At 36.2% G+C, this 70,949-nt stretch overlaps 5 protein-coding genes and 1 long non-coding RNA gene across 10 annotated transcripts in view; 4 read left to right on the top strand and 2 right to left on the bottom strand.

Moving 5' to 3' along the window:
• LOC142625580 (protein REDUCED WALL ACETYLATION 2-like) overlaps positions 1-5,638 on the bottom strand; it is a 6,224-nt gene extending 586 nt beyond the window's left edge. The window contains exons 1-15 of one of the 2 annotated variants that reach the window (XM_075799220.1): positions 5,218-5,638; positions 4,989-5,080; positions 3,741-3,878; positions 3,581-3,637; positions 3,405-3,477; positions 2,821-2,979; positions 2,362-2,511; positions 2,017-2,272; positions 1,807-1,928; positions 1,626-1,712; positions 1,461-1,549; positions 1,306-1,368; positions 1,082-1,138; positions 561-657; positions 321-479 (exon numbers count right to left, since the gene is read on the bottom strand). In XM_075799220.1, coding sequence (XP_075655335.1) covers positions 321-479; positions 561-657; positions 1,082-1,138; positions 1,306-1,368; positions 1,461-1,549; positions 1,626-1,712; positions 1,807-1,928; positions 2,017-2,272; positions 2,362-2,511; positions 2,821-2,979; positions 3,405-3,477; positions 3,581-3,637; positions 3,741-3,878; positions 4,989-5,080; positions 5,218-5,250 — 1,632 coding nt within the window. In that variant the 5' untranslated portion in view covers positions 5,251-5,638. Of the gene's footprint in view, positions 1-320; positions 480-560; positions 658-1,081; positions 1,139-1,305; positions 1,369-1,460; positions 1,550-1,625; positions 1,713-1,806; positions 1,929-2,016; positions 2,273-2,361; positions 2,512-2,820; positions 2,980-3,404; positions 3,478-3,580; positions 3,638-3,740; positions 3,882-4,988; positions 5,081-5,217 lie in introns of both variants that reach the window. The other variant, XM_075799219.1, reaches the window with a different exon arrangement.
• A 16,809-nt stretch (positions 5,639-22,447) lies between these two features.
• Positions 22,448-28,897, top strand: LOC142624707 (importin subunit alpha-4-like). Of its 2 annotated transcripts, none has more exons than XM_075798421.1 (10): positions 22,448-22,906; positions 23,626-23,722; positions 24,083-24,174; positions 24,269-24,400; positions 24,499-24,684; positions 24,767-24,930; positions 25,288-25,366; positions 26,500-26,628; positions 27,664-27,801; positions 28,059-28,897. In XM_075798421.1, the coding sequence occupies exons 1-10, from the start codon at positions 22,676-22,678 to the stop codon at positions 28,083-28,085; spliced, it is 1,275 nt and encodes a 424-aa protein (XP_075654536.1). In that variant the 5' UTR covers positions 22,448-22,675; the 3' UTR covers positions 28,086-28,897. The 2 variants fall into 2 exon arrangements, with proteins under 2 accessions (XP_075654536.1, XP_075654535.1); XM_075798420.1 differs by having other exon boundaries at positions 22,455-22,906; positions 27,664-27,791.
• A 9,243-nt stretch (positions 28,898-38,140) lies between these two features.
• Positions 38,141-39,449, top strand: LOC142624916 (uncharacterized). Its single transcript, XM_075798641.1, has 4 exons — positions 38,141-38,383; positions 38,533-38,621; positions 38,775-38,976; positions 39,066-39,449. The coding sequence occupies exons 1-4, from the start codon at positions 38,141-38,143 to the stop codon at positions 39,447-39,449; spliced, it is 918 nt and encodes a 305-aa protein (XP_075654756.1).
• Positions 39,450-42,053: 2,604 nt separating this feature from the next.
• LOC142623728 (uncharacterized) lies at positions 42,054-46,246 on the bottom strand. 3 transcript variants are annotated; one of them, XM_075797180.1, is made up of 4 exons: positions 46,086-46,246; positions 45,533-45,975; positions 43,813-44,094; positions 42,054-42,468 (listed from the first exon to the last, which is right to left on the bottom strand). In XM_075797180.1, exons 2-3 carry the CDS (start codon positions 45,929-45,931, stop codon positions 43,858-43,860), a joined length of 636 nt encoding a protein of 211 aa, XP_075653295.1. In that variant the 5' UTR covers positions 45,932-45,975; positions 46,086-46,246; the 3' UTR covers positions 42,054-42,468; positions 43,813-43,857. The 3 variants fall into 3 exon arrangements, with proteins under 3 accessions (XP_075653295.1, XP_075653294.1, XP_075653293.1); XM_075797179.1 differs by lacking the exon at positions 46,086-46,246 and having other exon boundaries at positions 45,533-46,079; XM_075797178.1 differs by lacking the exon at positions 42,054-42,468 and having other exon boundaries at positions 43,538-44,094; positions 46,086-46,212.
• Positions 46,247-55,279: 9,033 nt separating this feature from the next.
• LOC142623813 (uncharacterized) lies at positions 55,280-55,905 on the top strand. The gene is made up of 2 exons (XR_012842236.1): positions 55,280-55,533; positions 55,715-55,905. It is a non-coding gene; the product is annotated as an uncharacterized LOC142623813 (long non-coding RNA).
• A 3,719-nt stretch (positions 55,906-59,624) lies between these two features.
• On the top strand, positions 59,625-65,859 carry LOC142623761 (nuclear poly(A) polymerase 3). The gene is made up of 10 exons (XM_075797213.1): positions 59,625-60,114; positions 60,269-60,346; positions 61,018-61,125; positions 61,745-61,807; positions 61,889-62,050; positions 62,236-62,349; positions 63,044-63,106; positions 63,232-63,534; positions 63,742-63,906; positions 65,187-65,859. The coding sequence occupies exons 1-10, from the start codon at positions 59,905-59,907 to the stop codon at positions 65,580-65,582; spliced, it is 1,662 nt and encodes a 553-aa protein (XP_075653328.1). The 5' UTR covers positions 59,625-59,904; the 3' UTR covers positions 65,583-65,859.
• Positions 65,860-70,949: the final 5,090 nt, after the last annotated feature.

The raw sequence follows: 70,949 nt of genomic DNA, 5'->3' as shown, positions 1-70,949 counted from the left end.
AATAGTGATGCAGTTTCTTTCAGCTCAATTCCTATAGAACTCATTTTTTAAGACTTCAACTTTTCTTGACGGTAAAAGCACCATCTATTTTTCAACTTCAAAGCCTAAAATTGAGAGTTGTTCTATGCATTAGGATGAAGAAAAGCACAGGCCATTCAAAAAATTTCCATTTGTGCCACCTCAAATCATGTGTTTCTAAATTAATAAGGCCATGACTCAATCCCCGTAACATATGCAGCATTGGACAGCACCAACTCACATGAAAGCACATCAAACTGACTCAGAAATCACAACTATTTGATGAAGAGAATAACTCTTACCAACATCTGAGGAACTTTAAGGAATATAAAAGATAAGGAGTATATAACGCTTGAGACTGCTACTGCTGTAACAATGTTGTGCGTAAGGCGCTTGTTGTCTTTACTGGGGACAAATGCTGTTTTCAACGTATTTGTCAGTTCAAAGAGTCTGTAAGAAATCTGCAAAAAAGCCATAAAAATTGTCGACTTTAATTATACACCGATATTTCAAGATTTGAAGTATGAACATCTTTTACTTACTGCAACATATATTGAGGTAGTGAGCATAAAATTCAATAATGGGTAGTCTGGGATCAGAGAGAGCAACAATTTTGGCTGACCATCTGGAACGCCCGACCTGCAAATTCATTGAATCATTAAAAAATAGTATTCCACATGTATCTGAATGGATGAACATATGTGCAAATGTGCATACTACATATGCATAACACGTCAACCTTACACAGAAAACTACAGTTCCATTATGTGTCAGACACTCAAAAATAAGCTTCAATAAGATTTTTATGTTTTCTTTCAAAATTCAGACTTTAAGGGGGCAATATGAACTACTGGTTTAGCTAGGACCCTCACAAAGCCAATGCAAAGATGAGAAGCCTGTCCTAGAAATCAGAGATGAAATCTGAACCTGCTGTAGGCTATCTACTAGTTTAACAGTAAGCATCAATCCATTAATTGCAAATAACAGCATCAGATATACTTTGATATTGATGAAGCCCCTAAAATTTCTAGCAGGCTTTCACAGCTTATATACTTTAGTATACCTTAACCAGATATGGATTTGCGAGATGTAGGTCTCCAGAGTTATCTTTCCAAGCCATCTAGAAAACCAAAGAATTAATATCATGAATCTTATTCAAAGATAAATGAATTGAAAATAAGAGGAAAAGCAAGAAGAATCTACTCGAAGTTGCCCCCAGATAGTGGCCTTATGACTTCTATATAAGGATAATTCCATGACAAATGAATTAAAATAAAGGCCACTTACGCAAAAAGGGTCAAACTGTAGCTACGAAAATGCTGGGTGACATTTCGCAAACATATGTAGACCCTGATCAACAATATTGAATGATACATCACACATTAGCAGAAGGTTTTGATTAGGGCAAAACACCAAACATATTTGAGTTAAGATATGCATACGTTATTGGAATCCACGAAGTGTATGGATGGAATTTGTTGTAGGTGATCTTGTCTAGCTTGTATATATACTCAAACCACATGTATCCCACCTAGAAATCCACCAGAACTGTTTGCATGAGAAATGAACATTTAAAAAACAGAATTTTGTTTAATCAGAAAAAATACCATTAAAGATGTCAATGCAACAGCCGTTTTAATTGATATTCTGCGCTTTGCTTCTGTTTCTTCCAATTTCTCCATCCACCTTTCAACCTACAATAAATCGTGCCAATTACGTAGCCATTCACTCAAATGAAAGAGGTAGCTATATAAATGTTTTTAGTTCATTGCACAAATTAAAACTTACAGTTGGATGATAATAAGCATAAATCATCCCAATTATCCATATGTAGCGATCAAGGCCTGAACGGAAATGCCACTCATGCAATCGGGGCAACTGTGATTTTGCAGGATTTGGGTCAGTGTAACCTGCAACGATTTGATGATTTGAGGAATTTGGGTCAGTATGACCAGCAATGTTCTAACAGAGAATATGAAGCTCTGACAAGTCACTAACCAAGAAGGAATGTTAACGGGCTCCAGATCAATTCAAACACTCCAGGTACTTCCCATACTAAGATAACTACCAAGAAGCAAGCAAGGATTTTTACAGCCATGACTGACCCAATCTCATTATACTTGTTCAGAATACCAAGCGCCCCATAAACCATAAGAGTGAAAAGGGTGTGCATTGGGCAAATGTAGTATAGCATGTAACTGTTGTTAAGGATGATACAAGTGAAAAATACCAAGAAATTAAGCCTCCACATCATCTGCTTACAAAAAAATACAAAATGGTTAAAAACACACTAATTTGTGGGAGAACTAAAATAAGCAATCTTTAATTCTAGTGACAGAAAACCTGTGCAAATCTTCCAAGGCTGAAATCTTTGCGGACATAATAATATGAAAAGTTCCCAAATCCAGTCATCCACACATATGCAGCAATGAACATTCGGATAGCATTATAGATTTCTGCTGCCGCGAAGTAATGATACATCAGAAAAAGTACCTGTAAGATTGAAGAGAAAAGTAAGATTACTAATAATGGTGTGGCAATAAGAGCTACTGACTGCATGAAGCCTAAACAGAATAAAATAAAGATTTTTATCCCCCCAAATACAGATACATTGTTTATGAGATGGTGAAAGTGTGCTTCACTACTAGAGTGCCTGTTGCTCAATGTTTTATGTCGGGCATACACTCCCAAATCAACAAGCCAAGAGTGTTGCATGGTCAAAGCTTTTACCCTTTATAAATTAAAACATTTGACAAAGAATATTTCAACAAATAGATATATCAATTAAATGAGCTGACTAACCTGCATCCAACCTTTCCACTCTTCAGTTTGATGTCTATTTAAATAAAGAATAGATTTCCCTGTGATTGGTGACTTATCATTATGTATTTTGAAAGAAGTTACTGCTGAAACTATGATGAGAAGGGAGTAGAGAAATATGAAGAGATCCCGATTATAACTCTGCATGGACAGATAATAGTCAAGGAAAGAAACCCAATCAGTGGCCAAAAAGGTAATAACTCAAAAGATAAATACTTATATTTATGCAGTCCATCTATATCACTCCCAATTCACAATTCAATGAACTTTCTAGAAGTAAAAATGCAAATTTCAGCTTCTAATTGCAAATGATTGAGACTAAAACGTAGCATAGATCAAATGAAATTCTCCACTATATGCTTGTTCCAAAAATGATTGCAGTGACAACCATAAAGCATTAGGACTCATAGTTAAATGTGATTGCAGTGGCTTTAATCAAACTACATTCTTTTCATGTTGCCCGACTGTATAATGCTTGTTTAGAGAAATGGCAACCCCAAAGCTAATGTATTTTTCCTGCAAAAACGAATGAAATAAATAAATGCAACATGATAAAGCAATAGAACCTTTGTCGATGAGCCAAAGAAATTTGTGCGGTCACACAAGTAAAAATAAGCCAAGAGCAAACCAAATTCAGACCTGCAAGAGTGAATGAGAGAAGAGAAAGAAGAAAGAAAGTCAAAATCCAATTCACTTGCAGAGTAATATTTCTCAATTTCATTCAACGAAGTAATTTGCTCACATGGCTCTAAGCGTCAAACGATGTTCAAGCAAGAAAGAATCCTCCATCAAGAGGAACCTAAAAAAAATCATGAAACAAGACATGTAAGCTTGACCGCTTAAGCAAGCATTAATTGATAATAAGTTGACAACTTAAAGACACGAAGACAGTCTCTAGAAACCTGAAGAAAGGAGTTGTAACAAACGAACTTCGAGATTTAGGAGAGGCTGATTGGAGACCTCCCCCCTCTAATAAAACCGCTCTGTCATCTTCCTTCACTGCACCATTCCCTAGTTCCACCAAATTCACATCCGAGTGCCTACTAGTAGAAATAGCAAATTGATCGTGACAAAATTAAGAAAGAAATAACTAAAAAAATATAATGTATTTTTTTTTAAATTCTTAGCCTTAAATCTTCTTCTTCTTTTTTTTTTTTTTTTTGACAATAGAAAAAAATTTAACACGTTTAAAGATTATCATCTAATAAGTCTTACATTTTTTTCTCAAAAATAAATAATTAAACCATACATTCTTTTTAACCATTTGATTTTCACTCTTGCTGAAAAATATAGACACTCTATTAGAATTATGGTTAAATGATTAAATTCACCATTTCTTAACAGTTTAATCTTTGGAGACAATTGGTAATTTATCATGATATTACAGCAAGAGGTCCTAAATTTGATCCTTGTATCTACTCTACGTCTTATTTAAAATGTTAAAAAAAACCCTTACTCATGAGCATGAGTATAAACTACTTAGCCCATCAACGATGAATGCCGCTGGATTAGCCAACAATTAATTTTGGCAGGTGGGGTTAGTTGCTCGTAAGTTTTTTCTAGCTAGAGGTGATTCCAAAGGACTTCTAGAAAGGTTCCCTACGTTATCCACATAAAAAATAGTTTAAAAACCCACATGTTAGGCCTCTTGATCAAGAGGGAGTCTGGGCCCACATATGAAGGAGAGTGCTAGAATTATGATTAAATGATTAAATTCACCGTTTCCTAACTGCTTAAACTTTTGGGACAATCAGTAATTTATCACCCTCCAACATGATTTCTTATTACAATGCCATGAATGTATATTGCATAATGATACATAAACATACAAAAAAACACATACATACATAATTCTTTTTTTGATAATTTGGGAGAGCGGGGATTTGAACCCTGGATGACCATACATACATCATGCACCAAAAATAACATAGAATGCATCATTAAACCATACCCAACTCATAAAAAAAAGCTCAAAAACCTTCCTTCTTATTTCTTTGTTAATGTTTCACCACTTAATAACTTCGAATTGGATTTATATTTTGAAAATAAACCTTTCATAAATGAGAAAAATTGCAATCCATAAAGTAAAAAATAAATAAATAAAAATTGAGACAATTTTCATAAATAAATAAATAAAATATGAAACATACACTTTGGGAGGGGCTACATTTTTGCAGTACTCCAAATACTCAGAGTAAATCCAAGCTACAATTACAGGTATGATTCCAAGCAAAAACGACACCTGCAATCAAATAAAACGACACACATTACAACGAGTAAACTTACACTACTACCACTAGCAATAACAGCTCCAAATTGAGAAAAACCAAAAGATTGAGAAACTGAGAAAAGAAAAACACAGATCAACACGAGATCTACCTGGCCAGGAGTGATTGGACCAACGACGAGCATTTTTTTGGGGAATGAGCCAAACAGAGCCTTATTGGCTGAAAACTTACAAATTGGGGTTTAGAGAGATTGGAATTGGATGGCGAGAAAAGCAACGAGCATTTCACACTGAATGTAGCAACTTAGATCTGATCGGAATCCGAATCCGAATCTGAATCTGAATCTGAATTCAGAGAGAGAGAGAGAGAAAAATCAGAGCAGAGGCGTTAGATTTGAATGAGAATGTATGTAGCGGTGGTGGTTAGGGGTTCGTATCGTATATTTTACACACACAGAGAAATAGATAGATAGACTAGGAAGAGTGTCGGAGATCGTGAATTTAAAAAACGAGTTTTTTTAGTTGAGGAAAACGCAGAGGGAGAGAGACACGGAGACAGAGAAGAATGTGTATAATATAAATGTGTGACGATAGAGGTTAGTTTAGTGAAAGCGCTGTTTCTTCTAACTAGTAGTCTAATAATTAATCATTAATCAAAACACTATGTTAATTTTAAATCTTGCTGACTTCTTCTTGGGTTTACTTGCAGTTTCACCTTTGATTATACTTTAATTATGTTACAATTGCTTAATAATTTTTATATATATAAAATAAAAAATAAAAAACACACACACACATTTATGGTAGGTTGAGTTCATTAAAATAAATTTATGATACAATGGTATAATCTTCTATGACGATTGGGGACAGGACCCGAGGATAAGATCTTTACTTTCGTTATATATGGTTTTATTTTATCTTAGTCTCGTTCCCACCTCACCTTGCACAACATGATAAATGCCTTGCCTCATCCCCGCTGTCTAAGGCCCTGCAAAACTTTATTTTGTGTTAATTCATCCCGTCCAACATGCTTGTTACAATTTTTTTTAATTAATAAAACTTGTATCATTAATATAAATATACTGGAAATTATAAATAAATTTATAACATCAAATCAAACTAATTTTAAGCAATAACTTAATAATATTATTTAAAGTGTTTAACAATATAATATCACAACCCAAAAAAAAAAAAAGTTTAATATCCATGCATTTAAATACTTAGTAATACAATTATGGGTCATATCAATGTAGGGTGTGACGGGGCTAAAAAGTCATTCTAGCCCCACCCCAAAGTGCAAGGCAAAAATCTCGCTATTCCTACCTCACCGTACCTCTAAGACAAATATGGTGAGGCAAAGTGTGACAAAGCGAAGCAAAATTGTTTATCCCTTATTATCTCTTGAGCAATATACTCACCTTTAATTATCTTTTCTTTTGTGGATTCAAATTAATTCAACTGGAAAGATTTGTGATTCGAACCCTGCATACACTAAAATTCAATTGTTATTTTGATCTAATGATAAAGAATAATCATCATAAAGTATATATCATAAGTTATATTTCTATCATTTAAAAAAAAAATGACTATGTCTATATCTATCTAATTATAATAAAATTATTTATTGTTAAATTTTCTAAACTTTAGAAAATGACCATAATATCTGTGGGGAGTAAAAAGATCCTGATGGGTATATGGGTCTTTGGGCCATGCTAAGGAAGGCCAACCTTCTCCTGGGTTTAGAACTTGTTAGTACTATGGATCGGCCCATACGCCGAGGATCCGAGGATCCAGCCGAGGGTGAACTTCCCCTCGGACGGACACCGGAGAACCCGGGACTTCATGGTAAAGGTTAGGGAATGACACGGTCAAGACCAATGGTTAAAAGGGGTGAACTCTTGAATGTCCTAGAAGCACCGATGTCAGAGAAATACCGAAGATAAAGGCTGCCACCTCCACATTAAAGACCCTGCACCTACCACCCTAGCCGCATTAATGGGGAAGTGACACATGAACAGTGGAAGGGAAACTTCTGGTTACTATTCAAAGGCACTGAGAAAAGAAATATCTAGACTAAGGGGGAGTTGGGGCAACACGTGTACAAAGTATCAAAAAGAAGAGTATTTAAGGAGCAACCTAGAACAGAAAAGGGGGGGATGGACTTTTTTGGGTAATCTAAAAAGAAAAAAAGAGAAAGTGATAATATAAGAACAACTCTTGGCTTACGTCCGAGGAGGTTGATTTACAATATTCCTTATTGTCTCCAAGTGTTTATAGTCTTTGGCTTGTCATTTAATCCTCAAACACTTCTAACCTGGGTTTCAATCCCACACTCTACAAATTCATATTGTTTAAGGCTCATTGGGCCTGAGCCCATAACTGTTCTTGGGGCCAGGTGCAATTGTGCGCTTACAATTGGCGCCGTCTGTGGGAAATCCAGTCTAGAAGAGGTAGGAATATTATGGCAGGCTTAGGTGCTCACCATGCAGAGTCACAAGGATCACAACCGGAGGACCACTTCGAGCGTCTTGAACATCAAAGGGATCGTGAGGGAAGCGTCCACACAGAGTACCCAGGCGCCAGCCATACTCATGGTGGGAGCAGCACCACCCACGATGAGGGTTCTAAATCCATGCAGAAGGAAATCAACCGTTTAAAGAAAAAGCTACGCCGCGCCAAGCGTAGGTTTTCACCGTCCTCATCTAATTCTTCCTCAGAGGAGGATAGGGGAGCTGGCTACAGCTCAAGGTCGCGCTCTCCCACCAGTGCAACATCCTCCGGTGAGGAGGACGACCAGCCAACTCGCAGACGTAAGAAACCTCATTCTAGGGGCTTAGGCAACGATGCTATGAGTAGGGCGTTACACCAGCTCTCCAAATCTCCATTTGCACGGAGGATTGAGAAAGGAAGGCTTCCCAGAAGGTTTACCCAGCCCTCTTTCACCATCTATAATGGCCGGACTGATCCGGTGGAGCATGTGAGTCACTTTAACCAGAGGATGGCGATGCACTCTCACAACAAGACCCTGATGTGTAAAGTTTTCCCCTCTAGCCTAGGACATGTTGCTATGAGGTGGTTCAACGGCCTTAAGTCGGGGTCTATAAGTTCGTTTGGGGAGCTCACTAGAGCATTCGCTTCACGGTTCATTACGTGTAGCAGAGTACCTCGGCCATTGGACTCGCTGTTATCCATGACCATGAGGGAAGGGGAGACGTTGAAAGCATACTCCGATCATTATTGGGAGATGTTTAATGAAATAGATGGTGACTTTGATGAGGTGGCGCTTAATACCTTTAAGGTAGGCCTCCCTACTGATCACGACCTGAGAAAGTCTTTGACTAAAAAGCCTGTTCGTAGTGTACGTCGCCTCATGGACCGTATTGACGAGTATAAGAGAGTGGAGGAAGACCAACAGCAAGGAAAGGGAAAGGAGAAGGTTATCTCGTAGGAGAGAAGGGATTTCAGGTCGGACAGATACCACAATAATAGGCCGAGGAGAGATTACGTTGGACAGTCCGCCTCGGCAGCACCTCAGGCCGTGAACACTGTATTCCGGGAACCAGTACATCAGCTGCTGGAGAAAGTTCATAAGGAACCCTTCTTTACATGGCCTGATAAGATGGCAGGAGACCCTGCGAAGAGGAATCATAACCTCTTTTGCCAGTACCACCGGGATGTGGGCCACACTACCGAGAACTGTCGAACCCTGTGAAACCATCTGGAGCAGCTCGTCAGTGAGGGAAAGTTAAAGCAGCACTTGTGTCAGCCCGCTGGGCAGGTCAGTCAAGTTGGCTCAAACAATCAGAGGAACAATACATCTCGGCCAGCACTGGGGACAATTAATGTTATCTTCGCTGCCCCTGGTAGGACCGGCTCAGGGCCCACTAGGGTAATGGCGGTTTCCCATCCTGAGGCCGAGGATGTGGGTCGCAGGCCGAAGAGGTTGAGGGGCACTTTGCCCGTCTTAGATTTCTCCGAGGAGGATAAGGTGGGAACTATCCAGCCCCATGACGATGCTCTTGTGGTCACCCTCAGAATAGGGAACTATGATGTGAGGAGGGTGATGATAGATCAGGGCAGCGGTGCAGATATCATGTACCCTGATCTGTTTAAGGGGTTAAGGTTGAAGTTGGAAGACCTTACTCCTTATGATTCGCCGCTTATAAGCTTCGAAGCGAAAGCTGTTGTGCCGAAGGGACAGATCCGTTTGCCCGTTCAATCCGGCTCAGAAACGGTTGAGGTGGACTTCATTGTGGTTGACGCGTACTCTCCATATACAGCCATCCTCGCCAGGCCTTGGCTGCACGCGCTTGGAGCCGTCTCCTCTACCTTACATGTTAAAGTTAAATTCCCCTCGGGGGAATGTGTGGAGGAAATCCTCGGCAGCCAATCGGTGGCCAGACAATGCATATCGGCTGCTGTTCTGCATCAAACGGAAGCCGAATCCTCGGCTCTGATCACCAAAGGTTTATAGCAATTAACGGCTCCTGATTCATCTGGAGTGGTGACAGGAGATGAGACACATTGCGAGGGGTTAGAGAAGTTTCCAGTGGCCGATGACCCGGAGAGATTCTTCCAAGTCGGAGTACTTTTGCCACCCCAAGAGAAGATGGAATTGTTAGAATTCTTGAAGGACAATGTTGATGTTTTCGCGTAGGATCCTTATGAAGCTCCAGGCGTGGATCCGGGCTTCATTTGTCATCACTTAAATGTCAACCCAGCTATTATTCCGAGAAGGCAGCCACCTCGGCGCTCCTTTAGAGAACATTCCGAGGCTGTGAAGGAAGAGGTGCTTAAACTCAAGGGGGCTGGGGCTATCAAAGAGGTTTTCTACCCCGAGTGGTTGGCCCATACGGTTGTTGTCAAAAAGAAGAATGGAACGTGGAGGGTATGTGTGGACTTCACTGATCTGAACAAGGTCTGTCCTAAAGATTCGTTCCCAATGCCACGTATTGATCAACTGGTGGATGCCACTGTCGGACATCCTCGGATGAGTTTTTTGGACGCCTTCCAGGGTTACCACCAGATTCCCTTGGCATTAGAGGATTAGGAGAAGACTGCCTTCATTACACCAACGGGGAATTATCATTATAAGGTCATGCCATTCGGCTTGAAGAATGCTGGGGCTACCTATCAAAGGATGATGACCAGAATGTTCGAACAGCAAATGGGGAAAACCATTGAAGTATATGTCGACGATATGGTGGTAAAAAGCAAAACAATACCCTCACATGTGAAAGATTTGGCGGACATTTTTCAAATATTGAGAAAGTACAAGTTGCGCCTCAACGCCTCAAAGTGCTCTTTCGGTGTGGGGTCTGGAAAATTTTTGGGATACATAATTACTTATAGAGGCATAGAGGTAAATCCGGTGCAGGTTAAGGCTATTCAGGACTTGCAGTCTCCTCGGAACCCAAAAGAAATCCAGAAACTAACGGGAATGATTGCTGCCTTGAATAGATTCATATCCTGGTCAGCTGACCGGTGTCGTCCTTTCTTCCAACTGTTGAATAAGTGGAAAGGGTTTCAGTGGACCGAGGACTGCGAGTTAGCTTTTCAACAGCTCAAGCAATATCTTTCTCGGCCACCCATTTTGTCTCGTCTGGAGGCGCATGAGATTTTGTTTGCTTATCTGGCAGTGGCCGTCCACGCGGTCAGCTTGGTCCTGATAAGAGATGATAACGGGGTGCAAAGACCGGTATATTATGTTAGTAAGTCTTTAGGTGAAGCCGAGGTGCGTTATCAACCCTTAGAGAAAGCGCTCCTAGCCGTGGTTCATGCCACGCGAAAGCTTCCCCATTATTTTCAGTCTCATACAGTGGTTGTTCTGACCCAATTGCCCCTCAAGGCAGTGCTACGTAGTGCCGACTACTCGGGCAGGATAGCAAAGTGGGGGACCATCTTGGGGGCTTTTGGTGTTAAATACAAGCCTCGCACCTCGGTGAAGGGCCAGGTCCTCGCTGACTTGGTGGCGGAATTTGCCGAGCCATTGCTGGAAGAAACTCTGAAAGAGGCCCACATGGGTGAAAAATCAGTTGGTGTGATCATAGCTGCGGTGTCTCCGATTTGGGAAGTGTATGTGGATGGGGCTGCTAATCAGAGAGGGTCTAGTATTGGACTTATTCTAATGTCCCCTGAAGGAACTGTCTTTGAAAAATCTTTAAGATTGGCCTTCTCGGCCACTAACAATGAGGCCGAGTATGAAGCAGTCTTGGTAGGCATGCGGATGGTACGTAAGATGGGTGGAAAGGAAGTCCATATCTTCTCGGACTCTCAACTGGTGGTCGGCCAGGTCATGGGGACCATGGAGGCTAGAGACCCCAGAATGCAGGAATATTTGGCCCAGATCAAACGCCAGCAAACTGAGTTTGATTCCTTCGCCTTAACCCATATCTCTCGGAGCGAAAACACCCATGCAGACTCCTTAGCCACGCTGGCCACTACCTCGGCTCAAGGTTTACCTAGGGTTATCCTCGTTGAGGATTTACTAAAACCCTCTGTTGTCGTTGCCGACGCACCTCGCATCCATCTAATAAGGCCTGGACCTAGTTGGATGGACCCGGTCATATCTTTTCTTAGGAATGATGTCCTCCCTGAAGACAAATCTGAAGCAGATAAGATACGCCGAAAGGCGCCGCGTTTCTGGTTGTCCAAAGACCACAAACTGTACAAACGATCCTTTTCAGGACCGTACTTGTTGTGTGTACACCCTAACTCAACGGAAGGGCTTTTGGAAGAACTGCATGAAGGGATTTGTGGCAGCCATACCGGGGGAAGATCCTTAACCCACAGAGCTCTAACTCAGGGTTATTGGTGGCCCAATATGCGAAGGGAGGCTCAAGACTATGCCAGGAAATGCGATCAGTGTCAGAGGTTCGCCCCTAATATTCATCAACCTAGGGGAGTTCTTAACCCCCTTTCCAGTCCTTGGCCCTTCGCACAGTGGGGACTAGACATAGTTGGGCCATTCCCAAGGGCAACAGGTAACAAAAGATGGCTCCTCGTGGGAACGGACTATTTCACTAAATGGGTTGAGGCCGAGCCCTTAGCAAACATTAGAGATGTTGACTCCAAGAAGTTTGTCTGGAAAAATATCGTCACTAGATTCGGTATACCACACACACTCATCTCTGACAATGGTGTTCAGTTCGATAGTAAGGCTTTCAGGAAGTATTGTGGTGACATGGGTATCATAAATAGATATTCCACTCCAGTTTATCCTCAAGGAAATGGGCAAGCCGAGGCCGTTAACAAGGTCATTGTCAGTGGGCTGAAGAAAAGGTTGGACGATGCGAAAAGCAGATGGGTAGAAGAGCTCCCTCATGTTCTGTGGACGTATCGGACCACACCGCGCAGGTCCACTGGAGAAACGCCATTCTCTATGACTTATGGGGCCGAGGCGGTGATACCTTTGGAATACGGTTTCCCTACCCTAAAGACAAGTTCTTTTAGCCCGGAGAACAACGATGGGCTCCTGAAGAAAGGTCTCGATTTACTTGAGGAACGACGCGAGGCAGCTATGGTTCAAATGGCTTACTATCAACAGAAGCTAAAACGAGGATATGATGCCCACGTAAGGCTAAGGCCACTTGCACCTGGTGATCTTGTGCTAAGAAAGGTTGTCGGCACCTCTAAAAACCCAGCCTGGGGTAAGTTAGGACCCAACTGGGAAGGCCCCTATCGCATTGTGTCAGTAGCAGGCATAGGGTCGTATCGGCTAGTTGACCTGGACGAACGAATTGTACCACGTCCATGGAATGTAAATAACCTTAGGAGATATTATTATTAATAAAGTATGCTTTTGTCAGTTAATATTTCAAAGTTATGAGTACCTCTGATGCCTGCAGTAACTATCTTTAAGAATCAAACAGAAACTTGGTTAAGTGCAGTCCTCGGACCACAAACCTTGTGAAAATTGATGTCTTGTCATTTGTTAAACAGAACCTTAGTTATGCCGGATTTTCGGACCTCCTACTTTGGGGAAATTAACATTTGAAGCTACTATCTTTAAGAATCAAACAGAAACTTGGTTAAGTGCAGTCCTCAGACCACAAACCTTGTGGAAATTGATGTCTTGTCATTTGTTAAACAGAACCTTAGTTATGCCGGGTTTTCGGACCTCCTACTTTGGGGAAATTAACATTTGAAGCTACTATCTTTAAGAATCAAACCTAAACTTGGTTAAGTGCAGTCCTCAGACCACAAACCTTGTGGAAATTGATGTCTTGTCATTTGTTAAACAGAACCTTAGTTATGCCGGGTTTTCGGACCTCCTACTTTGGGGAAATTAACATTTGAAGCTACTATCTTTAAGAATCAAACAGAAACTTGGTTAAGTGCAGTCCTCGGACCACAAACCTTGTGGAAATTGATGTCTTGTCATTTGTTAAACAGAACCTTAGTTATGCCGGGTTTTCGGACCTCCTACTTTGGGGAAATTAACATTTGAAGCTACTATCTTTAAGAATCAAACAGAAACTTGGTTAAGTGCAGTCCTCGGACCACAAACCTTGTGGAAATTGATGTCTTGTCATTTGTTAAACAGAACCTTAGTTATGCCGGGTTTTCGGACCTCCTACTTTGGGGAAATTAACATTTGAAGCTACTATCTTTAAGAATCAAACAGAAACTTGGTTAAGTGCAGTCCTCGGACCACAAACCTTGTGAAAATTGATGTCTTATCATTTGTTAAACAGAACCTTAGTTATGCCAGGTTTTCGGACCTCCTACTTTGGGGAAATTAACATTTGAAGCTACTATCTTTAAGAATCAAATAGAAACTTGGTTAAGTGCAGTCCTCGGACCACAAACCTTGTGGAAATTGATGTCTTGTCATTTGTTAAACAGAACCTTAGTTATGCCGGGTTTTCGAACCTCCTACTTTGGGGAAATTAACATTTGAAGCTACTATCTTTAAGAATCAAACAGAAACTTGGTTAAGTTCAGTCCTCGGACCACAAACCTTGTGGAAATTGATGTCTTATCATTTGTTAAACAGAACCTTAGTTATGCCGGGTTTTCGGACCTCCTACTTTGGGGAAATTAACATTTGAAGCTACTATCTTTAAGAATCAAATAGAAACTTGGTTAAGTGCGGTCCTCGGACCACAAACCTTGTGGAACTTGATGTCTTGTCATTTGTTAAATAGAACCTTAGTTATGCCGGGTCTTCGGACCTCCTGCTTTGGAAAATTTAACATTTGAAGTTACAATTTTTAAGAATCAAACGGAAAATTGGCTAAGTCTTATCTTCGGACCACGACTGTGATCAAAGTTAACTCCTTATTATGTCTGGGTGTTAATGCGTTACTGTTTATTAACTCGGATCTTAAGTTTTATATCTTTTAGTGATAAGCGAATTTGCGTAAGGAATGGTCCTCGGACCTTACATCCTACTAGAAACGGTGCTATACATTACAAGGGTTTGATCGTTATATGAGGTTTCTTTTCTTCTTTTTAATCAATGCATTGTTTAAATATCTCAACCATGTCACCTTCTGTTAACTCTTTAATAACATGCGCATGATTATGTGGAAGTTATGATTGTGCAATCCTTGGAGTTAGATTTGTGTACTCTGAGAAACCTTTGCCATGTATTAATGGGAAACTTTTGCAATAAGTATAAAAAGAATAAAGTAAAAACAGATGCAACACGGGTGAAAATCAAATAAAGTTGTTCTTCATTAAATCATTTGGACATGCATTACATATAAAGGCTGAACATGGAGAAAGAGAAGCCCTAAGCTAGGTCCTGAGCTTTTGGAGGAGGATCTTGCTGAGAAGTGCTGGTTCCATCTGTCTTTTTTAGCTCCAACTCAAAAGAAGACAGAACATTTTTTCCTTTGTCTGCTACTTTCGTTGGAGGGACATTGGATTCCATGGCTTGGTTAAGGCCCTTCTCGGCATCTCCGCCTCCTTCCTTGTCTTTATTGGAACCCGAAGGTTCTGTAGGATCTGGAATTGGCTTCAGGACCATGGGAGGAAGAGCAGGAAGAGTTGTCTCGGGGGTAGGAGTAGCAGTAGGAGCCTCTTCAATCTCCTGTATTTCCAGGAGAAGCCAAACGTTCTCGGACTTCCTCAGATCCGAAGATAGAGGAACTCCTGCTACGTTTAAAGCTTCCCCCCAGACTTTTTGACAGTATTCCCGGCACAAAGCCGCGAACTCCTCTGTCAGCTGCTCCTCGGTGGTTCTACCCCTTCCTCGAAACTTGCCTGCTTGGCAGCTTGTAGAGAGAGTTGGAATGAGCTGGCTTCTTCCTTCATCAGCGCCAGTTCCTTTTTCAGATCCGAGCACTCCCTTTGGGCTTAGGAGAGCTCTTCATCTCTTTCGCGAAGGAGCTTGCGCTGTCCTTCTATCTGGGTCTTCATGGTCTTCAAGTTTGACTCGACCCCATTTTTCTCTCTCCTCAGCTCAGCCACCTCCGAGGTAAGCTTTTCGTTCTCAGCAAGAGCAGTGCCCAAGGACTTCTCAGTCTCCAGCCTAATCTCCAGCTCAGTCCTGGCCTTCTTCCGAGTGTCTTCTATAAATTTCTCGGCTACAAAGACCTCCTGAATGGCCTGCAACAAAGTATGATGGAATCAGGAATAGTAAACAACTTATGAATATTATTAAAAGTGGAATCTTCCTAAAGAGGGGTAAAATTACCAGCGCTAAATCCCTTTTTAAAGAAAGGAACAGTTGTGGCTGGCTCATTTTTTCCAAGGTCTCCATGTCCTTGGGCAACAGAAGAGGGCGCTCTAACACTTCGGCCAAGTGGTGGGCATGGCCTTGTTGAACCGCCCTTATACTGGATTGGCAGGAGATGGGTGCGCCGTCCAGTCTTAGGTCGGGGGACCAGGTGGTCGGTGCTCGGCGCACTTCGGCATCGTCCCTGATTTCCCTGCTTTCAACTGAGCGGGCTCTACCCTTGCCTTTGTCCGGCTTCTGCTGCTGAACCGGTGGGAGTTGTTGTCGTGGTTTCTTGGGGTCCTTATTGATCGTCCCCTCGGTATCCCCTTTTCTTTTCTTCTTGGGATCCTCGACTGGAAGTTTTGGCTCAGCTGGAGGAGGCGGAGTTGGTAAAGATAGGGGAACTTGGGACGTCCCTGTCTTTTTCTCCACAACCTTCGCAGCTCTATTGGTTAGGAGACCCTGCATCCTGCCCATATCTTCCTCAGATTCGTCTTCGGGTAGAGCAACTACAAACCCTGCAATTCCAGAGGCCTCGGTGGCTTCTTCCTTCTCGTCGGAAAGTACAACAAACTGATTCCCGCGATGTCTCTTGGTGTCTTCAAAATGGAATTGATCTATCTCCTCGTCTAGTGTATGCGAAGAAGACACCTGCTCTTCTGGAATAACAGTTGCCTGAGAATGCACGGCGAGGGGGATCGCCGCAATGGGCTGTCCGTATAAAACGGTGTTAGGGGCGTCAGGGAGATCGTGGTCGTCCAGAAAGTGGGGCCGGGCTACGTTTATCTTCCTTCGCCTTCGGTCACCGGCTACTATGGCGTTTTCTATCTCCTGGAAGTCCGAGGAGATGGGAGTGTACCCCAGAATGAGGTGAGCCGCTCTCAGTTGTAGGTCCTCGCTGACAAACACCTCGGAGCGCAGTATTCGGTTAAGATCTGCAACGTTGCAGTGGCTTAAGCGTGGGCGCACGTGTTGCTTATCTGTGAAGAAAGACGTGAAAGTAAACAACATGGTCAGATTCACATAGCAAGTGATAAAGTTAAACAAATGTAAATACATGTTAGCGTGCACGTTTGTGAGTATTGAGGGAGTTGTGTTGTGGGGAGATTAATCCCATGGCACCGCACCTGGGTCCCCCCACTCAACTGGGCAGTGGAGGCCGTCGTGCCAGTTCCCAAAAACGATCAAGTAGTCATCCTTCATGCCTTTGTTGGATTTGGGCAGACAGGAGATTAGCCTAACGACGCTGGAACGGGATTTAATATAGTAACCTACCTTGGAGAGTTTGTGGGACTCGTACAGAAAGACGACGTCGTGCCAGGTGAGGGTTAGACCCATTTGCTCGTTTAGAGCATCGACACTACCCAAAACTCTAAAAACGTTTGGGAGGCACTGATCGGGACACAACCGGTGGTTGCGAAGGTATTTCCTAGTTACAGGTTTCATTGGGAGGGTCATCCCACCCTCTATGAAGGCTATCATTGGGATGATAACCTCTCCCTCTTTCCTAGAATCGGCCACGGCTTCTGTCGGGCAATACTTTAAACCCACATCGCCGGGAATGTGATACTTGGCTCTGAAGCCTTCCATTCTGGCGGCGGTATCAACTAGACACTTAAACCTACCCATTGGAAAGAAACGAAAGATTAAACTCTAAGGGGGAGAATGTTTATAGTGACAGCCGAGGACAATGACCGAGGAGAAAAGGTTAAGAATAGAAAGAACAAAAACTTACAAAGTTGAAGATGTACAAATTTCCACGATTTTCTGCAGGTAAAGTATGATGGCTGATGTTTTGATGGGATTAACCCCTTGGGAATTAAATGAAGGCGCAGGTTCCCGAAGCGTTACGGCGTGTGGAAAAGCGGCCTCGAAATTATATTTATCCCGCTCAAATTTTCGTGGAGTAATGAGGGCCGTTGGATGCCCATCTCGCCGTTGAACGTGGGGGACAAAGTGCAACTGGCAGTAATAAATGCGCGCATTTTTTAAAGTAAAACCGCCAAGTGGCATCTTCTGGGACGCGAAACGATTTCCACACGTGCCATCGCTCACAAGGTGTGTGGAGCAGATTCTCGTCAGATCAAAATCCTATTTTTCTCCTCGGACGTCGAAAATTGGAGTTTTGAGGGGCTATTGTGGGGAGTAAAAAGATCCTGATGGGTATATGGGCCTTTGGGCCATGCTAAGGAAGGCCGACCTTCTCCTGGGTTTAGAACTTGTTAGTACTATGGATCGACCCATACGCCGAGGATCCGAGGATCCAGCCGAGGGTGAACTTCCCCTCGGACGGACACCGGAGAACCCAGGACTTCATGGTAAAGGTTAGGGAATGACACGGTTAAGACCAATGGTTAAAAGGGGTGAACTCTTGAATGTCCTAGAAGCACCGATGTCAGAGAAATACCGAAGATAAAGGCTGCCACCTCCACATTAAAGACCCTGCACCTACCATCCTGGCCGCATTAATGGGGAAGTGACACCTGAACAGTGGAAGGGAAACTTCTGGTTACTATTCAAAGGCACTGAGAAAAGAAATATCTAGGCTAAGGGGGAGTTGGGGCAACACGTGTAGAAAGTATCAAAAAGAAGAGTATTTAAAGAGCAACCTAGAACAGAAAAGGGGGGGACGGACTTTTTTGGGTAATCTAAAAAGAAAAAAAAAGAAAGTGATAATATAAGAACAACTCTTGGCTTACGTCCGAGGAGGTTGATTTACAATATTCCTTATTGTCTCCAAGTGTTTATAGTCTTTGGCTTGTCATTTAATCCTCAAACACTTCTAACTTGGGTTTTAAGCCCACACTCTACAAATTCATATTGTTTAAGGCTCATTGGGCCTGAGCCCATAACTGTTCTTGGGGCCAGGTGCAATTGTGTGCTTACAATATCTAATTAAAACTGATTTAACAATTCCACCAACAATCTCTTAAGCATAAAAAAAAAAATTGAAATCTCAAAATTAAAAATTGAATAAAAAAAGTTCAAAAGTAAAACTAAAAAATTAAATTTCCATAAAATTAGGCTACACGTCATTGTTTTAGAAGCTTTTATTCATAAACTTAAAAAGATTGTACATCTTTTCTTATTCTTCTCAGGAAAAAAAAAGAAGAAGAAGAAGAAGATTGTACATCACTGGCTAAAACAGCGGCAGAGCAAGAGAGTAGGTCCTCTAACCACACATTAACATTACTTTGCACATGAGGCTAACAACCTAATCAACTATGACCAAATCTACGCACAAAATCAGAAACCTGGGAGGACTATTTGTCAAAAGCAATGGTTAAATATGTGTGAGTGTGTGTGTGTGTGTGTATATATATATAAGGTTTAAAATCATAATAAGAATCTAGTGTGCAATTGCAATGCTGGGATGTGCAACAATATCACAGAGCCAAGGCTTTCAAGTAATTTCAACATATACTGGGATGTGGTGAGAGATGTGCATACTAACTCAAATGAATTAGTGACATATTTAAAAATCATGTGGTTTCTTTGAATGACTCGTTAAGTGATTTAAACAAATACTAATGGTCATTTAAATTGCTCTTATGACGAGTCGCAGAAAATTCTTCTAATCCAACTCTTTGAGAGTGACATATAGCCTCATCCCTCAAGATTTTAAAAGACCTCTTACCAAATAGAGTTCAAGATCCTCCATATAAGTCCAAAATTTATATAATATTCCTTCATTCTTTTTATTTTTCTTTTTTTGATAATATACATTTTCTTAAGTTCTATATCTTAATTAAGTTAAGAGCCTAATAGCTCAACTAATTAATACATTTTGGTGTTTTTAATGTAGACACACGGGGTTTAAATCGCCTCTCTCTCTCAACTCTTGGAATATTAAAAAATATATATCTTATTAAATTCAATCACATAATTATATTAACTAATGTAAACATAAGTTCAATCTAATTAAACAATTTAAAATAAAAATACCTAAAAAATAGTAACTCACCTGCACTTACTGGCTCATACTATACTAGTTAGTAACTATGTGATGATTAAAGGAATCATCTTTATGTAGTTTGAAAAATAAACTTTTTTTTTTAACAAATCATATAAATTGTTAAAATAATATAAATAAATAGTTTTATAAAACTCTACTGTTTAAAAAAAAAAAAACTTTAAATCAATATAGACCCAAACCTTTCCAGAATGCCACCGTCATTTGCTACCCTCAATTTATTGTCGGCAAAGATTTGACTATGGCATCCCCCATCCTCCCTTTTTTTTGTCCTGCTGTCTTGCATTTCAAATTTTCAATGACCACAAAAATACAAAGAAACAGAATGCAAATACATTACATGGATGTCATTATTGTCATTGACCCCACACTTTTTACTCCAGAAATCGTCTATCAAGTATCAACCTCTTTGATGTGAAATTCCATTTCACTCCTTTTGTGTGGAAGGCCTAGCCACATCTATGATCTATCATACTTATATTCATATATAGTGTCAGCATTCAATTCTATCATATTTAGTCTTCCAAATTTGTCATGTTTAATATATTGTTCTAAAAGATCCATTTCACAAATTTCAGCTATTTTGTCCAAACACTTACAAATTTTGTAAGTTCATGTTTGGATCTATAAGGAGACAAGGAATTGAATTTATAATAACACTTTCGTTAAAATTATTCCAATCTTTTTTTTTTCAATTGTGAATTTCAGTCAAGTTTTGATTATACATTAAGGCTTAAGTAGAACTTGTAAGTTTATTACCTCAACGCATAACCATACATACAAAATTAGATTATTATTATTATTATTATCATCATCATCGTCGTCGAGAAGAAGACACGTTTTTTTTTTAAAGAGTTTTTAACTTATAACGTTCACGTACTCTTGATGATAACTTTTTATCATTAGATTAAGATACCAATAGGTTTTTTTATGTAAGCGATGTAGGTGGGGATTAAATTCCTAATCTCTTATTCAACTATCAAGGGCTTTATCATGTTTGATTTGACAGTTTTTTTTTATTTTTAAATTGAAGTATTTTTACTAAGTAATGAGTAAGGTGCCCACAAGGCATCCGCCATGGTATGCACTTCTCGTGGTGAAAATTCCATTTGGGCTGGCTTTCCAAATAATTAGAGCAAAAACAATAATATAAATAATTAAATGTTGCTATGTAAGTGGGAGACCATGAGTGTTCTTCCACTTTCCATCTCAAATTGCATTATTTGGCTCTAACTTATGAAAAAGCAAAAGAGCCGCAATGAAATTCCTCATGTTAATCTGCCATAAACTACGGCCCGTAATCTCTTCTCATTTTTCACATCAATTTTAACATGTAGGATGCATTGAACCACTGAGTAGAGAGCTATAGAATAGGATTCTAATTTCTAATACCTAAATATATTTTCGAAAATTCAGATTGAATATAAGTAACTTGACGAAGTAGGATAGCTTTTTTTATATACCCCTAGGCTGGTTGTTCAGTCTCAAAGGATTTGTTTGGTGTGGGATAAAGTTTGAGTTCATTTTCTCTAGTGACAATTTGAGGTTGTTCAATCTTTAAGATTATTACTACTTACTATTTGATCCTATTATGACCTTAATGAAATTGAGGTAGGCTAAAACTCATATCATTTGAGACTGTCTACAAATCTTCCACTTCAGATTTCTCATTGTGGAGTCATTTAGGCCTATAAACTCATTATTTATGGATTTGAATCACTACATTCAAGTATAATTAGCTTGATTAATCTCCCTCCAATTACCATTTTTCATGGAGCTGCAAAAGCAAAATAGAGAAGAAAAAAGTGGAAAATTAGAATTTATTCCCCCAAGATTAGTTCTATCATAATTTAATTCACAAACTTTTAATTACTATATATGATGCTAAATAGTTTGGATTAAAATGAAATTGTTACAATAATTTCCAAATTTACAGATTCTGTGTTTTGTTGGCAGAATTTCAAATACAGTTTACCCTCTTTTGTTTTGATCATATCACACTTTAGTCCATAAAAAATTTTAATTGCTATATCTTGAACATTTAAAAACTTTATTAATATAAATTCATTAAAGGATCTTTGGATGCTAAAAGTTTTATTTTTGTCCAAATTTATGGATGAAATATAGCAATTAAAAACTTGGAGAAGAAATTGTAGCCACAAGTTTCAAGTTCCATTGCCTTAATAAAAACTCTAATGTCCAAAACTCGCAACAAAAGAAACATAAGTGACTATCTCACTCACTTTTAATAAAAATTTATCCTCCTCCTCCAATCCAAAAAAGTGCAATAATGTTAAGATACAAAAAATTTTAGATTTTTTTTTCACCATTAATGATTTGAAAATATCCCATATATGTATGGAGGCCCTCAATAATGTTAAAGATTGATGGTTGTTAGCCTATCTTTATCTTGCTTATAATGCAATGGAACCGTGCAAGTTGTTTTTTAATTGTACTTTTAATTGGGTTATTAAAAGTGAGATAAATGGAGTTACTCATACTCTAGTTCATCAAATCAAACTCGTTAATAGGACTAGAAAGAATTTCTTGCTTGGTTTAATGAAAGCTTGACTTTATTATCCCAAAAAAAGAAAAAAAAAATTGTCAATGTGTCTTACTCATGCACCAAGCTGCGCTGACTTCACGCAACACCCAAGTCCTCCGAAGTCAACAAACTATCCATTTATAACCAATGCAAAGATTGGTCCCAATACAAAAGTACACATTTCCCAATGGATAAAAATTGCAAACCAAAGTACCAAACCACTGATTCTCATTAATTAATAAAAGATAAAGAAAAAGTACCAAACCACTAATTGAGCATGGGGCGGCGAGAGAAATTATTGTTTCTCTCTCTCTCACTACACGTTCCGATCTAATGCTTACTTTTTATCACTCTCTTTTAAGACTTTCGTCGAACACATTGAAAGCACTTTGAGAAGAGAAAGACAGAGAGGGAGATAGAACGATGTCGCTTCGACCCAGTTCGCGGACGGAGGTGAGGAAGAAATCGTACAAGAGCGGTGTGGATGGGGACGAAGCTAGGAGGAGGAGGGAGGACAATTTGGTGGAGATCAGGAAGAGCAAGAGAGAAGATAGCCTTCTCAAGAAAAGAAGAGAAGGCCTTCTTCTTCTTCAATCTCAGCAAAGCAATGAAAGGGGAACCCCATCTGCCAGTGCTTCTGTGATCCAACAAAAGGTTTTCACTTTCTTTTTTTCTTTTTTTCTCATTCAGTGAATCAATTATATTCCAAGTATGTACTATGTAGCTTTCATTCAGTTAGATTCTGTTACTTTGTGCAAAATGGTTTTTATTTTTTATTTTTTAATATAAATTCTGGGTTTTATTATTTTTTAATATAAATTTTATATGCAATGGTAACTAATACAACTATTTGTCTAAGCTAAGACTGAGTTTTAATTATGTTTGAAACAAAAAGAAGTTTTTTCCATTTAAATAAAGTTACAAACACAACAAAAATTCACAACCTTCTCAAATTAACCTACAACCTCACACATGGGCCCACCATGATCTGCAATTTATTTATTTTTTTTAATAGTATGTTAGAATTATGGCTGAATGATTAAATCTCCATTTTTTTTTTTGAAGGTTTAAGCGTTTAGGACAATTGATAATTTATTATTAGCCCATGTGTTAGGTGGTAGCCTAATATGGAAATATTGCAAATTTTTGTTGTGTCCCTAAAACGGCTCGTTCCATTTTTATCATCACCAGAGTGAGGTTTTAGTGGAAATGAACTTTTGTGCTGTTATTGTAAATTACATTTAACCTTCAACTTTTGGGGTCCGAGAATCTAATAGAATTGTAGAAGCTGTGTGCGTGCTCGATCACATGCGAATGAGCATGTGGTACAATGATATTTCACATACAATTTTAGTCTAAAATGCTGATGGCAGTTGGAAAGTTTACCTGTGATGGTACAAGGAGTACAATCCAATGATCCAGCATCACAATTGGAAGCGACCACTCAATTCAGAAAGCTCTTATCCATTGGTGTGTATGCTTCTCTTGCAGTGCAATCTGCTTTTATAATATGATTTTATGCATGCATGTATTTATTAGCGGCAAAGCCAGGGCTTGACTTTAAAGGGGGCAAAGTATATGTCAGACACAATACACATACACATACACATACATTTACATGCCTGTGTGTATAAATATAACACAATAAAATGAGCAATAATTAATATATAGAAATTAGAAGGACTAGATGAATAAATACATAAACTAGTAAATTAAAATTTCTCCTTACCTGGTTTCACTCTTGGTACGTGTGTGTGTATGCTTTTCCCTTTAAACATTGATTGGTCCCTTGTTTAAGTTGGTGAACAATTTCTTGGCATATTTGTGCAGAGCGCTGCCCTCCAATTGAGGAGGTGATCAAAGTGGGTGTTGTTCCACGATTTGTAGAGTTTCTTGATAGGCATGATCTGCCTCAATTGCAAGTATGGACTGTTTTAGGCATTCAACTTGTATTTATTATGCAGAGAATTTATTACCCAATATACCATCAGGTTTTGATTATTCATTCATCTTCAGTTTGAGGCAGCCTGGGCATTAACCAATATTGCATCTGGGACATCAGAGCATACTCAAGTTGTAATCAAGCATGGTGCTGTTCCCAAGTTTGTGCAACTTCTTGGTTCTTCTAGTGATGATGCTAGAGAACAGGTTGGTTCTACTCTAGTAGCTTTTCATTGCTATTGTTTTAAATTGTTGATTCATCTAGGAATTTTCCTGTTTTTCTGAGATTCGAATTTACTGAGCAGGCTGTCTGGGCTTTGGGTAATGTTGCTGGTGATTCACCAAGTTGTAGAGATCTTGTTCTAAGTCATGGTGCACTGATGCCATTGTTGGCACAGCTGAATGAGCATTCAAAGCTATCTATGCTAAGAAATGCTACTTGGACTTTATCTAACTTCTGCCGTGGCAAACCAGCAGCACCATTTGAGCAGGTGAAGAGATGGTTGTGAAGCTCTCTAGTTTGGCAGAGCTTATAACATAAAGTTTGTAAGTATAATTGGGCTACTTGTTCAGGTTAAGCCTGCATTGGCAGCCCTTCGGCACCTCATCTTCTCAAGTGATGAAGAAGTTTTAACTGATGCTTGCTGGGCGCTCTCTTATCTTTCTGATGGCACAAATGACAAAATTCAGGCTGTGATTGAGGCAGGCGTTTGTCCAAGACTTGTGGAGCTTCTGGTGTAAGATGGCATTTACTTTATTAGAAACTCTGTTATCCCCCTCTCACTCCTTTTTGTAATCTATAAATACTTTATCATATTTTTTTATCAAAATAATTTTGTTTTATTAGCCAAAGTTATCGTCAATCAACCCTTTTTCTGGCTTCTCTTCAAGTGATTTTCAATTTTAATAATCTGAATCTGATATTTGATTTATGTAGACGTATGGGCCTAAATTGGGCTTAATTGAAATATCTGAAGGTGAACCTAAGAAGTTTGGTTTACAGCTTGCCTGTTTTATTGTTGCATGTTATACATTGTGGCATCCATCAGGTTACAGTTGCTAACTCAGACCCCCCTCCCCCCCCCTCCTTGCAGATATCCGCAACCAACAGTAGTAATACCTGCTCTTCGGACTGTAGGCAACATTGTCACGGGTGATGATCCTCAGACTCAGGTGCTTATTGTGCAAGTTCAAGTGTTAGTGTCAAATTACAGATGAGGCAATGGGTCAGAGGCTTGAACAGAGTTACATAATTGGGGAAAGAGAATAGGTTGATGTAGTTTTCAGGAGAAATTATGGTAAAGATGATATGAGCAGGGGGCCGGGAGAGGGGTGGGGGGGAGGATTTCTCAAATTGAGTCTTCCAATGCTCCTTTTAAATGTTGACTTTAATTTGTCTTTGTCTCTATCTGTTATGTTTGTGCTCACGCAAGTTTTAGTGGTGCATGCAAGTTTGTATGGTACCATTACACTTTTCTACCTTGGTGCCAGCATCCCCTGTATTCAGCACAACTTCTCCATCACCATTGGCTTTATCAACTCAAAATCATCAATATCAAATACTCAGATCGGCACAAACACTATTAGCAATCCACCTCTGCCATGGGCCGTTGTGCTGTAATCCTGGCAGTGAAACCATGTTCACTGCCTGCATTTGCCATTAACACTAAAGAATCCTGGAGCCATCTGTCACTCTTTCTGATGTGGAACTTCAAATGTAGTGTTTTAGACAGGTGGGAAGAATTTGGCATTAATCCTAGATAAAGGAAGATTTGTTACTGGGGTTGAAGAAAGTTATCAAGTTCACAAGCCTTCCTTGATTTTCAGAAATAGCCATGTCAAGCCAAGGAAACCTTTAATGTTATCTATAGGGGTTTGTTCTTGTTGTCCTTTATGTCAAGGCGTTCTTCACTATTGTAATGTTTTGGATAAAGCTTTCAGGTTTAGAGGAATCTCCTCCAACTATTATGTGACGATTCTTAAAACCATCCACGTGTTAAACCATAGGACTCATTAGATTATTCAAACAAGTCACATGACTCATTGAATAGGCCATGCAACTAAAAGTACATGTAGATGGTCGTTTGAGTCACCATGTAGCAGGTTGGAGGAATTTTTCCTCAAACCAGTTTGAAGGTGTAATCTTTGCCCCAATATTTTCTTGCCTGCTTGGTTTTTGAGAACTCTAGGTTTTGTTTGAAAACTAGTTGCATGAAGTGGTTTATATGTGGTATATTTTTCATCAGATTTGTGGTTTATTATTATTATTTTGATGATCAAGGGCGATTCATGAAGTATTTTTACAGGTTGTAATCGACAATCAAGGGCTCCCTTGTCTCTACCAACTACTAACACAAAATTATAAGAAGAGCATCAAGAAAGAAGCTTGTTGGACTATTTCAAATATCACTGCTGGTAATAGAAGTCAAATACAGGTGAGATGCTCAGTTCTTGATGGGGTTCTTCCAATAAGTTTCTTAACCATTTGTATGCATGAGACACTCATAACGAGCATGTTGCATTCCATTACTAATTGGCATTGTACAAAGTCCATGATGTGCTACTTATAGGCAGAAATGAATTGTTCTTCTAAATTTCAATGAAAATCTTTGATTTGGTGTGGTGTCTAGAATGTCATTTCAGATTATTATATTTGCTTACTGGCTTCGGTGTCTAGATTTAATCTGCCATAATTGCAGCATTTAATTCAGGGAAAAAATTCTGTTGTGTCATAACTATTATGTTGGTGATAATTTATTTATGATACTCCTAAAATCAGTTTAGTTATTGAAAATCTGTGTGTTTGCTTCTGTCTAGTCATGAGACTAAGGACTTGAAGGAACTGTAACCCCGAAATGATATTTATATTGTCAAAAATATACCCTCTTACTATACACTGTAAATCCTCATATACAACACCCCCCCCCCCCCCTCGCCTTTTTTTTTAATAACATATGGAACCTTTACAAAGAAGAGCCCTATGAACTTGCCTCTATTCAGTAAACCTACAATGGGTAACTAACCCACTAGCTAGAACTAGTTGCCGAGTAATTCAAGGGCATTCACCAGGCTAAGCAACTGATACCACCAGCCACAACCCCCCTTTTTTTAATTGAAGAAACCTGTGGAATAAACATTGATTCATCTATAAGACGTCCATCTTAAGAAAACTTAAAGATGAGGTCATCAAAAATGTGCTGAGCCATGTTCAAGGTGTATCCTAGTCATATCCCAATTATATTCAATCTTTAAAAATATTAATTTCTATATTTTAGTATATATGTGTACCCAAGATAACTTAAAGATTTCCCATTACTCGGCAGTTCTTCCAAGACTTTATTTTCAATCAAAATAATCCAATAGGTGGTCAAATTGTCTTCCTAGTCTCATCTATCTTAAGACTTGGGATGATAAACCTTTAAAAAGTGCAAATGTTTCTAAATTGTCAATTCCTTCTCTCAATTGAACAGGTTATTATTGAGGCAAACATCATTGCTCCTCTTGTGAACTTGCTTCAACATGCTGAATTTGAGGTCAAGAAGGAGGCTGCATGGGCAATTTCAAATGCCACCTCTGGGGGTTCACGAGAACAGATTCAGTATGTTTGTGTATACCCTCTACTTTCCCCCTGCTTGCTTTTCTTTATTATCCCCTTTAATAATGTTATACTTTCATAATAGTGCTGAATATATATATAAACATATTGAACTAACTGTTGCTGAACCTTAGGTAGAGACCCTATTTTCAGATCTCAATTCAATCCTTGTCAGTTTCATCTTCATTTTTATTTTTATCAGACCATTTTAATGGATAGAACTCTTCCTAATAGTTGTATCAGCTGATTTTTACCATTACACCTCTGCAGACATTTGGTGAACCAAGGTTGTATTAAGCCACTCTGTGATCTTCTACTATGCCCTGACCCAAGAATTGTAACAGTGTGCCTTGAGGGGCTAGAGAACATTTTAAAGATTGGTGAGGCCGACAAAGAGTCGGGCAATAGTGTAGTTAATGTCTATGCGGGGATGATTGATGAATGTGATGGATTGGATAAATTAGAGAATCTACAAAGCCATGACAACAATGAGATATATGAGAAGGCTGTGAAGATTCTTGAGAGGTATTGGGTTGAGGAGGAAGAAGAAGAGCACAATGTCCAAGATGGTACCAACCAAGACTTCAATTTTCATACTAGGCACCCTAACCCTCCTCCTGGGGGCTTCACATTCGGTTGAAAGCTGAAACTGTCTTTGCCTTTGTTATTGAGATAAGATAACACATGCTTTTGCATCTTTCTGGGATGCGTAAGGCTTTGAGGGTCAGTTTTTAAGGTCTGACCCTTGGGTTCTATGGATGTATCATTTACTGTTGTAATCATTTAACTCGTGGGCTTGTGGCTTTGATCTAATACGCCTTCTATCCCATAATAGCTAATTCGCCTCCAAGATTGGGTTATGTAGGGGCCAGCAAATCCTCACTGGGGTGCACTAGCACAGATCGCTTAGGGAAAAGAGCGAGTTTGTTTTAAGTTTAGAGAATAGCCTAGAGAGGAACGGCCTATAAAAAGTTGTAAAGCTATGGTCAGAGCAAAAATCAACCATTAGATTTACCTGATCAATAAATAAAAAAAAATATATATATATATATAAAAGCAGAGAACTCATGCGGGAGTACATGAGGTCTTGTCAAGTGGCGTTCTAATTTTGCATTTAGCAGTATATTTTACCTCTTTCATTATTTTTTTTTTATTGCTACCCAAAAGTTTACATTACTTATTTTATTGTTATCTCATTAATGTCTCATTAATTGACTTAGCTTACACCACACATTTTTCTATTCTTCTTTTTTCACGTCTTTTAGCATACTTACCATTTTAGTATTTTAAAAAATAATAATAATAATAATTAAGGAGTAATAGTAATAACTAATTAAATAAGGCCTTGAAAAGAGATAGAGACATAAAAATATTGTGAATTGTTAAATAAAATGCACTGTTTCACTATATATTACCAAAATAAAATGCCTGAGACTGATAAAACATTTGAAAGAGATAAAGAGGAATTTAAGGAGTTACTACCTCTATTTTACTGGTCTCCCACTATCATCAAGATGTCAAAACTCCTACGGGTAATTTTTTCTTTTTAAAATGAGGGGCTTAAATATGATTTAGGGGTGGGTAATTTGGTTGGGTAGTTTTTGTTTTGGGTATATAAGTAGAGAGCATATTTGGTGCATAATGTAAAGTCATATTTTACCATAATTTAATTTTAAATCATCTATAAGGTATATGCACACACACTTGCTCATATCATGTTTAAATGTCACACTATCAATGAGTAAAAGACGATGAGAGAGTTGGACATACTTTCATTTCATGGTATGAAATATGTAAACACAATACAAATTAGTTGATTTTCATGGTCCCGTTACTCTTTTGCATTTATCTTTGGTTTCATGATTTAAAAAAAAATTAATCTTACCTTGAGAATGCTACAAATATTCAATGAAATTACGAAACTAATTTTTAGTATTTCAAAATGTATATATTTCTTTACTCTAATTTAGTTTACTTTTTCTTATAATATATGTAAAACATTATCCAAAGCCGTCTTATGTAAAATATCAAATACCTCATGTTGGAAAGTATAAGGCTGTGTCATATAGTGCATTCCTTGAACTTCTCTTTATTTAGTTTTCTATTTCAACAAAGTTTGCATTAATATTAAAGTATTAGTTCATTAAATTAACCAATATAGTAAACTATAAGATATATGCACACACATTTGCCCATATCATGTTTTTTTTTTTTTTTGAAGAGGGAAACATCCTCATATCTTATTAAATGGAAATAGCATCAAGATACAAAGCTTGCATTACAGGTGGAGGAGATTCCTCCATCCAAATAACATCATGTACCAGATTTTTTGCATGCCTAGCTAAAAGGTGGGCTATTGTATTGGCACTCCTTTTAGGAAATTGCACTTGTGACCATCTAAAGCCATGCAACAAACAAAGCACATCTTGAATAATATGGCCTACCCATGACGTCAAACTTCTCTTCAGCTCTAATGCAGACATGACCGACTGCTTGTCACCTTCCACAACCATCTCTATAAAGCCACACTCCAACGCAAACTCCACCGCATGGCGACATGTGAAAATTTCTGCTTCCTCACTGCAAGACATCAGAGGTCCTTTGCCTGAAATTGCAGTCATAACTTCTCCACAGTCATTCCGTATTATAGCACCAAACCCAGAGGCTTCTTCATCCTTGAAAATCGCTACGTCATAGTTAAGTTTGAAATGAGTCAGGGGTGGTGGTCTCCACCTGATCTGGTTCAAGCTTAAGGAACTTGTGGCTAGACGGGATTGGGCGCTCCTAAATTCCTCCATATAATCTTCTGCCCTTCTGTTCAAAACACTAGGTGCCTGCAGTGCGTTCCATGGATCATTGCATTTCTTTGGTTCCATATTAACCAAGCCTGCACAAGAAACAATTCTAACTCATTAGAGGTGAGTCTAGCAATCAACTCATACCATAATTGTATCATGTCATCCTGACCCACGTGGCACTTTTGCAATCTAGCCGAGCAACCAGCCTAAACGTTCTGCGCCACTACACAGTTCCATAGTGCATGGATTTGAGTTTCTAGTTCTATCTTGTAGACTTCACATCGGTTGTCTTCGATAATCCGCTTCTTTGACAGATTTACCCATGTGGCAGAATGTTGCAGCAAGCTCGCCAACCAAAAACTTTAATCTTGTTTGGCACCTTTAGTTTCCACAAAGTCTTCCATACCCTTCCTCCCACAACACCCCTGGAGCTTACGGTCCAGTCCAACCCCCTACATACCTTTCATGCCTCATGATACCCCAACCTCACAGAGTACTCACCTGATTTTTCACCAAGCCAGACCACTATATCAGAAATCCTGTAACTCAACGGTACACGCAATATGGTGTCGGCATCGTCACGATGAAAATTCTACCAAATGAAATCTCGATCCCACTCCCTTGACTCCCAGTCTATCAGCTTAGAAACCATCATCTCTTCTTCAATGTTTGGTGCCGGATGGAGTACTCTGTTTGTAGGATGGTTGGGGATCCAAGCATCCTTAAGAACCTGTATGTGACCTTCATTACCTACCTTCCAGCATGACCCACTTTGCATAATAGGTTTGGCTGCCATGATGCTCTTCCACGTGTAGGAGCTATTAGGCGAATCAGTGGCCTTCAAAAAATGGCATCTTGGAAAATATCGAGCTTTAAAGCATTGGAAAAGTAGTGACTCCTAGTCTTGCATCAACCTCCAGACTTGCTTTGCAAGCATTGCTAAATTGAACTAATGTAAGTCCTTAAATCCCATCCCTCATTCAGGTTTTGGTCTAGTTAGTTTGTCCCAGCTTAGCCAATGGATCTTCCCCTCATTTCCTACCTGCCCCCACCAAAACTGCGCACACATGGACTGAAGTTCCTCACATAACTTCACAGGCAACTGAAAGACACTCATTGTGTATGTTGGGATCGATTGTGCTACTGCTTTGATTAGAATCTCATTTCCTGCTCGTGATAGAATTTTCCCTCTCCACCCTTGTAACTTTTTCCACACTCTATCTTTAAGGAAAGAAAAGGTATGGTATTTACTTCGCCCCACCAAAGTTGGTAACCCCAAATAGGATTCAAACCTCTCTACCTAACTTACTCTAAGCATTGCTTTGATCAGCACCCTTTGCTGGGGCAACGTATTACTACTGAAATAGATTGAAGATTTTTTCATATTTATGCATTGGCTTGAGGCTTCCGCATATAGTTTCAAAATCTCCAAGGCTTCTTGTGTTACATTTTTAGATGCTTGGCAGAATAATAGTGAGTCATCTGCGAACAAGAGGTGTGAAATTTTCGGGGCTCTCCTACAAATAGAGACACCATGGATATGTCCCTCTAGTTCTGCATTCTGCAAAAGAGATGTGAAACCTTCTGCATATAAAAGAAATAGGTAAGGTGACAAAGGATCTCCCTGTCGGAGTCCTCTAGTAGGAGTAATCATACGATACGATTTGCCATTAATCAAAACAGAAAAAAAAAAGTTGAGGAAACACAGCTTATCACTTTGTCAACCCAGCCTCCTAGGAAACCCAACTTAAGCATGATCCGCCTTAAGAAGCTCCAATCCACCTTGTCATAGGCTTTGCTGACATCCAACTTCAAAGCTAGTGACCCTGTTTTACCTTTTTTCCGACCATGCATCATATGTAAGGCTTCACAAGCCACCAGCACATTATCTGTGATCAATCTCCTTGGAACAAAGGCACTTTGTGTTGGGGCAATAATATGAGGTAAAATCTATTTCAACCTGTTTGCCAAAACCTTTGCAATAATTTTGTAGATTACATTACAGAGGCTAATAGGTCTATAATCAGACATCTTCACAGGGTTTTTTTAAATTTTTGGGATGAGTACAATATGGGTATGATTTATTGCAAGCAACATATGACCATTATTAAGAAACTCAAGGACAGCAGACACAACAGTATCACCAACAATATGCCAAAATTTCTAATAAAAAAGGGCATTCATACCATTTGGTCCAGGCACCGTTGTGGGTCCCATTTGGAATAAAGATGCTTTTATTTCTTCCACATTGAACTCATTGGTCAGAGTTTGTTGCATATCACACAATTCTTGTACACGGGCCTGAGGAGAATATATTGTTAAAGTACTGTACTGCCACACTTGCCACATCTTCCCTATCCTCTACCCAACAACCTTGTGGGTCCATGATTCTTGGGATAAAGTTTTTTTTTTTTTTTTGCCTATGTTGGGATGCCTTTAAGTGAAAAAATTTTGAATTTTTATCATTATGCTTGATCCAATTTACCCTTGATCTTTGGGCCCAATAAATTTCCTATTTTTTGAGCCAACCATCCAACTCCTTACTAGCCTGAAGAAAATCACTCTTATTTTGTTGTGTTGGTGGAGCCCGGTTCAGAACCTCAATCCTTTTCTACAAGTTTTTTATTTCTTCAGTACCTTGATGTGTTTTTGAGGCACCCCACACTAGCAACTCCGAAGCACAACCACTAACTTCTTACTGACTGTTTCTAAGGCCGAATTACACCCTACACTATTAGCCCAAGCTTCCTAAATCACCTTCTCACAATCATCCCAAAGCAACCAATCTTCTTTAAACTTAAAACCACGTCTTCCCTTATGGCTATGTTTTGGAGGTACCTGGTTCTGGAGAATCAGAGGGAGATGATTCGAAGTATGCGAGACAATATGGGTTACTATAGTTCTAGGAAATTTAGACCGCCACACCTGGTTCGCAACCGCTCTATCTAACCGTTCCTTGGCGTTGGCAGCCCCTAGTCGTTTATTGTTCCAAGTGAACAGATAGCCAATGAAGCCTAAATCCACCATATTATGACATTCCAAAGCTGCATGGAATGCCTCTAATTGTCGTGGTGTGGCTAGTCTACAACTGAGTTTTGCCCATATCATGTTTTAATGTTACACTATCGATGAGTAAAGACGGTGAGAGAGTTGAATATACTTTTATTTCATGGTATGAAATATGTAAAAATAACACAAATTAGTTAATTTTCATGTTCCTGTTACTCTTTTGCATTTATTTTTGGTTTCATTATTTTTTTAAAAATTAATCTTACCTTGAGAAGACTACAAATATGCAATAATACTACTTAACTAATTTTTAATATCTTAAAATTTATATGTTTCTTTGCTTTAATTTGGCTTACTTTTTCTTATAATATATGTAAACATTATCTAAAATCATCTTACATAAAATTTCAAAAACCTCATGTTAGAGAATATGAGATTGTGTCATGTGGCACATTCTTTGAACTTCTTTTTATTTAGTTTTCTACTTCAACAAAGTTTGCATTTATATTAAAGTATTAATTCATTGAATTAGCCAATAGAGTAAATGCATATATTAATTATCTATTTTTGTGCATTAATTATTTATATTACATGAATTTATATGATTATTTTTATAAACTCTATATAGAAAATAATTTTTAGTTTTTTTTTTTAACTATCAACCTATGACGTCGAAAACAAAATTTAGTTGGAAAAATAATAATAAATTTAGAATATGACATTCTTACTCATGTTTAGTTACTTTGACAACAATTGTCACAAAAGCCATAAAATATTAAATATTTGTGAATTCAATAAAATTAATCTTAATCCTTTAAATTTCCTAACTCCTCTGTGAGTATGTGTGTGGGGTGTGTGTAGAACTAACACTATAATATGTATTCTATGTAATTAGAAAGATTACAAATATAATAAATATGTTTATTTTGTTATATTAATTATTTTAAACATAATGAAATTTTAATATCATTTTTCTAAGATTTATATAAGAAACAATTGTTTTTTTTATGTGAGAAACAATTTATTTGAAATTTGGCATTTTTACTCAAATTTAGTTGTTTTTGCAACAATTAAAACCATGTCCAACAAAAAGAGGAAAAAAATTTTAGTAACACACATGCAGTCAAGAATATAAAAAATAATAATAATAATAATTGAAAGATATATGCATTATTTAGTAGGCATGAAACTTGCCTATCTATATGAGCTACTATATCATGCAATTTTTAATTTGTAAATACATATATATTGTATGATCAAATCACTATACTACTCCTAGTGTATTTCTATTTTGTCTATATATAAAATAACTAAATATTACAATTTTTTACAATGAAATTTATTGAAATATCTTTTTAATACATCAATAGTTGAGTGTAGGGATATAAATTCTAAATGTTTTTATTGGAAATTGAGGTGTCAATCAATTAAGTTATAAAATTTTTGGTAAAAATTATTAAAATATTAAAGAAAATTAATAATAAACTGCACCGCACATCGTGCAGAAACTCAACTAGTTAATTATAAAAGGCAGAGATTATAGTGGGTCCAAGTTTGAGGAGATAATCAAATTTACAGGTGTTTTAATTGTTGTTACGGGAGTTTTATTGTAAAAATTTAATTGTTTAGGAGATTAAAACAGACTCTGATGAGCTACCATATTTGATTAAAGTGAAGAAGATTTATGATTAAAAAGAAAAAGTTAATAAGGGTAAGGGTTGGTGCCGCCTCCTTACTTTACTATAGTAATGTGTTTCCCTCCTTTTTAAGGAGGACGCTGCATCCCTATAGTAACTAGATTACTAGTAGCGTTGGTTCTCTTCCTCTTCGTTAGTGTTAATAGGATAGTAGTTTTAGTTTCTTGGGCATGGAGGATTTAGCAAATAGTTGGAGAAAGCTTTCTTTGTTGGAGAAAGAAGGGGATAGACTAGATCTGAAGAATAAAAAAAAAGGGCAGAATTTTGTCTTAGCTACGAAGTTTTTAACTCGTTGGTCTCCGAACATCGAAGCGGTAGCAAAGACTTTCAGACCTTTATGGCGCATACGGGACAATTTTGAGTGCGTGTAATAATTGTTTAATTTTTGCGTTTCAATCGGAAGAAGATATTGAGAAGGTTCTTATGGGGGAACTGTGGTCCTTTGATAGACATATTAATGTAGTATTTCAACGCTACAATACTTCTATTCCTGTTGAAGCACTTCAGTTTGATAGAGTTTGTTTTTGGATTTAGATTCACAACCTGCCTTATTCTCACTCAACAAAGGAGGTTGCTCTAAGCGTGGGGCAGTCCCTTGGTACGATCATAATGCCAAGGGATGAATCAGAATGGAGGGGGTAATTTTCTACGTGTAAGAGTTGCTATTAATGTCTCCAAACCGCTTTGTCGTGGAAGAAGAGTGGCTTTTGATGAGGATAATGAGGGTTGGGTGTCCTTCATGTATGAGAGATTACCCAATCTTTGTTATTGGTGTGGGCACTTAACACACAATGATAAGGATTATGCAATCTGGCTCAGTAGTAGGGGTACACTCTCAAGCAAGGAGCAGCAATTTGATTCGTGGATTAGGGCAAATCAGTTCAACCAGTCAAAGAAGTCTATTGTTGAAGTTCAAGGATACGATAAACCTAAGTCAAAACCAACACACAAGGAAGGAATGAGTACAAGTAAGAGCATCACGGTACAGTCAACTTCCCTCGAGCTTGCTATGCTGACGGTTTCTGATGATAGCATGGGGAGAGCTGTTGGTTCAAAGAGCACGAAAAATTTGGGGCAACCTCAATCAAAAGAGGATTTTCAGGTGGTACTTCAGGAGATTGATGAGGCAATTAATGGGGATAATGTCTTTCAAAATTCGGAAATTTTGGAGATGGAATCGTATTTGAATTCAGATAACGGGGTTGCGGGTTTGAAGGGATTAGATTCCATGCCAGGTATTTCGGAGTCTCCAAGTTTGTGTATGGATGAGGATAGCTGTCCATAGGAAGTGGAGGTACACGTGGATTGTGATAAGTTGTTTAACTCGGGTCGGAATTCTAAGTCTACAGGCAAGAAAACTAAAAATGTTTCGGGTCCAGGAAGTAAAATCAAAGCCCAACAGATGAAAACAAGCCCAATCTGTGAGCCTATGATTGTTGGTACTCACAATTTAGGAACCTGGACTAGAATCAGTAAACCCTATGCAATCTTCAATGAGGAGGGCCATGCTGAGAAAGACGGACCTAAAAGAACCACAAGCCAGGCAAGGATGGAAAAGGAGTTAAGGGTGAAGGAGAAAAGACTCAAACTTGATGAAGAAGCTAGACAATTGGGTTTGCTTTTGGAATCAAAATTTAGATTGGCGAAGGTTGCTAAGCAACCCCACTGGGTCCAATGACTCAATTAAGTTGGAACTGCCAGAGGCTAGGGAACCTCTGGTCAGTTAATGCCTTGAAAGAGGTGGTTAGAAGAGAAGATCCCAATATTGTCTTCTTAATGGAGACAAAATCAAATGATGAATGTATGGTCATGGTTCGGGACAAATGTGGTTTTAAACATGGTCTATTTGTGTCGAGTAATGGTTCAAGAGGTGGATTGGCAATGTTATGGAAGGAAAATGTCAAACTGGATATCTAAACTTTCTCTATGTCTCATATTGATGCTTAGGTGGATGGAGGATTTTGAGTGGGATGGTGGCATTTAACGGGTTTCTATGGGAACCCAGAAACTAGGAAGGGACTAGAATCATAGGCAAAGCTAAAGCATTTGCGTGCTACTTCTTCATTACCATGGTTAGTCATTGGGGATTTTAATGAGCTTAAGGGGATGTCTGAGAAGGAAGGGGGTAGTAACAGACTAAGGCAGCAAATGGCAAATTTTGTTGAAGCAGTTTATTGGTGTGGTCTCAAAGACATTGGTTTTATTGGCTCAAAATTTACATGGTTGTATGAAAGGAGTGATGGATCTCAAATTAGAGAGCTTTGGATAGAGCTCTTGCTACAACTGATTGGGTGAGTTTATTTCCCATGGCACGTCTGTACCATCTAACTTCTTCAGCCTCGGATCATTCTCCTTTGGTGCTGCGTTTTATGAGAAAAACAATTACCAAAAAATCCAAAAAGCCTTTTAGATTCGAATCTATGTGGCTTAAGGATTCCCGGTGTGAGGAGGTGGTCATGGATTCTTGGTTCGAAGGTTTAGTTTCTCCAACTAATTTCCCATTGGTTGCTTGTCTAAATGCTTACAGGTCTCGATTGGATGCTTGGAACAAGATGGAGTTCGGGCATGTAGGTAGGACGATTGTTGGATTACAAAAACATTTGGAGTGGCTTGAATTGCAGCTGAGTTCTCTAAGCACTATCCAGGATATGAGAAGAACCAGAATTGAACTTAACTGTTGGCATGAGAAGGAGGACACTATGTGGCATCAATGGTCCAGAATTAATTGACTTCAATTTGGAGATAGGAACACCGGGTTTTTCATGCCAAAGCATCATCAAGGTAGAAGAAAAACCACCTGGAGGGGTTGTTGGATGCACAGGGTGTATGGCAAGAGGATGAAGAGGTAATGGGTAAGATTGTGGTGGACTATTATACAGATCTGCTCACTTCCGGTAACCCGACAGATTTTGATGAGATACAAGGAGTAGCGCAGCCAAGGGTCACTTCCAGTATGAATCAGAAGCTTACAATGGAGTTTACTGTTGATGAAGTTAATGTGGCATTGAAGCAGATGTACCCTCTTAAGGCGCCAGGGCCAGACGGTATGCCTCCTCTATTTTATCAACATTTTTGGCCAAAAATTGGAGAGGTAGTTACATGTACTATCCTTGATTTTCTTAATCTTGGTCTAACCCCACCTAATTTTAATGAAACTCATATTGTTCTTATTTCAAAGTTTAAGGAACCAAAGAAGGTGACTGATTATATTCCTATAAGTTTATGTAATGTGGTGTTTAGGAATTTGCATCAAAAGCTATTGCAAATAGAATGAAGAAATTTCTTCCATCCATTATTAGTGATAACCAAAGTGCTTTTGTGCATGAAAGGTTAATTATTGATAATGTGTTGGTTGCTTTTGAAGCAATGCACCATATAAACTAAAAGAAGGGAGGGAAGATGGGTAATATGGCTTTGAAATTGGACATGAGTAAGGCCTATGATAGAGTGGAATGGATTTGATTGGAAAAAATAATGAATAGGTTGGGGTTTGATGAGAAATGGAGGAAGTTGGTCATGCAGTGTGTCACAACAGTTACTTATTCAGTAAGGATAAATGGGAAACCAAAAGGGCATATTACCCCAACTAGGGGTATATGTCAGGGTGATCCTTTATCACCATACCTTTTCCTTTTATGTGCTGAAGGTCTTTCTTCTCTAATTAAGAAGGCTGTGGATGATGGCGTGATGGAAGGGTTAGTAATTTGCCGAGGGGGGGGGGGCGTAGACTTTCTCAATTATTTTTTGTTGATGATAGTCTCATTTTTTGCAAGGCATCAATTGAAGAGTGTAATTCCCTACAGAGAATTCTCACTGTATATGAAGAAGCTTCTGGACAACAACTGAACCGTGCAAAAACCTCTTTATTTTTTAGTAGCAACACACCAGATGGCATTCAACAAGAGATAAAGAGCAAGCTTGGGGCACAAGTGATAAGACAGCATGAGAAATATTTAGGCCTTCCATCTTTAGTTGGCAAAAATAAGAGGGATTCTTTTAATGCCATAAAGGAGAAACTTAGTAAGAAACTTGCGGGATGGAAAGAGAAGTTGCTATCTAAAGCTGGAAAAGAGGTGCTAATAAAAGCTGTAGCTCAAGCCATTCCAACATACACAATGGGTGTTTTAAAATTCCGGATTCTCTTTGTAATGAAATGACTAGTATGATTCAAATTTCTGGTTGGGGCCAAAAAAGGGGATGAAAGGAAGATGGCATGGCTTAGTTGGGATAAGTTGTGTAATTCAAAGGCAGAGGGTGGTTTGGGCTTTGGCCAATTAAAACAGTTCAATTTGGCTTTACTTGCCAAACAGAGGTGGAGACTTCAAACTCAGCATGAGTCACTAGTATGTCGTGTGTATAAGGCGAAGTATTTTCCATGCACTGACTTCATTCATGCCTCTCTCGGCACACATCCATCATACACATGGAGAAGCTTAATGGCTGCCCAACATTTGGTGAAAAAAGGGACTCGGTGGAATACTGGAATGTGGGTAATGGTGATTCAATCGGAGTGTGGGGTGATAAGTGGCTTCCATCTCCTTCCACGTTCAAAGTTACTTCTCCAAGGCAATTTCTACATGCTGAAACCAGGGTCAGTGAGCTTATTTCTCATGATTTGGCAACTTGGAAAAATCCAGTCATTGATGCCATTTTCCTACCTCATGAAGCAGAGTTGATTAAAAGTATTCCACCAAGTTCACATCTGCCTGAAGATAAACTTGTGTGGGCTGCTACTTCAAATGGTTTATTTACTATTCGGAGTGCTTACAGGTTGGCAATGGAGGAGTCCCGCTCAAGCAACAGAGGTACCAGCTCGGATTCAAGCATGAATCGCAGATTATGGAAGATGCTATAGAGGTTGCAGGTACCCCATAAGGTGCGCCACTTCGCTTGGAGAGCCTACAAAGGTATTTTACCAACAAAGGAGAACCAATCGCAAATGGGAGTTTAGTTGGATGTGTGTTGTGATTACTACATGGAGGACGTAGAATCTGTGGGCCATTTATTTTGGTCTTGTAATCAAGCGAAGGAAGTCTGGCAATGCACAAAGCTTCGGTTTCATTTTGCTCAGACTCAAGTTACCTCTTTCCATAACTTGTTATGGCAGATAATAATGTCAAACTCCCATGAGGAAAAAAAAACACTAAATTGGTGGTGATTCTAGCATGGGCGCTGTGGTTCAATCGTAACGAGGTTAGGCATGGCGGAAGAAAGAAGAGTGTCGAGGCGTTGGTCCAGTGGTCTCGCCAATATTTATAGGAGTATCAAGAAGCAAACCAGGTGGTTTTCAGTCCTGTGGTGCCTCCGGTTGTTGGGTGGTCTCCTCCTCCAATGGCGAGATATAAAGTTAACGTCGATGGCGCAGTCTTCGCGGCTCAAAAATCTGCTTGTGTGGGAGTGATGATCAGAGATTCCTATGGGCAAGTTATTGCTGCTCTAAGTAGGAAAATCAATGCTCCTTTGAGTGCTCTAGAAGTGAAGCCTAAGGCATTTGAAATGGGTCTGGAGTTTGCGCGAGATGTGGATGTCCAAGACTTCATCCTTGAAGGTGATTCTCTGGTGATTTACAATGCACTCTGTGGCTTCTCTACTCCACCATCCATGATAGCTTCTGTAGTACGGGGTATGTTGATGTCTTGTGGGCCTTTGATAGAATCAAATTTTCCCATGTGAAAAGGCAGGGCAATAGGCCTGCCCATTTGTTAGCACATTGCGAATTATTCGACTTGGATGGAAGAAACTCCTTACTTTTTAGAGCAAGCTCTTCTCTGAGATGTATCTGTTTTTTGATTTTCTTAATAAAAGTTTTAGTCTTCCCATAAAAAAAAAAATATATATATATATATATATAGGGTTAGGTTCAAGTTACACCAGGTGTAACTCTAAACAATATTACACCACTCAATATTTTTTAATTGAATGTGAATATTGACAAATCCACCGTTAGATTATATTATCTTCGTATATTTTTCATGCTTGCAAAATTTCAAGGTAATCAAAGATTAATAGCCATGTCATCAATCAATTGTTAAAATTCAAATTTTTGTAGTTTAAAATAATATGTAAAATATGAGTTTATAGATAAAATCGTAAATAGCATCTGATTGATATGAAAATTGGCATACATGTTAATAACATATAGAACATGTAATTCAACGGTTGGATTTTCAAAATATTAATTTAATAAGAAGTTATTGGGTGGTGTAACATTACTTAGAGTTACACCAGATGTAACTTGAACTCAACCCATATATATATTATTGTGTGACATAGTAATGACAACCAAACTTTAACCTTTAAACCCAATATTTTAACTTCAATTATTATTATTATTATTATTATTATATCCTCGAGATCTATAATTAAATTTGACAGTGAAAAGACATACAAATTAATAACCTAAACCGCGTACTATCAAAAAAATAAAAAATAAACTAGAACCGTGACAATCGTATATTTGGTCATTGCGAATGAACAAAGTTTCTCTCCAAAGTTCTCTCCAAACTAATTTAGAAAGAAACCTTACAAACTCATCATATATCTTTATATTGAGTGTGAATTTTAAAAATCTAACCATTAGATTGCATGTTCTTATTACATCCTTAATACTTGCAAAATTTCAAGATGATCAAAAATTAATTACTATGTCATCAAATAAATGTTATAATTTTAAAGTTTTGTGATCTTAAGTAGTATATAAAAAAATAAATTAATTGATCAAATAGTAAATAACATCAATTTAAACGAAATTTAATACCATGTTAAGAACATAAAAAACATAATTAGATTTTTAAAATTTACCCCCAAAAAAGAAATACATGAGAAGTCTGAAGAGATGAGAAACTTTGTTCTATGCCAAATTAGTTGTAATCTCAACCCGTATCAATCGTGAATAGTATTGGGCTTAGGTGATCTAAACATATGGCCTTAGGCAAATTGAGTGTGAACCTTGAGCCCAATGTTAGGCCCAGTGTTAGCAGGCTGACGTGGCGTGTACTGGTGTAACTACTACCGACTGTCAGATGTCATCAACTAGAGAATTGTCTTCATCTTCTCTCTTCTTTTTGATTCGCTCAATGCAAAATGATATCATTTGTTTGCCAGTCTGTATCAATCAATCCGCGTCTTTCATGGTTCATGATGCTATCATTTCGGTGACTCACACAGCAGCGCCATCTGTATCAGAAATTCAAATCCAGTCAGTAAATTCATTTTTGTATTTATCTCAAGCCAAAATTTAATGCGTACAAAATGCAATAAAGTTAATAGATCAGCAGCAAAAAGAATGCAATAAAGGCAAAGGAAAAAAACGATGGGATTTATTGACAAAACCACCCCCACCCACCCCCCGAATTTTTGCATTAATGGCCCTCGTTGTGGGCCTGGGGCTCTAGTATGATAAGGACAATACGGTAAAATCAATTCTCACACAACTGCCCTCTATCTCTATCGGGCAGTCTTGTAGAGAATAGAGATGTCCAAAATCCAAATGACCAAGGGCACATCCATCCAAGGGGCCCATTACCTAGATTCCCCATATTTCTCTCTTTCGGGTTGAACCTCTGCCACAGAGCAATTAACAAATGCGTTTACCTTTCAAAGTTACCAGGAAAAAAATTATCTCTCTCTTTCTCTGTTTATTTGGGTAAAATTGTTTTCAGTTGTCTATTTAAGTACATTACCATTACTACCCTTTTGGAAGTGCCACCTCACCCAACAACACGTTGCCATAGAATTATTGGATACAACTTATAGAAAGTGGTTTTGGAGTTGCCATACGATCAAAGACTGACCAGTGATTGAATGATAAAAACTTTAGAAAGAGCTATTCCTAAAAATTTTAAATTAAAAAAAAAATCCCTAAAAATAGAACTATGCAGATTTGCACCCAACCAAACCACGGGGCTGAGAATATGATCAGGTACTGCAAATAGGAGCATCTCTTCAATGCTTGTTTCTCTGCACCCATTTGAGCATATCACTTAGATCTATGTTCTATGCAATACTTGTAAACACTGCACCATCCATCCAAATAAGATCAACTGTAAACGAGCAGGCAGTAATTGTGTCCTCCAATCATTCCATGATAGAACTCTATCAATTCAAACCATTGCCGACGAATAATAACAGAAATAGCAACAGCAACAGCAACAGCAACAAACAAACGGATCAAAATTAAAGGAAAATAAAAATCACATATACGATATTAGAGCCATTCAACGATTCAGAAAAGCTAGAGCACATGGACACCAAAAGAACCTCGCAATCAACCTAATAGATAAAAGTGTTCCAAAGTCTACAATCTTATCTAAATTCATAAAGTTACAGATATCCTAAACCAGATCTTTGAAATAGTTCTTAAAAGTCCCACATAACTAGGCATAACCAGAGAGACTGTGACTCTAATACTGCTACCATGATAATACAAGAACTAAAAAAACAGAAACCATGAACCATTGTATCCTTCTTTTCTACAAAGAGGAGATGGATTTTTAGAGAAAGAGAGAAATAGAGATTGACCTATTTTTTCAATGGTCAGTCCTCAAACCAAGCAGAGGCCCAACCCTATCGCTTGGATGGTCTCTCGTCATCCTCTCCACCATCATCATCGTCATCTGAATCATCTTTATCCGACCTCTTCCTCTTTGCCGAAACATCAACCTTCCCACCATCTTCGTCTTCATCCTCCTCATCGATTTCTTCCTCCTCACCGCCGTTCTCCTCTGGCTCAAAATCACTAGCATCTTCCTCATCCTCAGGGCGGGCTACTGGCCTGACAAGGTACTCAGTTCCCAGATCCTCCTATAAGATTAGTTCATAAAGGTCATAGGAAGTGAACACAAAAGAAGTCAGAACGTAGGAAATATAAACCAAGAACTGAACAAGAGGGAAAGACAGAAAAACATATATCAGAGCAGAGGTGGATAGCAACACAAACCAACCAACATACAAACAGACAACTGAGGAAAATTACATTAATGTTCTGAATTTTTTCAACAAACTACCCCTGGTACGTGTGTGGTTTTCTTTTTAAAGGGTTCTTCAGAGATGTGAGATTTTAAAGGTCAAAGATTGTTAATCCCTTCAACCAAGTCAATAAAGTAAGGATTGCGTTCCTTCAAGAATATAACTTTCAGATCCAACAGCTAAGAGAAAATTTCATATGAAAATGGAAGTACCAATAAGAAAATACATGGCTTGCATAAGGGCCAAAGAGAAATATATGAGGAAATTTAAACTAGATGCAAGAAAAACAGCAAAATTGAACTCTACAGCACAGAATAAACAATTAAAATTTGCAAAATATACTAGAACATGAAGATCAAATATGAGGCCAAAAAATAAAATTAATGAGCTACTCAGTTCAAATGGGAAGAGAACAAATTATCCATTTTTTTTTTTTTTTGAAAGCACAAAAGAGTAAGCATTTAACTCATAATAACACATAATGAAATCTACTTATTAAAACAAAAACAAACTAGTAAATAGTAATGAATTTACAAAATATAGACAGTAAAGGCTTTAGATCTGCAGATCTGAACACAAAGCAAGGTTATAACATTAATATTGAATCACTTCAAAAAATAGAGCATATAAATATGGTATACAGAAAGATCTAGTATCATATATTCATAGACAGAAAAATCTCTTTCATTAAATTTAAAATGTTTACATTATAAAAATATTAAAGTATTAAAGGCCAAAATAGATCTCTAGAACAAATTGGAAATCCACAAAAATAAAATTAAATAAAATATAAACTCTCTAGAAAGTAGTATAATTGTGTCAAAAACTTTTTGAAATAACAGATAAATAAAAAATAAAAATAAAACAGATCTGAACTACTTTTACACAGATCTAGCTATATTATTATACAGGATAAAAATTTTAATTACAAAAAATTATTAAAAAAAATAATATCATTTAATTCAAAAGGCTCTAGTATCATAGTCATAAACCAAAAAAATAAAAACAAAAACAACAACAACAACAAAAAATAAAAACAAAAAAATTTCTTTTACCATTAAATTTAAAATATTTACACATAAAATAGATCTCAACGAAAAAATTGAAAATCCATAAAAGAAAAAAAAAAAATTATCTTTTTAAATTTTTAAAAAATAGCAGACGAAAAAACAAACAGATCTAAACTACTTTTAACACACACAGAGAAATCTATAATATTAAGTAGAAAAAAAATTAATTTTATAAAAAAATTAACGAAAAATAATTTCATTACCTCTTCACCTTCATCATCGTCTCCTTCAGCATCATCATCGTCGTCGTCGTCATCATCATCGCCTTCACCATCATCATCATCGTCGTCATCACCGTCTTCATCGTCATCATCCTCATCATCATCCTCTTCGTCATCTACAGAGTGCACCGGAGGACCACGGGAGGAAGGTAAACCTTGCTGCACATCATCATCGTCGTCATCGTCATCATCTTCATCTCCATCATCATCATCATCGTCATCTTCATCTCCATCATCATCCTCATCATCTTCTTCACCGTCCTCTTCTTCATCACCAAGCTCTAGCTCATCATCATCACCTTCAAGGCCTTGCTGTTCTTCATTCAAAACCCTAACTGTCTTTTCCTCCTCGAATTCTATCTCCTCCTCCATGAGTTTCATCTTACGAAAAGCTTAGTTTTCTCGAGAAAATTGTTGGAAATTTTCTAGGGAAAGATAAAAAGAGAAAATTAAATAAGAAATCAAAATTCAGAAAATTGGAAAAAAACAGGGAGGGAAAACAGAGAGAGAAAGAGAGTTTCTTCGTTTGTTCTACCAGTAGCTCTGTAAGTGTGATCTGAGCCGTTGAGACGGGAATTCACGCGGATCGATGACGTGGCGAGAGATCAGACGGTCTTGGTGAGAGAATTTGTACTATTTTATTTTTTTGGGTGTTGATAGGATCGTTGCGGCGCTCCATTATCGTTTCTTTAGTCAGCTGCTTCTCACGTGCGGGCCAAAAAGTATTTAGGGTTAGGGTTTTTTTAATTTTTTCTTTTCTTTTCTGGAATATTCAACTAATGGGCCTGTAAGGCCAGCCCATTCTAGTGTAATACCTAATGGGTCAACGTAATTAGAGTCTTGATCTTTATATTTGGGCTTGAGTCACAATCTTTATTATTTGGGCCTGATACGGTCCAATGCTTGCTGAAACACACAAATACCTCTCTCTCGTGTGCATGTATGTGGTTTTTACACATGGATAAAACTTAAATTTTCCAAATAATTTCAACCATATTGTTACATTAAATAGTAAACTATATGATTGAATTTAATTGTCCTTTAAAATATCTCAAAATATTTTTATAGCATTCAACCACATAATTATTCAATTAAAAAAGCTAAAGTATAATACTTAGAATTTAGAAACTGTGTCTAAGTTTTTTCATTCACAAAATAAATGAAAAGAAGAAAAAACTATCGAAGGTGACCAGATAGAACATGCCAAGGACCCTCCGATGGTTAAGTCAATATTTGTCTCAATAACTCAAGTATGAGAAGTGGATGAATAGTTGTGTATACCTTAGTTCAGTGAGACTTGGTCCCTTTTATAGAAAGTTTGGAGTGGGTTTACTTATTAAGTGTTACTTTAATAGTAGAAAATGAGTGTGGACTTAGTGAAGAGAGTGGATCGAATTTTGAAGAATTCACCCCATGTCTCAAAATAGTAAATCGTAGTGTAATAGTTACTTAGTTTGTAAAAAACACCTTAGAATTTTACTTAGTTTGTAGAAAACACCTTAGAATTTACTATGTGTTTATCGATGGTGTATAGGTATTTTCCTTTGGACAATCTACTAGTTAACTTCATCTTGGGACCGTTTGCTCTTCTCTAGTTGATAACATTTTTCTTCTTGAACGAACACAACTTTCTTGGTTGACTCTAAATAGACGACATTGACTTTTTAGTTACCCATCAATATATGTATAAAAGCACTCACAGCAGTAAAGTTAAATAGCTATATAACTATTTTAGTTTCATCAAAATACAAAAATGGCTCTACAGCAGTGGAGGTATAGCTAAAAATTGTAGCTTTAGAACTACAGTACGCAGCTATTTTTGGCTACGTACTGTAGCTTGAAGCTAAAAATTAAAAAAATATATATATTACACTTCTCTCATTAATCAAACATTTCCTATTTTCTCTCTCTCTCTCTCTCCGGCTTATCTTCTTTCTTCTTTCTTCCTCAATTTTTTTTTCTCTCTAGCTTGCCGGCCAACTCCCTCATCCCTCAACTCGCCGGCCAGCTCCCTCATCGCCAATCTGTTCCGCCGACCCAGCTCGCTGACCCACCCCAAGCTCCATCGCCGATCTGTTCCGCCAATGTGTATTGCGTTGATTTTTTATTTTGTTTGTGATTGTTGATTTTTTATTTTGTTTGGTCTGGGTTAAGGAAAAAGATGAAGGATTTGGGTTGGTGGTTTTTTCTTTCCTGCTATGGACTGGTGGTCATGGTGGTGGTTTGTGCTATGCTGTTTGTTTGTTTTTTTTTTTTTTGTCCTGTGGATGTTATTATTATTATTTTAATGGGTTATTTGTATTATTTTAATAAAATAGTTAAAAAATATAGCTTTATTACTGCGGGGTGTAAAGAGGTAAAATAGATAAAGTGATTTTTGTAGGTACCAAATAGTTATATTTTTTGCTCCACTGTTGTGGATACTCTAAGTGGGTTTTTTTTTGGGTGGGGGTGGGTGAGGTTGGTGGAAAAAAGAGGATATGTGTGATGAATGGTATTGCCATATAATTATGGTTTTTGAAGAATTTAATGGCTCTACTAGACTTCTATGAGCTTATATTTGGACAAAGCAAATAGTAGATCTAGCCTTTTTTTTTTCATTAGGGTATGAGAGGAGCAAGTGTTGTTAGCTGATATTTACAATCAAGTACATATTTCTACAGGACCCGATTAACTAGTCGGTGCCTAAGGCGAATATTTTAAGTGAGACATATTCTTATATTTTGAATATTAATAAAAATTTATTTAACTTTTGTTATTTTTCAATTATTTAAAATCTATTTTTTTAGATGAAAAATTATGAGTCAAAACAAATCAATTGTATTATTCGATGACTATACAACTTAAATAAACATTATCAATTGAGTGAAGCAAATAAATACTAAAAAATTGTGATTGAAAATTTTAATAAAATTATATTTAATATCTCTAAATAAAATTTGAGTATAAATTTATTTACTAATGGAAGATTAGAGTTCTTTCAAAATTTGTGTGTAGAAGATTAATGAATTCTAAAGTCTAAAACTGAGAAAAACAAACGGTCATTATCACATTCACTCAAAAGATTTTTTTTCCTAGTTTTTCTTTGATAAAAAAAAAAACTACTTTTTTAATTATTGGTAAATATTTGGAACTTAATTAATACTTTTATTGGTACAAAAATATCTTTATTGGTAAAAATTTGGCAGCCTTTTTTTATTGGGGCCTTAGGCGATTTCCTAGTTGCCTCATGCCTTGAGCCAGCATTGTATTTTTACAAATGTTGACACTTAAAAGCATGAGTTTGGACCAGGTATATTTGAACTTTTTTTTATTTATAATTATTTTAAATTCTAACTTTTTCTAAATCATAAAAGTTAGGTTTAAAAGCAAGATTGTACTAAATGATTTCATCAAATTACCGTAAAGGCTTAAAAAGTCGTGGCAAGTGATTTCATCAAATTGCAAAAACTTTTTAGATAGAAACAACAATTTATTTGTTCTTATTAATTTTTTAGTCATATAAAATTATTTTTTCCCTTCACACTTTTTGGATAAAATAAACATAGTTTTTTAAGAAATTGTGGATAGAGATTAGAGAATTTAGAAATTGTGGAAGACACAAAAGATTGCACGGAAAGAAAAAAAGAGTAAGAAAATAATCCAAAGGTACAGCTATGACTCAATTCAACATTCTCTAAAGAGGGTTATGGTCACGCCTAGGAGGTGAGTCACAATAGTCACCCCTGTCCCTTTTTTGTTTAGAAAAAAACACTTCCTTATTATTTTTGTTGTTGACGAGGAAGAAAACTGATCTTTTTGAAATGAAGAGTTTCTTTTAAAGATTTGTGGTTTGACTGTGACATTCCAATAACATAAAGCTTGCTCGTCTTTCATTTGCAGATCGGTGAAAAAAAATGAAGAAATGAGTAAACGTGGCCCAGATAAGTGCATCAATTCCGTGTAAGCTTGACCTTGATACTGCTAATGCCTCGCAATTCTAAGCTTATTGTACTTCTTTATTAATATATATCAATCCTTTTATTCAAAAATATAAATAAATAAAGTTGAAACGCAAAATAAAAAAGGAGTTGGGTGGCAGATAATATTAAATTATTAAAAGTACCTTACAAGTTAACATGCTTTTTAGATTGGTTGTGTATTTATAGGTTCTGGTTAACTCAATTGGTAAAATCTCTGATTGTTGAATAAGAGATCTGAGGTTCAATCCCCGCTTACACCAAAAACTGATTAGTGTTATGCTCTGATGACAAAGAGCACTCATTATGAGCAAACGTCATAGATTAAAACTCTTTAAAAAAAAAGAAAAAAAAAGATTGGTTGTATTCAATTTTGAATACACTCAAGCACCTTTCTACAACTGCTACTTTCTTTCTAGATTGGGTATATTATTTTATTCTATGATTTCTATCTCGTTTACACTAAAGTGCAATTAATCAAAAGTTAAAGAGATTTTCTTTTGCTTCTTTTTTGGTTTTGTAGGCGGAAAGGCAAAGCCTTTGAAGCAACCCAGGTCTGAGAAGAAAGAGTAGGACAAGGACAAGGTATTATTTTCAATTTCGATTTATTGAATTTGTGTTTTTAAAGTTAATAGCTTTAATATTTGAGTACTTCAGTTATCTATCTAGGGTGGAAGATTCACATTTTTAGACCAGAACGGTGTAGTTTTTTCATTTGTCTTTGCTCTATGTGAAAAAGATTGAGGAAGAAGCCAAAACTTCCCTTATTTACAATTACTAGCATAGTATCAATCACAACAGTGCTCACAAGTCACAATTAAAGATGTCTCCTGCCTATCTAGCATACGAAAACCGCCACATGGGGTAGTTTCCAATTATTAATCTCTCTTGTCTCTATATCTAAAACTAATAAAGGTATATGTTTAACAGAATTGGAGGAAGTAGTATTTATGAATAAACCACTCAAGAAAGTATTTTATGAATATACCTTTTTTTTTTTTTTTTTTTTTTGAGAAACCATCTATACCTTTATGTATGAAATATCTTTATGGGTTGCGCATCTTGAATTAATTTTTACACATTCTAACTCTAAACATGATGAATTAATTGTTTACAAGTATATGTATCATCATTAAAAACTAATCAAGACAAAAAGCACAACTTTTCTCTTTCATACAGTGGAACTAATACTTTGATTTCATTATCGGTCTTGTTATAATATGATATACTTTTTTAGTATATAGCCTAATTCCATATCATTATGATTACTGAAATTAATAATGATTATATTATCATATATAATATATATGTTTGTGTGGCGCCTGCCCATGGTTGTGTGTAGAGCTTTGCAATTTTACTTTATTTATAATGTAGTTACAAATGTCATTATAAGATCGTTAATCATCAATTCATTAGTTGAGAATTTTAAAATTATATAGTAATTATTATTCATTTACTTAATGCTTTTCAAATCAATTATATAGATATTATACAAGTATATGAATAGAACTGTGCAAAACACAATACTTCAACTAGTATGTTTATATTTTTATCAAATTTTAGATAATGTGCAAATCAAATTTCAAGTTTCAAGAAGGAGTTGAGTTAAATGCACACTTATGAGGGCAAAAGAGAAACAACGAAAAAAGAAAATAAGTCATTATTAATTCCTTAATGAGAGATCCTAACTAAATACCAAATTTAAACCACAAAAAGTTTTGTTTTATTTTTCTTTTTTACCATATATAAATAAGAAGTATTTATTTATATTAGAAAAAGTTTGTATCTGTCTTAATTTTCTAAAGATTTATTTTATTTTATTTTTAGATTATAAATATCTCTTATAGGCTTATGGTACTGATTGGGTGGGGATGTGTGATTAGAGTCATAACACGGCACATGGTGATGTCGTTGTCATTTGCTTATAGCTCGCAAACCTTGTGCAGCTAGTCATTGTTGCTTCAGATATTGACCAAACTGTAATTAAGGAAGATTGCAATATTCCATGTCCATTCAAAACGCCTACCTGGAATGAATCACCATCCTTTACCAAATATTCAAAGAACGTAACCTCTAATCCTTTGAAAATGACCGTGGGTTCGAATTTATCATGTTTAAAACCTTAACAATTACGGCCAGTAAACAAGACAAGAAACCAACATGTGAGTTCCTCTTTTTTTCTCCATAAAAACCTTCAGCTTAAGAATTGAAGTAATTAATTACATTTTAAATTTGGACAGTTTTACGAAAATTAACTCTACAATTTTAAACATCAAGCCATACATCTATTTTACATTTGTTTTTTTTTTCGAAAAATGTTTAAACAAATTAAATTCATATTTCCTTATCTACATTGTTTGGCATTTTTTTCATTTACAGAATTACCCGTGAGAAGTTAATGATTTGAATTAAAACATCATTGATATGGTTTAATTTGAATTTACGAAAAATGTGGAATTTAATTAGAAAACTTCTTTAATTTATAGGGTTTAAAGTGTAACTTACCCAAACAAATTATATACCTAACCTCTGACCTTGAGAGTAGGGGTGGCAAAATTTGACACGACCCGCGAACCCGACATGACACGACACGAAATTAGCAGGTTATGGGTTGAGGCTTAACGGGTTCGTGTCATATTCGGGTTGACACGACTAACCCGTTTAATAAATGGGTTGGGTTAGTGTTGAACACATAGAACCTGTTTGACCCGTCTGACCCGTTTAATTAAATGATATTTTACCAATATACCCTTCAAACTCTAGGTATATAAACTTATTAGTTGTTGTGATTTATTTTCTTTGACATATTGTGATTGATTATTTGTGATATTGGGATATGTTTTAATTTTGAATGATTATTTGTGGTGCAGTTACTCGTTAGTTCTGAATTTTATATTAAAAATATTTATTTGTTTGTTTTTTCATTAATTTTTATTTTTCATTTTGATAAAATCTGATAAACAGGTCGACACGACTGACCCGTTTAATAAATGGGTCATGTTAGGGTTGAGAAATCTTGACCCGTTTAATAAACAGGTCGGGTTAGTGTTGACCTATGTAGTCAAATACTCATGACTTGACACGACACGAACCCGACACGCGAACACGAATTGCCACCCCTACTTGAGAGAGCAAAATAATCCTACCACTTTCAGTGGGGCGGCACTATGTACACTTTAGGGCGGTGCTATGTATATTTTAGGGTGGTCACAGCCTCACAGGACCATCTAAACTTGGAAAAAATAATTTTTATACCAAAAAAAAAAAAGGAATTTTCAATTAAAATGTGTTGTAGATCACCCTAGAAAAAAACTTGACCACCCTAAAAATAAACTTGAACATTTTAAATAAAAATTTAAGCCCATTAAAAATAAAATTTGGCCTCTCCAAAATTTTGGTTTGTTGAAGATTGAACCAAAATATTGCGAAAAATGTTATATTCACAACATTTTCACAATATTTTACAACAATTTCTAAGTGGCAGATTGTTATCAGTGGACAAAAAACCAATTCTAGTGATAGGTAAATTAGAACTAGTAACAATTGCCACATTGAATTTGTTGTAAAAATGTTGTAGACGTAGCATTTTTAAAAAATTATCCATACAAACAAATTAGCCTAAAAGCCCAAATTATATGTTTAATTATGATATTTTAAATTGTTTTTTTCAAAAGATATATTTTTAAATCGCTATGTTTTTAAAAAAATTTTAAAGTTGCATATTTTCCAAATAGCTAGTTGGTTAGTGCTTGCTTTTGTCTTTAGCATAATTTATTGGATTTATGTGGTACATCTTATACATACACATATGTACTAAAATAGTGCCTTAATACTTTATTGAACATGAATGTAATGATTTAATGCTTAAAATGAATACATTGAATGAACTTCTAGTTTACTCTTTATTCTTTTGTTAGCACTATGGACAAAATTCTTATAAAGAAATAACTTTTATTGCAAAATTCATCTTTAAAGCAAATTCATATTTATTTGAATAATTTTCTTTTAGATCCTAGGTTATGGCTATTAGAAAATGTCTCATCTTTTTATCCTAATGATCAAGGGAAAATAAAAAAAAGTATATTTACAAAGAGGTTTTAGCCATGATTTTTCTAAAAAAGAAATTAGTGAAGTATTGCATTGATTTAATCCTGATTAGTTTAAAGAATACAAAATATTGGTAGGAATATATCATAAAAAATGATAATGCATTTATTTTTTATATTGTTACTTATTTAGGCAAGATGTTTTTTTTTTTAACAGGAAGATGTTGGTAATTGAATGGGAGATCAGTAGTTTAATGATTACTTGGTTGTGTACATTGAAAAAAATGTAGCTGATAACATTAATAATGAAACTACCATACAACAATTTCAAAATATGAACAACTTATCAAAAGAAATTTTAAAACTTTACATATTTAAGCTTTTTATTTTTTATTTTTTTTTATGTCAATACATTCGAGTTTTTTTATATTAAAGTTTATTTGATTTAAGTTTCTAAATGATCATCTTAAAAAAATTTCTAAAGCCGTCACTAACTTTTAATCCATTATCACACTAAAACCTTTGATAGGGTTCTAAGAATTTTTATTTTTTATTTTTTATTTTTAAGTTATAAAGCAATTGCAGCCAAAAAAAGTTAAATAACTTTTGTTCCAAGCATAACACTTTGATATCAACGCTACTTGTCATGGCGGTCACTATCATCACTTTGTTCAGTTTGTTTGTTGCCATATTCACCACTTCACCCCATCGCTACCAATACGCTTGTGAAAATTAGCATGGTGTTGATTTGCGTGAATTGAATGTATAGATAAGATAGAATTTTAATTTGTACGTTCACTCCATGAATTATGATAATTACTTTATATTATTAGGTTAAGAAATTAATTAATTTATAATATATGTGGAAATTAAATCTTATATATCTTATTATGTATGTATTGAACTTATAAATAAGACTCTTTTTGCATGTAAAAATAAATTTGTGATTGGAATATTAAAATTTTAATTATGAGCTAAGATTTACATTTTAAAACATATTCTTATTAATGATAAGGAATCTTAAATATTTAATTATGTCAAAATTTATGTATTTAATTTTTTTAAACTATTTTTGAATCATTTATTTCCACATGCAAGTTCAAAATAACTATATTAGTTATGCACTCAACCACTCAGGTCAGGAGTTTGGTGACTTCTTCTAAAAAAATTAGTTTGGTAACTTAACAATCAATCTAATTTCCCATAAGTTTTATCATAAAATAACAATCATTGAATAGACAACTTTTATAATAAAATTTCAACTTATAATATTCATTCCATAATAATTATTTTTTATTATTATATTAAAACACTGTTTTTTAGCATAAATAGCTTTTTAACCTAATATCTCTTATTCGAAAATAGTAAACATTACTTAGCTGATCACCATATCTTTAATTTTTTTTTTTTTAATAAAAAGATTTCCAATCTGACGTTTTTTTTTTTTTTTTTTGCGCGCTAAACTTCCAACCCAGACCTATTGTAACATTGTGAAAGAAAAAAAAATCACAGCACATGCCTCACGTCATGTTCTCAAAAGCAGTAGATTAGCACCAAGTGGTTTGGTCAATCCTGGCCGGAACACGTGTATATGATATGGATATATGAGATGCAATTAATAAGTAATCAATTATTAACGTGGCAAAGCAAGAAGCCCCTCAAACACGAAAAATCCCATTCAGTCGTTTATTAATAATTGTTCCATTTGGTATTTTCCAACTTTGCCATATGCTTTGGCTAGAAGAGCCCCGACAAAACAAGAAACAGAATATTATTACAACGCATAGAGAGTAGAGACACAGACAGAGACAACATATAATTATTAAAGAATAAAGATGTGTTCAAGATGGTGGTACAGGTCAGCTTTCCGGTGGCCGGAGTTCAGTTTGCCTATGCCAATATCATCAATCTTCCGGTGGCCGGGAATTAATCTTTCCTACTTTACAACTGGTTGGAGCATAGGGAGCTTCAGCTTCAGGTGGTTGGATTCTACTATTTTTGATGATGTGTTTTGGACCATTGTGATGGTCCTAGAGTCTGTGGCTTTGGTTGCCATGCTTTGTTATTTCTTTGTATTCTGTGGCTGTACCGTTTGATTTTATTAGTATTTTTTTAAATTAATTCCTTGTGAATAATATTCATGCTAGTTTTGTTGGCAGGCAGGAATTTCTGACATCCTATGCAAAATTGGTCGGTACTTTGGGGGGTTTGAACTTTGAAACATGAATGATGGTTAATTAGATGATTATCTTATGGTTTAACTTGTTTGTTATTTATAGGCTGAAATCTTGGATGGTGCTTTTTGTTTGTTTTTTTGGGCTATATAATTAGCTGGTGGCATGAGTTCCCAGATTCTGTCTTCCAAAATCCTTTACTTCTTTTAGTGTTTCGTTATGTTAGATGGTGATTCTGAATGGTCATGAATTTTTCTTTGTAGTTTTTTTTTTTTTTTTTTGGGGGGTAGGGGGGGTGGGCGGCGAGGGAGAGGTTGCATATAAATGTAATTAAGTGTCAATTGTCTTTGTACCAAAGTAATAGAATGAAAACTTGAGGAACTCTCATAACTTGTTGGTTTGGTTTCAAAACTAGTAGAGAGAGGAGTACTATGATGAAAAAGGGAATGCGATTCTCTTCGCTTTGTTTCATTTGAAATTGAGAGAGTATATTTTCAAAACTAGTAAAGAGAGGAGTACTATGATGAAAAATGGGAATGCAATTCTTTGTTTCATTTGAAATTGAGAGAGTATATTTCTAAACTAGCAAGAGAGGAGTACTATGATGAAAAATGGGAGAGGAGTACTATGATGAAAAATGGGAATGTGATTCTCGTTTCATTTGAAATGGAGAGAATATATTTCACGGTGAAGATTTTATTTCATGAATTTATTAGTGTATTGTGGCAATAGATACACCTTTAAATTTATAAAATTTAATATGAATTATGAAATAATTCCTTTTCAAATAGAGAAAGATCATTTCTTTGAAAATGTAATGTCTGTATGCTATATACAAGGGGGAAGAAGCAATGTTGGTTTGTAGATGGGCCATTGATTATTGAGATTTCAAAAACTATTTGAATCTCTGCTTCTTCTGCCTTTATCTGTGCTTTTAAGCACACTAATATTTTAGAATTGAAAAGCTGAGGAAACTTGCTGGGAAGAGGCACAAGCAGCAGCCACTTTCAAGAATTTGCTAGTCATGTGCAGCATGGTGCGATTGGCTGTAAATGTACAGTGCAGTGCATTATTGGTGCCCACAAGTGCTCTTGAGGGGTTGGAAAGATTTAGCTTTATGAGGACAGCAGTGTATGAAACTGTGTTTCTGGGGCTTAGTTACTGTCTTTTTCTTTTTTCCTGTTTTGAGAAGAAAGATAGGCCTTTAGGCTTTAGTTTCTCTCTTGGTGGCCCTTGATTTGTTGGGTTTGAAATTTGAAATTGGGTTTCTGGAAGCTTTACGGGTTGGAGCCAATTTCAAATAATGCATGGGTTCATCCTTGAGTCCTGATCGTTGCAAGGAGGTTGAGTCCTATGGTGGCTGGTTGAGAATTGAGATATAGGCGTCCATTTTGATAAGTTGCCTTAAACAATAAACACTCTGTCCTTGAGAGGGGGCACCTAGTTTGAGTACTTGAATAGTTGAATGTCATGAACATGGTTATTGAACTCAGATCAGATATCAGTCAAGAAACTGCTCATGGATATTTGACTGGTTGCACATCAGTCAAATTGTCAGGTTACAATAAAGATATATGCCAAAAATACATTTGATAGTAAACTTGGTATTTATATTATTGTGAGGGAAGATAGGATGGGTTTAGTGAGTACATAATTATTATGTGGCCAAGACTTCTTTTCCCTTTTCCCTTTTTCTTTCATTTTCCTTTAGACAATTTACGTAACCGATAATTGAATGGGTACAAATACAGCACCAAAAAAATAAAAAGTTCATGTTATATTGCTCGCTTTGACTTTGACATTGACATAGGACATAAGCTTTAACCTTAATTTTAGTAGTTAGACTTTTGTACCGCCGGCTAGTTAGGTGAGTTGGTATTTCCCCAAACACTAAGTGCTTGGGGGACCAAAGGCAGTGGGTTCGAGATGCCAGTATCATAACATATAAATTATGTATGTATTTTTAACCATTTCAAAAAAAAAAAAAGTGAGGCTTTTGCGAAATAGAACTTTAGCTGAAAAGTTATTTTAGCATTTTCAGCTTTAGTATTAACAAATTACAATGAATGGTATTTTTTAAATTCTGGATTTGTAAAGCATGAACAATTTAATTATAGAGTTTTTTTCATAAAGTTCCAAATTCAGCTTTGGCCTAAAGTTGTTTTGCCAAACCTTTGACAATTTCTATTAAAAGAGTTTTAAAGCTCTTAAAACACTTTTAACATCCTTTCAAAAGCCTAATCAGAGAGCCCCTAATCTTACCTCTTTTAACAGGATCTTGTAAGTTGTAACACAACCACCACTATGCATTCATAATGGCATTCTACCAAGTACCAAATATTTGTTTTTTTCAATTTGATGATGATGCAGCCCCTGTCAATCTATATCTCTCCTTTTCTTTTGGGAAATTCTCAGAGAATCACAAATCTTGCTCATAGTTAAAGGATGTAGATCATTGGATGGGTCAAAATGAGAAAATAAAGTCATAAGAAATTTACTTAAAAAATGGAACATTGCAACAAAAGGCCCAACTAGTAAAATGGAACATTTACTTCAAATCATAGTTCAAAATAGTTATGGCATTAGTTAAATTTACCTTGCAACAAAAGGCCCAACTAGTAAAATTATGTTCTCAAGCGTATAACTAAAGGCCCAACGAGTAGCGTACCAAATGCATTATTATTACTAGTCTCATCACACGCGCTTCGCGCGTGCGATGAGACTTTTCTCTTTTAGTGGTCTTATTTTGTAAAAAAAATTGTATTTAATTATTTTATATATATATGATTTTTATTTAAAAATCTAATTTATAAGTGAATAAATCAATTTAAAAATTAATAGGAGAGTGGTTCTATTTTTTAGGCAATATTTTAGTGGGAGTTGGAGTTGTATTTTTACCAGATTGTCCTTGAGTTTTGTCTCTACTTAAACATAAGACTGTAGGGGCATTTTTGAACTAAAAAATGAATTTTTACCGGATTGTCCTTTAGTTTTGTCTCTACTTAAATATAGGACTGTAGGGGTATTTTTGAACTAAAAAAATAAGAATCCAAACAGGAGAAACCCCTTAAATAGTAGTATAGATTATTATTTTTTGGGATAAAAGTAACATACCTAATGATTTTTTTTTTCTTTGAGAAAGTTCACTTTCATTATTTTGGCCTAATTTATTTTCCCCTTCAGCTACGAAAACACCAATTTCACCATCCATTTTCACAATAGGTTTGGAGTCAACTTGTAATTGAATAATTTTAAAGACATAACAAATTACACACTCAATTTCATAACTTGTTAACTTATGCGATTGTGAGTAGTGAGCATTTTCTATCATGTTTGACTCACTACTTTACGTTGTCCACTCACAATCGCACAAGTTAGCAAATTACGAAATTGAGTATAAAAATGGTTGGGTCAGTACGTAGACCACGGGTGATTAGATTACAACACATGTCAACTAACATGAGTACTATTTGAAAAAGTTTATTTGAGTATATCAATCATAATAATCTGATTAATTAAGCATGTGGCAATTTATTTTTTTTGGGTAAACCATGGATTATATCATCAAAATACAAAATAAGTCAGTGAATTTTTTTTCTTTAGGATGTTATGAATTTAGATGTGAAAATCAGTTAATTATGTTTTTGGCCAAAGAATAGCAGAAGTGGTAATGGCAGAAAGACATAATTCAGCCACAAGTACAAGCATTTAATAAAAGTCCATGAAGTCTAGTCCACCACGAAGCCAACTAAAGTAACTAAAACCCTCCAGCAAAAGTACACAGAGAAATCAAAAGTAGAAAGCTCAACCAATAAGAACAACACACTTTGCACCTTTATGATTCTAACACGTGTCTGTCCTACAAAACCCCAGCCACACAAACACCCCCCTCTCTCTCTCGCACAGTCGCACACACCGTTGCAATTTCAAAAAACCCAGAAATCAAAACAGGTTTTTTCCATTTCTTCTTTCATTTCCCTTTAAAGGTTTCTCAAAAACCCTCACATTTTCTTGAAAAACCAAACCAAACCAAAAGGTCCAAAACTACTCGTTTTTTTTTTGGGTGTCCCTAAAACACACATACACACACAAAAAAAAAAAAAAAAAAAAAAGAGAAAGCGATTCATTGTTTGAAATCGCAGAAAAAGATTCTCGGTTTTTTGCATTTGTGGTGTATGGCAGGGAATGCTTTTCACAACCAAAACGGTGTCGTTTTCGTGAACCACGTTCCTCTTCCTCTTCCATTTCCTCAGCCATTTGCTCTGATAAACCATAGAGGTGGTGGTGAGGTACTTGTTCCGTACAACCCACCTTTACTAACTCCTCTTGGATTTTCTGTATTGAAGGCTCAAATGGACGAGCACAGATCAGTCTCTCTGCTTCAGGTAGTTTTTTCTTCTTTCTTTTTATCTGGGTTTGTCTCAAGTTTGTCTCTTTTTTGTTTTTTAGATTCGAATTTTCAATATTTTGTTAAATTTTTTTTTTGATGGGTTATGTTATTTTTGGTTTAATATATATATATTTTTTCATTGGTTTTAGTTCATGGTTAATGAAGGACTCGTGCCGTCTCCGGAAGAAGAAGAGAAGAGGAGGAATGTCATTGTGAAGCTCAAACAGGTTTTCTTGAATTTCAAAATTATGTTCTTTAATCTTTGATGTTTGATTTTGGATTGAATAAAACAGTATAGGAGAATGGCTGCTCCCACATTGGATTGTCCAAATACATAGTGTACCCGAAGCTTTCAGATTAAGGTGTGGCAATAGCCAATAGGCGTCATTTGTGTTAAGGTCATTTACTGTGACTGAAACAACAATGTGAATTGGTTTAATGGTTTGCTTTGTGGGTTTTACATTTAGAATTTCTTTGATGTATATAATACTGGTATGTTTGAATATTGAAAAGAACCTACTTGTATAAGGATTTGAGTTAATGGTAAAAAAAAAACCTAAAAATTGTGTCGGAAGTATTCAGCATTTCTTGAAGTTTTCCCACTCTCACTCTGAGATCTTTCCTAAAGAGAAATATGGCATATTTGCAAATTCTTCTGTGAGGACATTGTCTTGAGATAATGTTTGCAGTGAATCTTGCTAGTTATGTACTTGTTTGATGGAAGTAATCTTGTTCTCTGTTGTGGTGGGCCTGGTGGCTGGTTGAATTGTGGAGGGTTTTTCATGTACTCAACCACAATAAATTAAAATTGAAAATATCTTGTTTAGTGATGATGCACCTTGATAATTTTCTAGTTTAGTTTGTGTTAAATCTTTTGATGTCTCATATAATTATGTAGATAGTGTTGGCATGGATTAAGAAGGTTGCGTCGCAACGTCGACTTCCGAAACAGCAAATTGCTGTCACCACTGGCACAATTTTGACATATGGATCATATGGCCTTGGAGTAAGTCCTTTCTCTTGTCTGTTGGTTTTTACATTTCTACTGAACATGTTATATACTGGTGCTCTGTGGTGCTTATGCTATTAAATTATGTAATATGATAATTATGGAAATCCTATGATCTGAAGCTGTCTAGGTCAGAACTTCAAGAAACTTTTGGCTTTTCTTCTTCAAATATAGTTACGAATAATATAATACTACAAGAAACTTCAAGACACTTTGGTGTTTGGATATAATAAACAGTGCAATGGGAATTATAATTTAATATGGGTAACATTCAAGACACTTCTAGTACCTATCCAAAAAAAAGAGACATTTCTAGGACATGTTCAGAGTGTTGACGGGATGAGCTTGTTTTGTAATCTTTAATTTTCAGAGGCAGAGTATTTAGTAGTACCTTAGGAAGGATGGGTTAAAAATACAGAAAGAGTATAAACCCCAATTCAGTCCATAATTGTAAATGTGGGAACTTTGTAGTAATATTTTGCAAGTTGATAGAGCACCTTTTTATTTATTTATTTAAAGTGTAGCCACCACAGCTGAATTTTTTTTTTTTTTTGTCATTTCTCATTTTCACTTCTTATAAACTGATATAGCTATATATGTCTTTAAATATATTCAGGTTCATGGTTCAGACTCTGATATTGATGCTTTATGCATTGGTCCTTTCTTTGCCACCATGGCAGTAAGTAGCTGTTGCCTGCTCATTATTCCTTGATTTTGAGTGACAGCATTTCCTCAATTTTTAATGAATGTGATTATGCAGGATGATTTTTTTATTGTTCTGTGCAACATGCTTAAAGGCAGACCTGAAGTGTCAGAGATCCACTGTGTAAAGGATGCAAAAGTGCCTCTAATGCGATTTAAATTTGATGGGATCTCAATTGATCTCCCGTTTGCGCAGCTTAAAGTGTTATCTGTCCCTGAAGTAAGCTAACCAAATGTTTCAGAAGACTACATGTTGATTTTATTTTTATTTTTCTGGCATCTTTCTAGTAACTCAGTGTGTGCTTTGCCTTAAGCATTGTTTAGTAGTTGTCATTATCACTGGATCTTTTGTGCTTCCCCATTGATCATGTGGAAATTTTGACCACCTAAGCCTATGAATTGCAGAATGTGGATGTACTGAACCCATTCTTCCTCAGTAATATTGATGAAACTAGTTTGAAAAGCTTGTCTGGTGTACGTGCTAACAAACGCATTCTTCAGCTTGTTCCGAACATAGAGGTACACGTTGATTTTATTTTTATTTATATGTTTCAGAACACTACTTAATTCTCCTATTATCTAGCTAACCAAATGCAAGTCTCGCTTTGACATTTCTATCTCTTGAGGAATTTGTAAACATTCCAAGGAAAATGTTCCTTCAATTGATCATAAGGGGAGAATATGTCATAGAAGAGATGGTATCTGAAGCTTGATTTTGTACCAATGTGTCTTCCTATCAACGTTGCACTCAGATGATCAATGTATAACTATTAACTAAGAAATACCAGGTCTTGAGGTTGAGGTTTTTACAGTGGATTGTTTCTAGGCTTGTGGGAAATGTTTAGCATTGATGTGTTGTCTAATATGGTTGCTATGGGCAAACAAGAATGCATGTGTATGCATGCATGTGGATGGGTCTATTCTTTTGGATTGGATTATGCGGTCTTGGAATGCACTGTGGTGTTGTGGGATTCAGCAAGACTATTTGATATGCTATAAGTATTAGACTATGTGTGAGCCTCCCTTTGTATTGCATGCATGGGTTTCTTGTCTGTGATTGAGGGGGAGTGGGGTTGACAAGTACATGACTATACTGTGGGGGTAATTGTAAATGTGAAAAAAAATCTTTGCAGGAGTTTTTGGGAGTGTAGTTTCTCCTTATGCTGCTTAATTTGTTCTAAATCTCATATATACTGTAACTGATGCGTTTCAGAATTTCCAATCAATGCTGCGATGTGTTAAGTTATGGGCAAAAAGGCGAGGAGTGTACGGTAATGTAAGTATGTTTTGCCTGCTGGTGATGTCATATGCATGCTTTGATTTATTTGTGTGAGACGAGCTTTTTTGGGCGTATTGTTTTTCAAAAAGTGATGAATACAAGTATTTTCCTGCTGATTACAGGTACTTGGCTTTTTGGGAGGAGTTCATCTGGCAATCCTTGTGGCTTTTGTTTGTCAAGGAAATCCAAATGCTAGCTTAAATGCTCTTATTATGAACTTTTTCGAGACATTTGCACATTGGCATTGGCCTACTCCAGTAATCTTGCAAGATGGACTGCCAGCACCCGGAGATGCCATGGAGACAAGGTCCTTAATGCCCATTCGGCTTCCATGTAGTCCATATGAATATTGCCATTCCAATATCACTAGAAGCACATTCTACAAGATCAGGACAGAGTTTCTCCAAGGCTATTCTATGACTAGGGTATGTTTTGTGTTTTAAGTGGGACATAATTGTTGGTATGCCTATTTGATCTCTTGCAAACTACTTATATTGAAGGAATTTCTGAATTTGGGTGGCAATTAATTATGTCATCTCTATAGTTTTGTTTTGGAAAATCTTACTTGATGATGATATTCTGATGACAAGATAATGTGGGACTATTATTTGTTCTCTCCCCTGTTGTTGCAGGATCTTTTGAAGCCAGACTTTGATTGGGGTAGCATATTTGAGCCCTATCCATACTCAAAGAAACATAGCCGATTTCTTAAAATTTACCTCTCGGCTTCTGAGCAGGATGAGCTAGGGGATTGGGTAGGTTGGGTGAAATCACGTTTTCGCTCTCTTATTGTCAAGGTAAGTGGCTCATATAGGAAGTTCATTGTGTACACTATACATATTTATATAGTTGATATGATAACTTTTCTGATTTGCATACATGCATAGGAGTTGGGTGTTGTTATTCAGGGCATGATCAATCTTTGTCCTGGAGAGCATTATTGGTACAGTTGGTCCTAGATTAAAGGGACATGGCCAATTCGAAAAAGATAAAAGGGATATAACCTCAGCGCCAATTTGTATATTTTCTTAAATTTATATGGAGTCCCTGCTCCTCATGGTTAAATGGATTCATAAAAGTACAGAAGTCAGGTTATTGAATTCATTTTTATGTAGTTATGCGATTACTTTGGCAAAAACACCAAGCATACATGCACTTGAGTTGGCTGTCTTGTGATTCAGGTCATGAGTGATCATGTTATGGTATGTTTATAGTACAGGAGCATTATTTGCATAGCTGGCCCTACTCCCCACAATTATATTGATTCCAAGAAGTCAGGCTAGAATTGGACATATAAATGATCTAGCATAAAAAATTATTGGAAGATGGGTGTTAAATGCTGCAGTCACATGGGAAAGCTTTGTTCTTTCATAAATTTCTAAAGCTACTTCATTCTCTACTTTTTTCCTAGCTGAAGTATAACCTTGATAGATATTTCAATAAGTATTTCGCCTATCCTGCTAGTAGATCTAACAAATTAGTAGGACATACATCGATGAATATCATTACTAGGGTATGTTATACATTTGGTAGATAAGTTTGATTTTGGTCTTTCAAATTTAAAACTTCGGATTTAGTCCCTAAAATTTCAAAAAAGAAATAATTTCATCCTTAAAATTTGTGTTAAGTTCAGTTTTGGTCTCTGAAATTTCAAAAACGGAATAATTCTATTTTTGAAATTTGTGGCAAGTTTGGTTTTGGTCCATTTAAGTATTGGGTTAGTTTGATTTTTCACTTCTAAATATGGTGTTGGTTCAATCTTGTTCTCTTAAATATGGATCAGTTTTGTTCTCTTAAATATGGGATAAGATCAATTTTGATCCTAAGATATGTGGTTCGTTTGATTTGGTCCCTCAAAAATGGGGTTCCTCAGCATTTCTTTAGTCATGTAAACAAAAAGAATAGATGGAGGGTCCAAAAGTGTTCCCTTTTTGAAATTTCAGGATAAAATTTTAACTTTTAAAATTTGGTATACCAAAATCATATATACACCAAATTTCAGGGATCAAAAGATAATTACCCATGTCATTGATTAAAAATTTCTTAGTATCTTTTCTTCTTGTTCTGTTTGATGCAGCTGGAGGAGATACAAGGTACTTGTGACCCTAATCCAACCGAGTATGTAGATATGAATGTAACAGAGCCCAATGTTGTGTTCTACTGGGGCTTAAATCCTTGCAAGCGTAATTTCACAGATGCAGTGTCAATCAAGGAGGATTTCATGACGAATATCAATAATGGCTATCAAGGCAGTCCTGGAAGGATGGAATTATCCGTTGTCCTAACTTCTGAGCTGCCGAAGAATGTTCTTGCTGATGGTACTGGAAGTGGGAAGCGTACAAAAGCATGTTGGAAGATTCTTGATTACTACAATCAACATAGGATTCCAATTTACTCACAGCATTTGCCACATTACTTTGTTGGGTATGTCTCAACCAATGGAGAGCCCGTGTACCCAAGTGCTGGCGGTTAGGCTTATCACGAACATTAAAAAAAAAAAATTCTTGTTATCTTGGTCTACTTTTTGGACTTTTGGATTTAGGTTTTCATGTTTGCACAGTTTTTACGAGGATCAGAAGAAACTATATGAAGATGAGGATATATGAAAGTTTTGGACTGTATAGTAAAAACAAGATGTAGAAGCTAAAAGTTGCATTGTACTAGTAAAGTCTGTTGTAAACTCAAATATGCAATCTTTTAGTATCTTGTCCTTCGAAATTGTTGTGAATTTCACAAAAGAAAATTGTTATTAGAATGGTTTTTGGTCGCAATTAGCCAATTACTATTTCAAATGGATCATTGCCTTTGCTCACATCATTTTTTTTGGGCAGTATGAACATTCATACAAATGGCAAAGTGGTGATTTTAAAGATTTTTTAGTACTGACTACTGAGTTCATCAGGAGAATGTATTTTGTGCAAGCGTCAACTCGTCAAGGTCGAAGCAGCATTTAGTATTTTCTTATATATATCAGTATTTTTTAGCTAACACTGAGTTTACAGTTACACATAAAATTTCCAAAAGTATTGGATCTAATAATTTTCACAAAATTTGAGTTTTTACTTTTTTGAAAGAAAAAAAAATCCGCAACAATATTTGATGAAAAAAAGCTATATCACTTGTACAAAATTGAGCAAGAGATACACAGGGAGAGGGGGTTTGCCTCCAACCAATCAAAGACCAAATTGCAAAATATTGGCAGGATTTGCTAAAATACAAAGCATAACACAAATATGAATAAAAGATGTAAGGAGTCAGAAAGGTGACACTGACACAGAGCAAACTTGGAAAATCAATTGCTCCTGTATGCTATTTGGCACTGAGAGAGGAGAACTCAATCGATAAAAACATGAAACAGAAGATCGGAAATTATGAGCGAGATTTGAAAAAAAAAAAGTAGAAAAAAGAATTGAAAGCTCAAGTAGTGTAGAACACTATTGCTTGTTTAGACGTTTGATTTTAAACTTATGGTTTGATTAATTTTATGCTTAACACACTTAATGCGGAATATATGTGAATAGCAAATTAATCTATCGAAACATTCCACAATTGCATGGTTGAACAAGTAAGTGCAATGCTAAAATGGAAAGGGCAGTGGGTAAAGGAATAGTAAACCCAATATAACATGATATAACATGACCATATGTTATCGAAGAGGAAAACCGAAGAACTTGGTGTAAAAACCTCTTTGCGGTCCTCCAAGCCGAAATGATCCACTAGTGAATAATTTAAAGTACAAGGATACCAAAAAGACCCTCCAAGCCTAATCTACCCTAAGTGCTTAAGCTCTCCAAGCTCCAATTACTAACATATTTCTCGGAGTCATGTCTTCACTAACTTCCTAGATCCCGCAATACCGCTCAATTGCATTGCCAAGCCTCACCGGCTTATTTTGGAAAATACCTAGTGCTTCCCAAGTTCCAAAACACGCTCTGCACTCTAAATAGATGTGCGTTATGTTTGGGTACAAATCTTTTCTCAATGTATAACAATGGGAGAGGGGAGGAGAAGAGACTACAATAATTTCTCTCTTGAAGATGTGTACCTCTTTTTAACAAGGTGGGTGTTGTAGAAACCTCTCTAAGATTTTCTTTTGAATCGCTTATTTTCAATTTTGTGAACAATGATGGTATATATAGTATGGGTGAAGAGTATAAGAGTCACACTTAAAATTTCAGCTGTCAGTGCATCTCATGAGTTGGCCAAGTCATGAGATGAGTCACCAAACACACTGACTCTTCAGTTTCCGGCATGTGCTTCTCATGTGACCTTCAACTTTTTTGATCAAATTTTTACCACTTAAGACTAAACCTATTACAATTAAATCCCACAAAATATAAGGAAATAAATTAATAAAATTATAACACTTTTTGTCATAAAATAAAGCCAATATAAATGTTATGTGAAAAACCATAATTTATCAAGAACATTGTTATCTTTTTCAAAAGCACCACAATAATGAGGAGAAAGGTGAATCGATCCATGTAGTCATCAGACATGGGTGACTGTACAAGTGCTAATGTCATCATATATTCATATGGATGCTAACGTCAACACCTGTCTCTTTCATCTTTCACTGATGAGCTCTAGTTAGGGGTGTGCAGCCAACTCGCCAAAACCGACTCAACCCAACCCAACTAGTCGGGTTCGGTCAGTTTTTAGGCTTTGGTGTGTTGGGTTGGGTTACCAAATTTTTTTTGATAGTGAGTCGGGTTGGATTTGGGTCATAAAATTTCAAACCCACCAAACTCAACTTGACCCACCCATATATTTAATATATATATATATATTCAAAATATATTATGTAATTAATAATTTTTTTAAAATAATCAGCTCTTCCTATCTTATATAAAAGCCAATTAGTTCACACAAACCCTAGTAAGTTACTATTGTTGTTTAGTCATTAGTGTTGTTTGCCTTTAAGGAATTACATTGATACTAGTCTTTGAGTTTTTTTAATATATTTATATTTATATTTTTTTCTACTCAATTTAATAATAATAATAATAATAATAATAATAATAATAATTTGTCCAATTCATGGGTTTAACCTGACCCAATCCGACCCATATGGGTTGGGTTGGGTTGAATTTTTTTGACCCACTATGGTGGGTTGGGTCAAAAAATCCTCTCAACCCGACCCATGCACACCCCTAGCTCTAGTCTAGTGTTTTTAAGATACTTTCAAAGTTGGATCGGTTGCTCTAATATCAAGTTGAATTATAAACTTTGAAATATCATGGTTATATGAGATGAATAAGAGAGTAGAGAGATTAAAAAATAGGTTTTTGGACTTTATTTATGAGTCATGTTAACATGTGCTCGTTAGGATAATTGTTAATAAACCAATTTACAAAAGTTTTAACATCACTTCATAGAAAATATAAAAAGTAGCTAATATCATCATATTCCTATGTATGACACAATTATGAGAATAAAAAGCCAATAGGCCCAATACATATAATAACGTCACTATAATATATCAATATATTATCTCTCTCAGAACAAAATGTATTTAGATGACATACAATATAAAAAAGTTCAAATTCTAATTTGAAGGGGAGCAGCTTCATCCCTCTCTCTCATATCATGGAAATGGCCTACAATCTTCCTCATGATTTCAAATACATGTAGTTCTCGAGGTTGGAAACTATACCGTGGGTTGGTGGGGATGAGAGGCTTGGGAAGAGAATTGTTGACGAACTGGCTCGACGTGCGTTGTCAAAGTAAAGCATTACCGTTTTATGGTTGATGTCATGTGTGTTGTCAATTATAATTGCTTCCAGTTGGATACCTGTGGTATAGGTGTAAAGTATATTTTCTTCTGCTGTATACGTGTAAGAAAAATACTTTCACACTTACTGACATTCACTATTTTACACATAAATTCACCATTGTTAAAAAAATATTCACATTTTAACGCATTAAAATGAGTGTGAAATAGTGAATATGTGAGAATTAATCAAAACCCAAAATCGTAAGAAGGCATCACACATTCACACACACACATATGGCTTATGCATCATCCCCTATGACACAATTAAGAATAACCAGCCATTTATAATATCCACTAACATACATCAATATACATCATACATGTTATTTCTCCCATAATAAGATGTATTTATTGTTTAGATGACATTTACAACGGCCAAAATGGCCAAATACCATAATTTTCAGAAATTTGTAGCAAAAAAACACTGTTTCGGAACTAAATAGGAAAATACCACTTTTCTAGAACTCGAGTTTCAGAAACTCGAGTTCCAAATGGTACTTGAGTTTATGAAACTCGAGTTCCTCATCAGTTCCGCCACCATGGCACTGCTGAGCTAGAATTTATGCGATTAAAAAAAATAATGTGGTACTCAAGCTTGGTAAACTCGAGTTCCATGCAACACAGTACTCGAGTATACCAGGCTCGAGTACCTATTATAAACAAATTTATGTTTATGTTTATTTCTATGGTACTCGAGCTTACCAAGCTCGAGTACCTTGTAAGGAACTCGAGTTTATTAAACTCGAGTTCCTTATAATTTTTTTTTGATAATCGACAAATAAACATAAACATAAACAGAAACATAACAATAAGTAGCTTTTTATGTTTTTATTTATTTAAATATAAGCATTGTAAAATATAGAGATTTTAATTTCAAAATATGAATTAATTTCTACATTAATTAAAATTGTTCATTGTTTTTTCATAAAAATTGTTCATTGTTTTTTTGCATAAACTATTTCTAGCATTCTGCATGAAATTATTTTATGTTCAGCATTATTTAAAAAAGTGTTCACTCTCTTTTCTGCATAAATTATTCTCTGTTCACTATTTAAAAAATTGTTCACTGTTTTCTCATAAAACACCTAGTGAAATCGTGTTTTCTAAATTTAAACGCCAATCTGAATGCTTTTTCATGTTTGAATTTCACAATAATCGAATCTATTTTTCTGCATTGATAAAATATGTTTCTACATTAATAAAATTTGCCCTCTGCACATCATGTTTACTGTATATTCGTATCTGCTTACTACATTCATAAAATTTATTTTTTGCATTAATTAAAACTATTCATTGTTTTCTCATAAAAAATGTTCACTGTTTTTTGCATAAACTGTTTCTAGCATTCTGCATAAAATTATTTCTGTTCAACATTATTTTAAAAAAATGTTCTCTCTTTTCTGCATAAATTATTCTCTGTTCACTACATAAATTGTTCATTGTTTTCTCATAAAACACCTAGTAAAATCGTGTTTTCTAAATTTAAAAGCCAAATCTAAATGCTTTTTCATGTTTAAATTTCACCATAATGGAATCTATTTTTCTACATTGATAAAATCTATTTTGATACACACTTTGTCAAAATTATCCAATAATGATAGACTGTGATTGATTGTTTATCACTTTCTAATAAACTCACTATTTTTTCTACTTCACCTACAGTCTACCATGTAGAAGTATAGAACAAGTGTGACAAAATGAGTAGAAGTTAGAGATGATTTGAATACAATGAATCGTAATGTATTGAAAATCTCCCTTTATTACATTTTATTATTATTATTACTCCTTATTTAGTTTATCTAAAAAGTTAAACATTTTTGGGTTTATCCAAAAATCTATGCCACGAAATACATGGCAAGAAATCTAGACCAAAGAACCACCAAAATAAAAAATTGAGCGGCATTGTTGCTGTACTTAAATAAGTTGTCACAAGCAACATAAATTACCAACCAACCAAAAAAAAAAAAAACAGAAACTACATCCACCTGATCAAATAAAGGTGGTAGCTTGGGTTTTAAGTTTTCACATACAACTTCGAAGCAGGTTCTTGACCAAATATTTTGT

Source organism: Castanea sativa, chromosome 2 (genome assembly GCF_040712315.1).
Source record: "Castanea sativa cultivar Marrone di Chiusa Pesio chromosome 2, ASM4071231v1".
NCBI classification, from domain to species: Eukaryota; Viridiplantae; Streptophyta; class Magnoliopsida; order Fagales; family Fagaceae; genus Castanea; species Castanea sativa.
This window is presented reverse-complemented; position numbering and strand designations above follow the sequence as displayed.

What these genes read in the sequence shown, in the direction of transcription:
- LOC142623761 (XM_075797213.1), top strand. Translation starts at nt 59,905, where the DNA reads ATGGCAGGGAATGCTTTTCACAACCAAAACGGTGTCGTTTTCGTGAAC. An exon ending in AAGGCTATTCTATGACTAGG is followed by an intron (nt 63,535 to 63,741) that starts GTATGTTTTGTG and finishes CTGTTGTTGCAG; the next exon opens with GATCTTTTGAAGCCAGACTT. An exon ending in TTCGCTCTCTTATTGTCAAG is followed by an intron (nt 63,907 to 65,186) that starts GTAAGTGGCTCA and finishes TGTTTGATGCAG; the next exon opens with CTGGAGGAGATACAAGGTAC.
- LOC142624916 (XM_075798641.1), top strand. Translation starts at nt 38,141, where the DNA reads ATGGGTAAGATTGTGGTGGACTATTATACAGATCTGCTCACTTCCGGT. An exon ending in AGTGCTTTTGTGCATGAAAG is followed by an intron (nt 38,622 to 38,774) that starts GTTAATTATTGA and finishes AATAATGAATAG; the next exon opens with GTTGGGGTTTGATGAGAAAT. An exon ending in AGAAGGCTGTGGATGATGGC is followed by an intron (nt 38,977 to 39,065) that starts GTGATGGAAGGG and finishes ATTTTTTGCAAG; the next exon opens with GCATCAATTGAAGAGTGTAA.
- LOC142624707 (XM_075798420.1), top strand. Translation starts at nt 22,676, where the DNA reads ATGTCGCTTCGACCCAGTTCGCGGACGGAGGTGAGGAAGAAATCGTAC. An exon ending in ATGATCTGCCTCAATTGCAA is followed by an intron (nt 24,175 to 24,268) that starts GTATGGACTGTT and finishes ATTCATCTTCAG; the next exon opens with TTTGAGGCAGCCTGGGCATT. An exon ending in GGTTCACGAGAACAGATTCA is followed by an intron (nt 27,792 to 28,058) that starts GTATGTTTGTGT and finishes ACACCTCTGCAG; the next exon opens with ACATTTGGTGAACCAAGGTT.
- LOC142623728 (XM_075797180.1), bottom strand. Translation starts at nt 45,931, where the DNA reads ATGAAACTCATGGAGGAGGAGATAGAATTCGAGGAGGAAAAGACAGTT. An exon ending in ACGATGATGAAGGTGAAGAG is followed by an intron (nt 44,095 to 45,532) that starts GTAATGAAATTA and finishes CTAATCTTATAG; the next exon opens with GAGGATCTGGGAACTGAGTA.